Here is a 72,089-nt window from a genome sequence, read left to right on the forward strand (position 1 = left end):
GCCAGGTACACGGGATATCCCAACAGACGAAGCCGGATACAAAAGAAAAATACTCGAGCTCTTCTGGAAAACGAAGAGCGAGTGTGCTCAACTTCGCCAGCAGCCTGGTGAGGCCAACACCGCATTCAACGCTTCTTAAATTTCTGCTTGAAGGATGCACCACATGCCGCAACATTGGGCGAGAAGGGAAACTAATGGAAAAACTAAGCGTTGCTCGCACTGTAAGAGCACCTTTGCTTAGTCTGCGGTGAGAGCCTGACCGGCTCGGCGCGGCAGAGACCCACGGGGGCAGGAGCCCGAGCGGCCCGCCACGGGCTGACTGGCCTCGCAGCGCCCCGCGCCCTTACGGGTGGCTTCTGCAGCGACAGGGGAGGCGGGCGGCTTCCTCCCTCCCGCCATGCCCGCCCCAGCGGCTCGCCGGGCAGACGGCCGCCAGCCCGGCCGCCGGGGACGAGACGTAGGAGGCGGCGGGCAGGACGGAGCGCGCCGCCGCCTCAGCGGGGGAAGCCCCGGCGGCGGCCGAGGAGGGCGGGAGCCCCCCGCCGATTGTTCCCCCGCTGAGGCGCCCAGGTGCCCCCCGCGGGGATACTCACTCCTGCCCGGGCCGGGACACCCCCGCTTCGCCTCGCCTCGCCTCGCCTCCCGTCGCCGCCGCACTGGGCCGCGCCGGGGCGGCTCCGCCGAGCCGCGCACCTGCCGCAGGTGAGGCGGGCGGGGCCGAGGCGGCCGCCAACCGGCTGCCTGCCTGCGTGCCGCCCCCACGCACGTGCGTGGCGCCGTCCCGTCCCGTCCCGTCCCCCTCTCCCCCAGTGCATACACTTGTGCTTGGCAGAGTTTCACAGTTCGCCCTTTTTTCTCAAATCAGGCGAAAAATGTAGCCGGCTATAACGGCTTGTGCCGTAAAGCGAGGCGCAGGCGGCGCGACAGCCGGGAAGGTCCCCTCCGCGGGTGGCTGGCTGGCCGGCCCTGAGCGAAGATGGCGGCGGGGGAGGTGAAGTCGGTGCTCTTCGTGTGCCTGGGTGAGCGGGGCGGGGGGAGAGGCGGGTCTTCTCCCGTCCTCCTGCCGCCGTATTTCGGTCTGGGGCACCGGTCGGGGGTGTAGGGAGCGCGGTGAGGTGGGGACCGCTGCCGGGGGAGCGGTCCCGCCCGGCGGGGTTGCGGGTAGGCCTGCCCCGGTAGCAGCAGGCGTCCCGCCCGATGGTGTCTCTGGGATGTCTGTCTTCTCGGGGAGGGCCGGAGTAGTAGCCGAGAAGGGAGGCAGAAGGCAGTATCCATCTCCTTCCCGTTTGTCGTTGTGATAGGTGGGAGTAATCGGTAGGGAATAACACGTGAAGTCCAATATTGATAAACTGGAAGGTTATGTGTGGGAAAGAGCGGCTCCTAAATACGCATAAACTAACGTGAGCTCTGAATTAACTACCGGTATTGAAGAGCAGCGCTGAGTGGTGGTTGTGAATAGCTTTCTGAAACAGGCTGCTCAGTGCTTCGCTTCTAGGACAGCAAGGAGGGAATGGAGAACCCGCCAGCAAGTGCCCTGACGCTACATGTCTGCAGCGGTACCTCGTGGACGCGGTTTGCAGATCTGAGCACCTGACATTAAAATGAGAGAGAAAACGGTGACAAGAATGACTAAAGTTAATGGAACAGTCTTTGTAAGAACAGGGAAAATATGTTAGGACTTTAAGTAAGAAAAAGAACTGGTGAAGGGTGGAGATGATTTTGATCTATGAAATTATGGCCGTCATGAAAAGGAGTGAAAAGAATTAAGACTTTTTTGAAGGGCTATCTAAATGAAGAACTAGGAAGCTTTTTTTTTCTTCTAATATATTCTGTGTGTTTAAGTTGTGAATCTCATGTCATGAGAAGTCATAGAAAACAGAAGTGTAAATGGGATCAGAAAGAGTTTGGATACTTTCCTGAAGCTTAAGACAATTACTGACAAGCAAGGTGATCTGCATCTTCATAACCAACAAATTACTAACCTGACTACATGGATTACAGAGCCATGCCCCATTTTGTACATAGTTTCTCTAAACATCTGCTTCTGCTCCCTTTTGGGGATAACAAGCTAGATGGCTCTTTGCTCTGATCTAGGAGGGCTTTTAGCATTATCTGCTTCCTAGGCCTTATAATCTTACCGATGTGCTGAGAGTTGATCCTTGTGAATCCCTGGCATTTTGCCAGTTTTGTTACAAAACCATTGGTTAATATATTTTTTTTTTTTTGCTATCTGCTTTTCTGTTGTAATGTAAGAAATGCAGATTAATTGAAGAGCAAAACAAGAGTTTAGATTTGTGAAATGTGATCTGATGTTTACCTTAGAGTAAAATCAGCCCCTAATAATAATGTAGGGAAAACATTCTTTAGTGAGGGATTATCAGTTGCTGTATGTTTGGAAGCCAGTGGCCTAGACAAACATTTTTGTATAAAAACATATAATTAATATGCATCCTTCTTTCCAAACACTATGTTCTAAAGGCAGTAGTAATCTTCACTAAATGATTCATACGTATGGATCTGTAAGCCCACAATGGTGATTTGCACTGTAACAAGTTCCTAATCCAGTTGAGTCTCTGAGGAACTGTTATTAGTGGAAGATAATATGATAATTTAGGTATGGAGTGAAATTAATAATATTAAGCTTGAGGAAAGGGTGAACAAGTCAGAACTGATATTAATGGGATGGATTTTTTTAAACAAATGTGGTAAATACCTTTTAAATTTCCTTTTCTATGTTACTGGGTTAAAAAAAATTGCCATAACAGTATGTGGCGTGTGACATAAAATCTAATTGACATGATGAGCACTTCTTTTTTCCAGTCAAATGTATACTCTTTTCAGTTAAGTTTTGAAGGTAACTTGTTTCTTCTTCTTGCTTTAAGTTTGCTTAATTTTTTTTTTTGTTAGTCTTGAAGTGTGGTACTTATGCCTTAATAGATTTTCTCCTCCTAAATTTTATTAGAAATAATACCTATGGTTATTGCTGAAAACAGTACTAAACAGATTTCTTGAACTGCATTTATCTGTGGTATTCTGTGCTCATTGATGAAGCACGTTAATTCTGAAGTTTGCCACATTCAGTGAGAGCTGATCTCTGTCAGTACTTCATGAAAAATTACATTTTCTTTCAACATTATTTTGAAAGGAAGCTATTACTGAAATATCTATTGACTGTATTCTTTGTTTGTAATGGGATAAGCAGATAGTCATTACACAACAAAATACAATCTAGTTAATGTGCATAACTACATTAATGATAAGGTTTCCTCATCACTGAGAAATAAATGAAGCACCCAGCAACATATGTAATTACAGTATATGAAAAGGCACTGGGAAAGAATTTTTTTCCATTTAAAGCAAAGAAATAATTAAAACTGGAGGTGAACTAAAATGCAGTTTGCTCTTTTTACACTTATGTAGCTCATCTAATTAATGGTTGAGCTCCAGAAATGAGCTTAATATGATGCTGTGTTACATAAGTCAGCCTCTTTCTGATGACTTGTCCACTGTAACATAACAAGCTGCATGAGCATCTTAGACCAGGCGCTGGCTTACTGATCTCCTCCACGTGTGGAGGAACAGTTGTAAGTCAGGTGAACGGTGAGCAAAATGGTTTTGGCTGGGTCCTCAGAAAATTGATGCTTGTTGTAAACCACTGAGTATGAGTATTGCCATCAGAGATCTAGACTGCATAAAATCATTTCTAAAATGACAATTAGTTTATTGGGTATGATAAAATTAGGTTACAGTTAGAGAGAGATTTGAGTTTCCTAGTTCAGTTGTCACCATCTATTATATGCATTTAGATACAGCGAAATATAAGGTTTTGTGGAACAAAATGCCATTTATAGCTGCAGAATGGGAAAGCAATAGGTTGGATAAGACACTGAAAAAGTCATAGAAAACAGCTGCTGTAATGAGCATTCTTAGCAAGCTGACAAAAAGAGATAATGCCGTTTTTTGGATAAAGAAGAGAATGTTAGATAAATGTAAGGAAAATACCTTTCTTCTGTGCAGCATTGGTAAGATAGCGCTAAAAAATACAATGCCTTATTTAGTCTGTGTTTCAGAATGATGCAGAAGTACTAGAGAGTTGAAAGCATGGTTCTAAAAGTGATCTTGGAATTGGAAAATAAGATTAAGATGCATACTTAAAAAGTGTTAAGAGTCTGATTGTTGTTAGTAGGTACTTATGTGTTGAAAACTTTTATTTTTACTGGGGAACCTTTAGGTTGCTGAGAAAAGCGTAATGTTCTAGTAATTGATAACTCAGTATATTTAATTTTGCTGCAGGAAAATATTTTTAAAAAGTGAACATTCAGCTAATTAGCTGATGGTTTGACTACCATGAATCCTGGCAAGTCATATTGCTATTGACATTGATTACATCAACTAAACCTTGACAGGCTAGGGACTTTGAAACCTAGTGCTCCTGTAGACATGCCCATTTAGATATCTTGAGCCAAAACTGTGTTCTGCTTAGATATATATACACCCACACATGCTAATATTTGACTTGTGAGAGGAATCCCACTGTGTGTTGGTAGTGGAGGGATGTATGGAAGTTAGATGATGTCATTTAGGTAGCTATATACTTAGGTGTTTCAGATAAAGAGTGTAAGTATTCAATGAAATTGACTGTGAATGGAAAGGCCAGGGAATCTAGACTAAAATCAGAGCCTTGAATGGTTCCTTACAAAGCTAATTGAATGCTGAGTGTGACAAGATAGACTTCTCTGGAAAGAACTAGGAATCATGATGAAGTTCAGACAGGAATTTGAGTATGGAATGGAATAGAGTGAGTGGGTAGTAAGTTTTCAACACTTGTTTATGAAGGGGACCTGATGGATGATGTAAATAATACTGGGAAGCAGTATTGCAGTCACTCAGACGAACTGACCATGCATGGAAAGATAAGTAGAGTTAAAAGCAGGTTTTTAAATGTGAGAGGATGAAAGCTAATAAAACTTCTGTTAAAAACAACAGACAGAAAAATGAAGAAAAAAGCATCTGTTTGCATTTGGGGAAGGTCTGAAAGAGTTAGAGAGCTGAATAAGAAACAATGAAGATACAAAAACGATTGAGAGAATAGATGATTAGATCAGCACTACCTAGAGATGAGCTATGGACTTGAGCACGAAATGGATTCAAGTTGTCTCTCCTGTCAGTAGAAGCAATGCTTCCATTTCTGTATGGGAATGGGTCGAAGATTAATGCAGAGACTGGAGTAAGAACTCAAAAAATTAAGCATTGGCTTGGATAACTTGTCCCTAGAAAATGAGTGAGAAAGCATGACTCCGTAAAAGTGATCAACAAATGGTTCAAGTACTGATTCTGTGATTGAAATTTAAGTCTCTTATCTTTGAATCATCATATTTGGAGATCTTTGTAGGATTTATTTCAATGGGCAGACTCTGTCTGGGTACCTTGGGTACTAGTTTTCTATGATTGAAAATGTCACTAAAACTTAAAGAGCTTGAAATTTAAAAAATGAAGGGAGAAGATGGAGATTCAGAGAACTTTAATACTGTTACCTTCTACATAAAAAGAGCATGCTCAGATCAGTCAGAAATACAATAAAGAGGAAAGGAACACCAGAGGAGGATAAGGCAGCAAAGATAAGGTGTAGATAACATTTAAGGAAAACATCATTCAAGTCCAAGGAGGAAGGTAATCTCCCTATGAATCTTTTTGTGAGATTTCCTCCTTCATTGCCCAATTATGCCTGTCAAACCATAATTTAGGAAATACTGTGCATCTGTGAGGAACCTCAACAAAGCCTGGGAAGATAGATGGGGGATATAAAACTGGATATGAAGTTGATAGAAATTATAGTGGGAAAGTGAAGTGGGAAAACAAGGATTGAAGTTTCCATAAGTCAGTGAGATAATATAGGGCTTTACATTAATGATGAGATGAACAATAACAGTTGCAAGGAGTAGCATGGGTAAACAGAGTTGGTTACGATGAAAATAATATTGCAGAGTATGCGGAGAAAGGAGCTTCTGTGAGTTCTGGGATTCTGTCTATAGTCCCCAAGAATAGATTTGAATGGTGATTGCAGTTCAGTAATAGTGTTAACACCTCTGGTAATATCTGGAATGTGTTATCATGGAAGACATTAATTTTTAAGTCACAAACTAGGTTACCTGTGTGTTTCAAAAAGAATATAACTGCAGTTTCTAGTTATTGCTAGAAGTGGTAGTTAATATATTTAATCAATCAGTGATCATGGTGCTGTTCATGATCACAGAATCACAGAATCACAGAATCACAGAATCACTACGGTTGGAAAAGACCTGTAAGATCATCAAGTCCAACCTAAAAAAAAAAAAAAACAAAAAAAAACCACACAAACAACCCACGCAAGCCAACCACCACACAACAACAACAAGGCACAACACACCAAAAACCAACCCACCCAACACCACACAGCACCATGTCCATCAAGCTACATCCCACAATGCCACATCCACACGCTCCTTGAATACCTCCAGGGAGGGTAACTCTACCACCTCCCTGGGCAGCCTATTCCAATGTTTCACTACTCTCTCGGTAAAGAACTTTTTCCTAATATCTAGCCTGAACCTCCCCTGGCGCAACTTGAGGCCATTTCCTCTGGTCCTGTCACTAGTCACTTGGGAGAAGAGACCAACACCCACCTCTCTGCAACCTCCTTTCAGGTAGTTGTAGAGAGCGATAAGGTCTCCCCTCAGCCTCCTCTTCTCCAGGCTAAACAACCCCAGCTCCCTCAGCCGCTCCTCATAAGACTTGTGCTCCAGACCCCTCACCAGCTTCGTTGCCCTTCTCTGGACACGCTCCAGCACCTCCATGTCTTTCTTGTAGTGAGGGGCCCAAAACTGAACACAGTATTCGAGGTGCGGCCTCACCAGCGCCGAGTACAGAGGCATGATTACCTCCCTGCTCCTGCTGGCCACACCATTTCTGATAGAAGCAAGGATGCCGTTGGCCTTCTTGGCCACCTGGGCACACTGCTGGCTCATATTCAGCCGGGTGTCGATCAACACCCCCAGGTCCTTTTCTGCGGGGGAGCTTTCCAGCCACTCGTCCCCAATCCTGTAGCGTTGCCTGGGGTTGTTGTGGCCAAAGTGTAGAACCCGGCACTTGGCCTTATTGAACTTCATCCGGTTGGTCTCAGCCCATCGATCCAGCCTGTCCAGATCCCTCTGCAGAGCCTTCCTACCCTCAAGCAGATCAACACTCCCTCCCAACTTGGTGTCATCTGCAGACTTGCTGAGGGTGCACTCTATCCCCTCATCCAGATCATCAATGAAGACATTAAACAAGACTGGTCCCAAAACTGAGCCCTGGGGGACTCCGCTTGTGACCGGCCGCCAGCTGGATTTCACCCCATTCACTACAACTCTCTGGGCTCGGCCATCCAGCCAGTTTTTTACCCAGCGAAGAGTGTACCTGTCTAAACCACGGGCCGCCAGCTTCTCCAGGAGAATACTGTGGGGAACAGTGTCAAAGGCTTTGCTGAAGTCCAGGTAGACAACATCAACAGCCTTCCCGTCGTCCACTAGGCGGGTCACCTGGTCATAGAAGGAGATCAGGTTGGTCAAGCAGGACCTGCCTTTCATGAACCCGTGCTGGCTTGGCCTGATCCCTTGGGTATCCTGCACGTGTCCCGTGAGCGCCCTCAAGATGAGCCTCTCCATAACCTTCCCCGGCACCGAGGTCAGGCTGACAGGCCTGTAGTTCCCCGGATCCTCCTTCCGACCCTTCTTGTAGATGGGTGTCACACTGGCAAGCCTCCAGTCATCCGGGACCTCCCCCGTTGACCAGGACTGTTGATAAATGATGGAGAGCGGCTTGGCAAGCTCCTCCGCCAGCTCCCTCAGCACCCTTGGGTGGATGCCATCAGGCCCCATAGACTTATGAGTGTCCAGGTGGCATAGCAGGTCGTTAACTGCTTCCTCCTGGATCATGGGGAGCCTATTTTGCTCTCCATCCCTGTCATCCAGCTCAGGGAGACGGATACCCTGAGGATACCTGGTGTGGCTGTTAAAGACTGAGGCGAAGAAGGCATTAAGTACCTCAGCCTTTTCCTCATCCTTCGTGACAATGTTCCCCGCCGCATCCAGTAGAGGATGGAGATCCTCCTTGGCCCCCTTTTTGTTGTTAATGTATTTATAGAAGCTTTTTTTGTTGTCCCTCACGACCGTGGCCAGGTTGAGCTCTAGCTGGGCTTTCGCCTTCCTAATTCCCTCCCTGCATGACCTAACGAGGTCCTTGTATTCTTCTTCACTTGCCTTCCCCTTTTTCCAGAGGTGGTAAGTTCTCTTTTTTTCCCCATGATATTTGATATATCATGAAAGATTATATTTATGGCATTTATTTTAAATAGTGAGCATGTTATAGAAGAGTGAAAATTTGGAACAAGTCATTCAATCCAGGTAAAGCAGAAGGTTAAACAAATAGAAAAAGCCATGAAGGATTTATTTCAAAAGTACCATTTTGAAATTTTGAGAGCTAGTTAATGAATTAGTAGGACCAATAGTATTAATCATTACTTATTACTGAAATTTTGAGAGCTAGTTAATGAATTAGTAGGACCAATAGTATTAATCGTTGCTTATTACTGAAATTTTGAGTGTAGTAATGAAACTTACTGTTCATGCATAGTTGTGTGGGATCATTCATACAGAGGAAGAATATTGTACAGGAAGAAGTGGATGGCCTCAACAGCTGGTGTAACGGAAACAGAATTTAATAGTTTAGAAAGAAGACTTAAAGGTCACCTGTTTGAAACAACAGAGAAAGAGAGGGAATGAGCAAATTAGAAGTAGGGGATTATGATCACAAATTTGATACTCATGAAGGAGTCAAATGTGATTGTAGAAGTTATCTCAGGTTATTTTCAAAAGAGCTAAGTAAATATTTCAGACTTTTTTTTTTTATAAAACAAATTGGTAAAAAACTTTTCCTGCAGTGTGGTCTGTGGTTTTATTTGTCAGCAATCAAGAAAAATAAATTCAAATTAGAACAAGTGCAGAGTTGGCTTAACTGGAGTGATAAGATATGGGTCAGTTATTTTCATGAGGAGACTGAGAGCTTGGTTTGTTTAGTTTAGCACAGCTATGCTTGGAAAGGGTTCTGTATCTGTTGAAGGAAAGAAAGGTTTTTAAGATAGAGAGTGATGTTAACCAAGATCAGATGAGCATAGACTTCCAAGAATAAATATTAAGTGGGAATTGGAAGGTTTCTGGCTACCACAGGGAATGACTATCTGGAATAGCCTTTCAAGATAAATGATGCTGTTTAGAAGAGTGCTTGATGTGTTTGTAAGAGAAGTGATGCTGTATATGCCTGCATTATCAAAGGACTCATTGATTATGAAGGTTCTTTTCTGTTTTATGTTGTATGTTACCCTGTTCCCTCTGTTTCCTATTAAAGTTATATCATTTAATGCTTAATTCGCTTACTCAAAGAAGTGAGATTTGCTTATTTATTTATTATTTATTACCATATTCTTTAACATTTTTATCATTAATAAGTACTAACCTATATTCTCACTTACTTTATAAATAAAACCAACTTTTTCCTGCTTTATTTTTCTTCCAAGACCAATTTAATTTCTCTGCTTGGAATAAACTAGTTCAAACAAAGGAAATATTATGCTTTTTCCTGGAAGACGATGTACTGCTGTCAAAATTCATTTAATGTTTCAGCAAGATCAGTTTCTCAATGGTTAGCCAGTTCCTTTTGCCCATTTAGTGATTGATGTTCTCTAAATCTTTGACAACAAATTTGTATCACTTCAGTGGTTCACTTCCCACTTTGTTTTTGGGGTTTTTTTTATAGTTGGCATGATTACCTGCTCTGGCCGGGGGGGTTGGACTAGATGATCTCCAGAGGTCCCTTCCAACCCCTATCATTCTGTAATTCTGTGATTGACAGCAAGTTATTAAATGCCCAGATCATGGCAGCTTCTTTCTTTTTAGCAGTGAAGTATCTACCTTGATATTTTGTTTGAAAATATAGGCATGAAAATGAAGCTAAGTGCCTGATCTGAAAATTTCTTTTTTCTGTCAGAAATTTAGCTTTGTTCATGGGCATTTTATTTTTTTAACTGTTTGAGATTTGGAAAGAATTTAACCAGTAGTAGAAGAGTGATTTATTTAAAAGTATAGAAATGAGTGTTGCCATTTGTGATATTTTATACTTATCTGCTCAAGAGTCAGAATTGAGCAAAGTCATACATTCTCTTTGATGGAAAGTGAAGAATTGTTTGTATGATTTACTGTGCATCTGGGTGACATACCAAATATTATGAATATCCATCTAATTACTCAGAATTTATGAAGGATGAAAAGATAGAAAGAGCTCAATTAATAGTTGAATAGACTTTTTATTGTTGTTGAGATGTTTCCTTCTTTTTCAAAGAATATTTATTTTTACATGCATGTTCGAGAGGTCTACCTTAGATGGTTAACTTAATTACAGCTTCAGCAGTGGAACAAAAATGCTGTAGATCCGTTATTTCTGGTTTTTAACAGGGCAGTATTTCATTGTTGAAGTAGGTTCTTATTGAAAATAAGGTCAGATCAAGTGGCTAGTGCGATTGGAGGCCATTGGAAGGGAAGACAGATTATGTATTTATATAATTAAGTACCTTAACTGTTTGTTGGCTGATTGACACCACTTCAGCTTTGCCATCAATTACATTTTGTTCTTAAACCTCCATATTTTGGACCAAAAAAATTTTGGAAGATTTCTTTTCCTGAGGTGTTTTTAGAGCTTCTGTAATGGATTTCTTTTGGGGGGGGATTTGGAATTGGTATCTGGAAGCTATTCTTGACGAGGGTTCAGTTTGACCTGCAGTGACTTCCCTTCAGTGGTCAGGAGCATTTCTGCTACAGGTTGTTCGGCCATTTTGCTACGTTGGTTCCACAGTTGTGGCGGCTGTGTTTTGGAATTGTCCAAAAATTTTTGTTAATAGGTAGGTAGTAATTTAAATACTTCAGGAAATATTAATGATTCTCCAGTAAAGAATTAGTTGAAATTTGACGGTATGTAGGAATATTTGTAGGTAAAGATGATTCGCTGCCATTTAAATTCTGTAATTTTGCCTGATTTTCTGTGATCATGGATTCTTTGCGGAGGAGAAGAAACAAGCAATGTGCTTACACGGTACTCCTATTTATTTTATTTTAATAAGTTATATCTTTTCATATAATAATATGCATTTCAAGAGACTGATGCATAGTATAGAATCGTAGAATGGTTTGGGTGGGAAGGGACCTTCAAAGACCATCTAGTCCAACCCCCCTGCCATGGGCAGGGACATCTTTCGGGTTGATCAGGTTGCTCAAAGCTGCATCCAGCCTGAAGGCTGACCTTGACCATTTCCAATGATGGGGCATCCCTAACTTCTCTGGGCAACCTGTTCCAGTGTCTCACCACCCTCATCATAAAAAAAAATTCTTCCTTATGTCCAATATAAATCTACCCTCTTTCAGTTGAAAACTGTTGCCCCTTATCCTGTCACTACAGCCCCCTTTATATATTGAAAGGTCGCAACAAGATCTCCCCAGTCCTTCTCTTTTCTAGGCTGCACAACCCAGTTCTCACTCAGAGGTCTTCCACCCCTCTGACCATTTTTGTGGCCCTCCTCTGGACTTGCTTTAACAGGTCCATGTCTTTCTTGTGCTGGGGGCCTCAGAGCTGAACACAGGACTCCAGGTGGCATCTCGCCAGTGTGGAATAGAGGGGCAGAACCACCTCCTTCCACCTTCTGGCCATGCTTCTTTTGATGAAGCCCAGGATATGATTGGCTTTCTGGGCTGCAAGCGCATGTTGCTGGCTCATATCTAATTTTTAACCCACTGGTATCCCCAAGTCCTTCTCCTCAGGACTGCTCTCAATCCCTTCATCCCCCAGTCTGTATTGGTAACTGGAGATTGCCCTGGCCCAGGTGCAGGACTCTGGGTTTCCACCCTTGCAGAATCTCTTGGGTTATAGTAACATAAGCAAACCACATTCTACCTAAGTAAATAAAAGTCTTTAATCTGATCTGTGCTGACAAATCCACAGTTACTGATTTTTTGTTTTTAATTGTCTGAAATTTCGCTTTAATCTCCTGTTTCTATAGGAAACATTTGTCGGTCTCCAATAGCTGAAGCAGTTTTTAGAAAACTTGTAACTGATGAAAAACTTGAAAATAAGGTAAGCTATTTCTTTCTATTCCTGCCTAAGAAATAACTATCTGATAGACAGTTAGTAGAAATATAAGCAGGGAGAAAGGAAACATAAAAATATAAATTTGTTTTTCTGTAGTGGAGGATAGACAGTGCAGCGACATCTACCTATGAAATAGGAAGCCCTCCTGACTATCGAGGACAGACTTGCATGAAGAAGCATGGCATTACCATGAATCATATTGCCAGGCAGGTACTGTACTTTAATTTTCTTTAAATATGTGTATGTATTTGTTTTGTTGTTACAGTGGATGACAGACAGTGCTGCTGTTTCAGACTGGAACGTGGGGCGCTCCCCAGATGCAAGGGCTTTAAGCTGTCTAAGAAATCATGGCATTGAGACAGCACATAAAGCACGGCAGGTAGAAGAGAGTATATTTTTTTTCTTATTCATACCCATGCTTTGTTCAGCCCTAACCATTACAATCACAGAAGTCATTTGACCAATGCATGGTTAAGCATCGAGTAATAAATACTATGTGCAGTTTTTCAAAGGACTCCAAAGTGGCGTAACTCTTCTAGTTGAGGTCAGTGAGTTTCTTGTTATTAAGCTTCATTGGAAGTATAACTAGGAGGCATTGGAGCAGTTTCTGCATTACAGAAAAATCCTGCTTTCAAATGTTTAGTTTTGGGCATTTTTCTGAAACTTTTTTTAATCATTTTAAAAACGGACTTACTCCAGTAATCTGTGATGCTTCTTTCAGCAAGGAATTGTATTTTTATTTAGCAGGTCTAAAACCAAGTAGAATACCTGTTCACCCATCACAAAAAGCTTCTGCCCTTGCATGAAGATCTTTTAAAAAAATTCAGAATGCTAAAACCCAAGATTAGTAGCACAGTTGGTGGTAACTTCAGAGGAAAATGTACCCTTGAAGCATTCTTAAGTTAAAGATAGGTTTGTCACTTAGTGAAATCCTCTAAGTTTTACCAAAACTCATCTCAGTTTTCATTATCGAAAGAATGTGTATTTCCATGCTGCATTCCAGAGAGATCGGAAATAAATGTGTCTGCATCTATTTAAATCATTCAGACACTCAAATAAATGCACATAACTTACTTCAGTTAACTATTCTCCGGATATAAGATACTCCTTTAGGGCTTGACCTTTACTTAGATTGAGATTATGCCACTAGTTCTTGTACTGACAAAAAGATCAAGTAGTCTTGTTATTATCTTCCATTTCTGTTCCCTTCAGAATTTTACTAGACCTTACTGAGGTCATACTTACTTTCTTCACTTTCAAAGACTATTTTAACTTTTTAAAATAAATTCCCTCGTTAGTCAATTGTCCTCTACAGACCTTTCCTGATGCTAATCTCTGTTATGTAATAAGACAAACAGGACTGAGCACAACATCGTTTCAGATTTTCAATGTCTTACTATTAGAATAATTGCTGGAAAAAATCTGTTGTGATCTTTTCCTGTTACACATTCTGGATTTACTATTTATCAGTGCTTACAGACAGCATTATTTATCATTATACAAGCTAAATGGTACTCAAACTAATCAGTCAGTGTTTCAGTCACAGTAGTGTAACATGTTTGTATTCTTAAAAGTTAAGCATTTGAAACTTGAGAACTGTTCTTGGGTATTACTAGAGTGGTTTATGAGCAGTTAAACCAAAGCAAAGCATCCAAACCAGTTGATCCTCTGCCTTGAAACAAATCTATGTATGCTCCTTTGGCAGAGAGGGAGTGAAAACACTTTAACTTTCAAGGAACGTGTGGACGAGGCATTGTGGGACATGGTTTAATGGGCACGGTGGTATTAGTTGATGGTTAGACTTGATGATCTTACAGGCCTTTTCCAACCTTAGTGATCCTGTGATTCTGTAATGAAGACATTTGCTTATACATTCTGGCAAATGAAGAGATTTTTAAGGCAGAAGAGCCTAAAATGTTACATATACAGGGAGAGGAAATTAACAAGAATGAGACTAAAATGAAAACTAACAGGATGAAAATTTGTCTAAAACATCCCAGTACAAGCAGTTTATTTTATAAAGAAAATTTTCAAATCCCTGAGCTACAGGTAACTGTTCATTTTGCACTGATGTTAACTATGGAACTCCAGTATATTTTTTTTCCAAACTTCCATCACATGATCTCTGCTGATTCTCTAAACTGTTTGGACCTGATACGGTCTTGTAGCACTTCTGGAAAGAGAGGGGCTCAATAGTGCAGAATAGGACTTTTCAGAGTGGTCAAGTTAGTACAAGTGGAAGCATATTTGTTTCGCTATTAGAGACAAACTCAAGGGTAGAATTTTGTGTCTGACTTGTTTCAGAACAGATTAAGAAAGATTTAATACAGAAGCTGCAGAAATAGGAGGGATTTGTCTTCTGTTGCATTTGAAATACTGTCATAAGATGACTACCTCATGCAATTATCCTCTTCACTCCTGTGGAAGACTGTTACCCACCCAGTGAAAGGCACTTTCTTTCGTGTAATTTTGTGCATAATTATGTTAATCATGGATTGTCTCTTTTTTTATTCAAAACTGACATAAATGCTACAAGAATGATTTATGTAAGAGAGAATATTAAATTGGTTGCATCCTACCATCGTATACAGTGATTGTTTAAGTGAATATTGAGTGAAAAGTGAAGTATAAAACTAAATGTGTATATATAGAAAAAAAGTTTTTTAATGTTTTAGTTGATGGTAGGTTGCTCTATGTTTATGCACCCATTGAAATTCTCCAAGCTCTTAGTCTTCAGGCACAAACCAGATAGGTATTAATCAGTTTCACTTTTATTCATTGTGAGGCCAAAATTGATTTCTCTGACTCATACCATGCATTTGCCTTAAATATGAAATTGAGATTAGAGGAAGGTTGTATTAAACACTGTCTCACAACTGTATAAATTTGAGGACTACTGCCTCTCTTTGGTTTTTAGACAGAGAAAAGGAGATTTCCCTTCTGTAAACAAAGGGAAATGTTTAACAAATAAATTTGAATGATGACCTGTTTCTCCATTGATGGTCTTTAATAATGGTTATATGCATTTTTTTAATGTAAAGTTATTGTTGTCTGTGTAGTTCCATGCAATGTTGACTACTTGAGCTCTCCACTACTCTTTTCAAAATGTACCTAAATTTTTATGTCCTCAATTTCTTCCCCCAAAATACTAGTTTTCATAGTTTTGAAGAGTATCTTCTGTTCCCTGGAGTTTGCTCAATTAAGCTTTTTGTATCTGATACTACTGTAGGACTTAAGAGCACAAGCCAACCAGTAATCTTGTTTTTAGGGCTGCATTTGCATCTGTGTTAGTGCTGGTTCATAGGATAATAACTGTCAAGTTGTCAAGTATACAGAGAGTGTGGGAAGTGTGTCAGGTGTGTTCTTCCTTTTCACTGTTTTTTATTTTATTCTTTCATATGTCTGTACTACAAAGAAATCTATGCCCATGTATTTTCACAGGGGCCAGTGTTTAGCTGTGTAGAGCAACCAGAAGCAGCTTGTAGAGGTACTGCTTAGAGTTGCCAGGAAAACAGAGCTATTTCCACTGCAAAAATATTTTCCTAGGTCAAAGGCACTGCATGAATACAGCAAATATTTTTACAGTGAAAATAAACAAGTCTGCATTAGTTTTCACCATTAACCCTTTCTTTCCAAATGCTCCCCACCCCCATGTCACCCCTCCAATTCTCCTTGTGTGGAATGCTTCATTTATGGCTTTAGTCTGGTTGTAATTTCTACTAGGTCTTTTCTTACTCCCTGTTATGGGAGCTTAATCAGTATCTATTTGCTATTTGCACAAAAAATAAGTGAGTTTTTTGCCATGTAAAACTTTTTTTGAGTATGTAAATCATTTTTACAAGTTAAACCTCTGACATCTAGGATAATGTGTTTTGTCTTTTTGTCTGTTTACTTGCTTACTCACTTCTCTAGCCCATATTTCCCAGAGATGCCTGCCAGAAAAACCTGTACTGAACAAACTTTACAAGTTTCTTGGTTATGATACTACATATAGGACTATGCATGAAATGCAGTCTTAATGTGAACTCACTAGAGATTTTATTCCATTTATTCGTCCTCATTATGGACACTTGGTTCAGATATCTTATACTAGCAAGCATACTGTGCATTGTGGAGTCTGGGAAGATTTTACCCTAAGCTAAGGCTTAAATGTAAATTAACATATAATTATACTGATAAAGATCTACAGCCATCCTTATTCCAATACAGACAACATTAGTACTTAAGTTAGTGGTTTATCTGCAATGTTTGCCTACCTGACTCTGAACTCGGATCTCTGAATTTAGTTAATGTTCACGTTTAGGAGTCAGTAAGCTACAGGAAAGAAAAAGAACAGGTGGTATGATGGTAGGAAGATGTACAATAGATCCCAGATTCTGTCACATCATATCATAAATTTTGTGAACTGTTATGGCCTAAAATACTGTGAATGTGATTGTTTTTAAGAGATTGTAACTCATACCATCATACTTAAGCTTTGAATTTCTCTTGGTATCTTTTTCTACGTAGTGAAGAATTTCTAGATTGGAAATACTGCAACTCATTCCAGGTTACCTACGTTTTGTTTTCCTATCAGGAAAGTGATTTGTTTACATTTTTATTGCATGGAAAATTGGAAACCTGCTTTAGTTTTAGTAATTGGAAAGCATAAGAAATGTCACTTGTAATGATGTTTCTAAGTTGATGCATGAGATGTTTTTTAAAAAAAAAAGTATTGGTAAAATAGCTAACCTTCTTTTGTGGAAAACTAGCAGAAATGGATAGATAATCATGGCAGAATATATTTAAAATACCTTAAATTATTGTAAAAGGTCGTGAGGGTACACAGTTTTATTCTTCCCATCTGTGTCTCTTTTAATAAATCAGAACTACAAAATTTGAAAATGCCTTTTTTCCCCCTTTTTATAAATCAAACACAGTTTGTAGGCTAAAGCACGTATTTTTAATTCTAGGTTACTAAAGATGATTTCCAGACCTTTGATTATATACTATGTATGGATGAGAGCAATCTAAGGTAATGTATGAAGAAATGGAACAAATTCATGTGGATTACTTGTAGTGATGTCTCGTAAGTCACTTTGAAGACAGATGTCACGTTTTAATGCTTAGCTTTTCTTGGGTTTTTTGTGGTTTTTTTGATTTTTTTTTTTTTTTTTTTATATGTTTGGGTGAACGATATCCTAACAGATGATTCTTTACTTCTAATATGTTTAATGAGCTAGAATTCAGTGGTTTATTTGTGTGATACATGCCACTCAAGGATTAAGGACATGGAAATTTAGTATACTTTGTGATGTAGTTGTGCAGCTGATGCCTGTATAGTTAAGAATGAGGATGTACTGTCTTTTGATCAAAGTGATCTGTTTTTCTAATTGCATGGGATCTAAAAGACACTGTGGTAATTTGGAAGGGGTTAAATATGGTGTGGGGTTGTTCTTTTTTTCTTTTTTAATAGAAATAGAGTGAACTCTGAAACAAGTAAGGTTGTTAGCTGGGGGAAATCTTGTTTGTTACTGTTAGCCATGTTCTAATTAAGTGCGTCTTTAAGAAAATTTATGCTTAAGAAAGATTTGGTGAAGTAGCTGCCTAGTGTAAAAATTTGGATATCATTAGAAAAATTTCTACTTAATTACTTACATATTGATGATTGGGGTTAAGGGGCTGAGCTTTAATAAACTACAAGTATCAAAGTGCTTGTAAGGACTATTACTTGTAAAGTTAGTTTTTAAAAAACCAAACACCACAACCAACAACCAAACAAAAACTAAATAAAACCCTGTTAGTAGCACGTAAAGACTTTTAGAAGCAGCACCAATTAACTGAAAGAAGTATCATTTTGTTGAATTTTCTAGAATGTTGTGAATGACCTCTTCTTACAGAGCCTGTGTGAATAAAGGATATGTAACACTGGGCTTGATTGCAGCATGTCAGGCAAAGACGTGACTAGGCTTACTTCTATTTTCACTTGAATTCTTAAATAAAAACTTACTTCTGAACTAACAGTTTATATGATATGAGCTGTAGAGCAGAAGAAACGTCACAACTATAATAGGGATATTGCTACTGCTACACTTAAGTTTCACCTTAAACTTGCACCCAATTCAGCCATTTTCCCTGGGAACGCCTATTAGTAGCACTAGGAGGTCAAGCTGATTCCAGGTGTTGATGGAGTGTCTGTCATATCAGAAAAGGAAAATCTGGGACATCCCTTTTCCGTAGTACCAGAGCCACCTGGCCCTCTCCTGTTCATTAAGTGATACGCCAAAAGCCTTAAAGGAAATGGTTAGATTTTTCTTTTAATAATAAAAGGCTAGAGAATTTATTGAGAATCTGTAAATTTGAGCAATAATTTCTTAGTTGGTAGAGGATTCCTGATTTTTCTTCAAGGAAAAACAGTATTGTGGTCTCACTGCTATTTTGTCTTTCTAATCTATCTGAAATTAATTTCTTAATCAGAATTAATTAATAATTAGAATTTAATTTCTTAAAACTGATTATGCTTATGACTGTATTTACAGGGGGTTTTGCCTTTTTTTAATGCTGGGTAAGTAAAATGATGATTTGGTATGGAGATGTGTAATATTAAAAGAATTTAATAATCTGGCTGTTCAGCATTGTGAAAATTATAGTACTGAGCTGCTTTTAATCTGAAGGTGATGAGAGGTACATTTTAACTGCATTTGGGATGATGGACAGCCATTTGTAAGTAGATGGGGAAAATACCATCTCAAAACCACTATGTTTTATCAATGGGAGGCAATGTAGAAGAAAGAGGATGTGACAACTGATGAAATGTTATAGTATGTCAAAGGGAAGACAGGTCTTGCTCACCAATTTAACATTTTCTGTTAGCTGAATGTAGTAGGACTTCGCATGAGTTAGAGGCAGTATTGAGAAAACTTTCAGCATACCAATTTAAAACACTGGTTTTGAACAGATGGGAGAAGCTTACTCATACTTCTGGACAAATATTTAGGTAATGTTCATTGGTTTTGTTCAATACAAGCTAAAGGTGGATATTGAAAGTACTAATGATGGATTTGAGTAAGAAGTTGATGAACTTACTGTTACAAAGTTCTGTTAAGCCTTAGGTCGAGTGCCTGACTGCTTGTTTATGCTTTGAATTAAATTGATGTGTATGGCCTCCGTACCCAATTAAGAAAAACCCCACACAAACAAAAACAAGCAGCAGCATAGAGAGTCCACAGAACTGACTGAGTCCAGATGTGTATTATTTTCCTGTGTTCTCTAGAAACAGTCATGAGCATCTCATGCTAATGCCAAAAATGTTCTGAAGAAAAATTAATGGGAAGATTTTATTTTCTCTTTTACAGAGATCTGAAAAGGAAAAGCAACCAAGTTAAAGATTGCAAGGCCAAAATTGAACTACTTGGAACTTATGATCCACAGAAACAACTTATCATTGAAGATCCGTACTATGTATGTGTAAGAAATTTTTTGGGTGGCTTGATTAAAAATTGTGTATGTGTAATATATAATTTTTCCATGTCTCAGAATTGACATGTGGCATATAATCTGATGTTACACAAAGCCAAGTGTAAACGTGTATTTTTTTAAATGACTTAACAATATAAATTATTGGGATAGGAAAGGAAAACATGTCTTTATGCTTATAACAATTACTTAAATTTAAAAAATGCAATGGACCTATATTTTCAATATTGGGTGAAGCCCTGGTTGGTGAGCCTCCTTGAAAAGAGGGTGTAATGAGGAAAGATAGAGACAAAGACATGGACAGAGATGGCCGAAGAAATTGCATAATATCAGCCAAGAGCAACCGATTAGATTAAGATTCTTCAGTTTAGGAAAGAGAAGTGCATGAAGATGCAGTAGAGTTCTGTAAAATCTTGATACCATGGGAAGAGGTGAATAAGGGATTGCTGTTAATTACCCAAGAAGTAGAGAATATCAAATGGCATTAGTAGGAAGCGGGTTCAAAACAAAAAGACATGGGTTGTTTGTTTTTTTTTCACCCAGTGCTTCATTAAACTGTGAAACTCAACATGACAGGTTACTGTGAATGTAAAGAAAAAAAGGCTTAAAAGGGCTCAAAAAGTGAATGGAAGAATTAATCGTGAAGGAAGAATTAATCCAGGACTGTTGAGTACAAAGTCACAGTGTTTGGCTGTGGAAATTCCTGAGCTGCAGGTAGTTCAAATTAGGGAGAAATACACAAAAACTATCAGCAGGTATTTGTACTGTTCTTCTTCTTCCCTGATGTCAGTTATCTGCCATTACTGACAGCAGGAAACTAGTTTGCAAAAATTTTTTGTTTGAGCCAGTATTGCTATTCTTATGTTCTTTTTCCTCTGTTCTTTTCTAGGGGAATGAAAAGGACTTTGAAACTGTTTACGAGCAGTGTGTTAGATGCTGTAAAGCGTTTTTGGAGAAGTCTCATTAATGCTTCATCATTTTATTTCTAAAAGAAAATAATTAGCATCTCCTGAAATACGTAAAGTTTACTTGATTGATGTATTTAAATTGTAAAATTATGCCTCAGTAGGTTCAAAACTTTTTCAATTTAATTTTATATTTTAGCTTTTCTGTCATCTAATTAAAAAATATGGAGACGTTTCAATTGGATTAGATGATCAACCATTTTGCCACACATCAATGTAACAATAAAGTGTATCATTCAGAATAAATTTATCTGTAAACTCTTCCAGTGCTTTCTCACAAGCACTGCAAAAGTAATGTCTTGCTTCTTTATGTGCTGTACTAACTAAACTGAGGTCTTCTCATTGTGCCCTTAGTGAGTTAATTTATATCAACTTTCAGTGGGAGTCTGTGAGATAATAGTTCGTGTATGTAACTTAGGCGTGTCATCCTAGTACCATTAGACAGCCTTTTTTTCTTTCCCCCCCCCCCCAGGTTGGACTCGATGATCTTACAGGTCTTTTCCAACCGTACTGATTCTGTGATTCTGTGAAGCTGTTTCGTATTGAGCCTGCTAGACTGAAAGAACTGCCTGCTCCCAGATAGACATTGCTCTTAGCACTATTTCAAAGCTTAAGCAAACAAAACCTCTGTGTGTGTCAGCAGGATCCTGTGAAAATGGGGTTTTATATCAGTCTAAATGCTCAGTTATTCAAAGAAGAAATAATTTTTGTTCTAGTACATTTTTATACTAATTCAGATGAACTCAGTTCAGAAATACTGATTGATGTTAATAGGACTTCTCTGACCAGTCTTCCTTTGGTCTTGTGGTCAATTCCTAGCACACTGATACCACTACATGTAACATAGCTTTTACTTGAGGACAAAACAGGTCAGCTTAAAAGCCTAAATGTGAATTGTAAATTTTGTATCTCATAGTAGTAAAATACTCAAATCCATGCAATATAATCAGTGAGAAATTTGTTATAATCCCAGTTCCTATGTGGGTGTCAGACAGTATTTTCAGATTTACTCAGGAGAAGGGATAGCCTGTCAAAAGTGTTCTTTGGGAGTATAGTTCACCCTGAACACAGTCCATCTGTAATATAATACAAAGTTAACAGAAGGCTAGTAAGTAGAAAATTGTGCTCTTGGACAAAAATGGAATGCTTTGTAAAAATCCATGCCGTTTGTCTGAACATCACCTTTCATTTCTGCCTTAGAAACGTAAATGTATGAAGATCAGTAGTGTAACTGATACCATGATAATATTCCTATTTTGAACAATACCAACATTCGTATGAACTAGCATTACTATATTATCTGTAAAACTGGATCTGTAAAACTTTCTCTCTTATTTATTTAGCCTTGGTTTTGCCTCTGTCTGCCTTACAAACTAGTAGAGTAGCCTCTATATTTGTCACCCACTCTCCCTTCTGGGAGAGGGATGCATTTCGATAGAGGACCCTGTTATTCCTGGGAGGAAGGAATCCTGATGTCACTCCGCGTGTGCTGCAGCCTGCGCAATGGCGATTAAGTTTTCTGGAACTCAGCTGTAGGACCGCTGTGTTTGTGTTAGTGAGGTTTCTGGTTTGTGCTAAAATTGCAGACATAAAACTTAAGAACCTGCTTACAAAAAGGCAAGTGGTAGATAGAATACAGAAATCGGCATCTTTGTGCGTTATTGCATTACCAATAGTTAGGATTTTTAAAGAACAAGCTAGGAATTTGCAAGTTAATAGCTGTTTCACTTTAGGGACAAAGAGTGATATAGATAATATTTCAGGTTAGATCAAGCACTGACTCTGGAAAAAATTATTTTCCATTTCTTTTATGAATGCTTTGACAAAATAAATGAGGGAAAATGATGGGCAGTTAGGGACAAACCATCTTAAATGTGGTTTTATGCACTAACCTCAGAAGTGGAAGTATTTAGGCATAATCTGATGTTATTCTCTGCCAGAATGACCATTTATAATATTCCAGTGAAAGTAAAATAACTCAGGAGATTGAGAATGTGATGGTTTGTGCTTTCCCATTCATGGCTGAATAGGAATTGAACCTACCATTTCCTACATACTAAGATTTAAAAATCTTAAATCTTTTCTTTGAGCTGCTGGGGTAACAAAAAGGAGATAAAAGGGTATGGTTGTTTACCTTCACTAAGCTTAGGAATCCTCCTGTAAAGTGATACTAAGTCAAAACTATTTGTGTTAAATTCAGTTCAGATTTTAGAAGTTTCAGCCTTGTGGTATATTTTCAGCAAGTAATCTATTGGCTAAATAATTCACCAGCTCTACTAGGAGGAAAAAGCTGATTGATTGATTGATTTTATCCTTAGTGGATTTCTTTTGGAGAAGGGGAAGGAGAGCACCATGGTATTTTAAAAGAATTTGTAGAATACAAGAATACAGAACAAGAATTGCCTTCAGGAAGGACAGTTGCACAGTACCGTTATTTGGGTTCCAAGAGAAACAGTGAACATAAGATGAATACCCAAATCATGTTATCATACAGATGACTAGGCTCTTACAGGTTTACAGTACCACTCATGAAAAATGTAGTGTTGAATGAAAAAATACAGAATTGACTCCTCCTTCCCCTCTCCCCCACCACAGCTTATTTGACTTTAGGTAACAAGCTTATACCTAAGACTAAATAAAAAAAATCTGCTATAGTATAGTTGTATCATCTGTCAAAGGATGCTGACTTCTGCTAAATCTAGAGAAAACTTCCATGGGACTAACTTACTTATACTCATTTATTAAGTCATTATATAAATTACTATTTTCCTTTTACAAGGAAATTTTCCAGAAAGTTTTTATTTAACCAGATTTCAGGTGTCCTACTACAAAAAGATTTATATGAATTTAAACTCCCATGTTAAGTGATATGCTGTGATCTGATTTCAGTTAGAGGAACCACAGAGAAGCACAGAGTTCCACGCACGTTTACTGCAGGTGAGCAGCTACGTGAATCCTGTAGCAATAGATTCCTTTAACTACCAATTTTTCGGTATACATGTATTACTTCCATTGAGAAATGAAACTTTAGCATTTAGTGATCGCTGAAAGCAAATACAAAATACGTACTTCTCACTTCCTAATTACAGCCATATTCTAGGATGGGATTTTGTACTTCTGCCATTTTTTTCTTCTAAAGAGCTAGATGCTGTAGGCTCTTAAGTGTGAATTTCAAGAATCCCAGCTCCTAGCTGTTTCTCAGGGTGGGGAGGGGTTGGTTTGGTTTTGGTTTTACATTTTGTGGTTTGAATTGAGGATAAAATGGAAGCTAAATGCCAGTATTAAGATAAAAGTATCTGAGGTTCATCTACAGATCACACATAAAAATTTTCATCCTGTTTGAGCCATTTTATTATGATAAGTGGATTTGATGTCTGATTTAAGGAAGAAAGTGAAATGTGTATCAAGGCTTCTTGAGTAAGTGTTCAGTGACTCAAAAATTTTATGATACTAAAATGTTTTATTGGACATTTAACGATTATATTGCCTTGCAGTATCATGAACAGACTGCAGATTTTTTTGGAAAAAAACCCCAAACAACCATTTGTCGTAAAACAGGATTCAAATTTATAATGCTATAGAGACTTGGAGCAGCCTTGTGGTCTGGGCATTTTGCGGGACTGGAACACACAGATCTGTCTGTCCTCACAAATCCATAGAGTGTCCAGAGTACTGGACTTCTCTCAGGTGGGTGTCCCTTTCTTTCTTACTCTACCAAACTCTTACTGGAAAGAGGTTTAAGTGTGGATAAATGATAGTAGCTACTGGAAAATAGTTTATTTATCAAATTCTGGATTCAGTGAACAGAAAGCAAACTGAGGACAACTTAATACCAAACACTTTATTACTTACGCTTGTTATTTACAGTATTTACATATTGCACGTTTGCTGGAATGTTTTATACATTTATTATATAAAGTAAATTAATGGCAGCTTGTGTTTGTGTACAAAATCCATGCTCCACTGTCCCAAAAAATATGTCTACTTGGAATTACGTTCCTGTTTGTCATGCAATTTGTACTCCTAGGGTACAATGTGACCCCAATGCAAGTCTGTTTTAACCAAACTTTTAAAAAATTGCATAAGCATGAAGGGTATCAAGTGACCACAACTACTGTGGAGCAGATCTGTAGTAGTTCTAGGTATACAAACAAACATTCCTTAAAATTGTAGAATTAAGCAATAGAACATCAATTTTCTTGGTGAAATATTTGTGTTTACATAATTTTTGGCAGCATTACACATCAGTTGTAAAGTGTGTTTTTAAGTATGGAGCATCAAGTACCACTGGCAGTTATGCTACTGTAAAGAATATCAATCTGCAAACTGTTGACGACATACAAAATGCATGTTAAAAGAATTATGGGAAGTAGTCTGTCAATCTGCAAAAATAAATCTCTTGTTCACAATGGAATATGTTATAAAGGTAGTAAGTTCTATTTCCCTGTTGGTTTCCAAGGCACTTCTCTTGGTTCTTGGTGTTTCTTTTCATGGTAATAACATCTGGTGGATTAAAAGAAAGAAGAAAATTGCCTTTCATCATTTTTATGTTCACATACATGTGGTTAAGAATGTATTTATCATATTGAAAATAGTAAATAAAACTGGAGAATTCAATAATAACTTTGGAAAGATCCAACAGTGCATTTCTGATTTAGCTCAGTTTAGTTCATATCAGCCTGACTGCTAAATTAATGTTTTGTTTGTTAATCAAGGCTGAAATTTTGGAAATAATCCCTTTTTTTGGTGGCTCACTTTAAGTAGACAGATTGGAAAATGCAGTTCTACCTATTCAAAATATGCTCATAGGTGTGTTTAGCCTGTTCCTATGAGTGCAGCTGTGAGGTCAAACACTGAATAAACCTCAAGGATAGTATTAACAGATTGCAAATTTCTGTCTCAGCATCTTGGTGTCAGGAAGCTGTTGATATGGTGTTCAGGAATATAAATCTGTCAAGGTAAGGTTTGAAGGATCTAGAAAGGATTTGATGTTTCATTGGGCCCATTAGTGAAGAAACTTGGACTCGTATAAACAAGAAACAAATAGAAGTAACTTTCTGAGATTTGGTCATATAAATAGAGCCCCTGGGATGTGCAAACACTGAGGCAACACAAACTGAGTAGGAGCTGCAGTGGTTCAATTTGCTGCCCATTCTATTAACTTCCCATAATAGTTTATTGGAATGAAATCAAAACCATTTCTATGACACTGGTATCAAAATCACTGGTACGAAATCATAGGTTTCCACATTGCTTATGCATGTATATTGTCTATACTCTAGAAATGTTAATTCAAAGTTTGAGCAGTGAAGGTTTTCACGACCCTTTTCCCCCACACCTTTAAGCCTTCTGAGAAAATGTAATGTAATTATCTCTGTCTTTACACACCTAGAAATCTATCCTCTCTCCAGTAACTTCTGAGCCTGTTACCTGCAACCACATTTTCTAGACAGGTGACCATTGAATGTTGCAAGTGTGTCTACCCAGTTTCATGTGTTTCTCAGACAACCTGTTAATGCCCTATTTTGAAGTAAAAAATGCACTATGTCTTATTAGTCAACAGGAACTGCATGGGTGAAAGATGCTGCTCTTACATGTGAACAGATTCAGCTGAAGCTTGTGTGTCTCATGGACACCAAAAGACCATGTGGGAGATAAAAAACAGTGGGTTCTCTGATACTAGAGTTCTGCTGATATAATTTTTCAGTTAAAACTTTCATGTTGTCTGTCTGAACATATGTCTGTCTTCCCCATGATCAGAGTGAATTCTCTGATATTTTAAGTTTCTCTACATTCTCTACTGCTTAAGTATAATTTGTAATAGAATCATTTGAATGCAAAGTCAGACAGACTTGACATAATCCATTGGAAATCAAGCTATTGGTGCATGCAGAAATACTTGTTAGTAATATTTAAACATATTAGTTTTGCCATTTTTTAAAGCTATTGGGAAATGTAATAATGTTACAGAAAAGCTTAATGTAATTCAGGTTTTTTCTGGCTTTGCAGATAGGACAAATACTACTATTTTTTTTTTTTTAAATGTCCTTCCTTAGAGGGGAAACTGATGTAAACTTTCCTTTTCTTGCATTTTTCATGTTTGTTTTCTATATGTATGCCCCTACTGTACCCTATTTAAGCTGTGATGTTTAAAAGTGATGTTTAAAAACAAATTAACATGCTTTTGGTCTGATCAGTGTATGGTACAACCGACAAGTTAAACACTGAGAATTTATAGTTTTTTTCATTACTAATACTAATGGGAATATGCAGCTCACTGAGGGTGAAAAACTGGAAGTGGACAGGATGCTCATTTGTCATCTCGTCTATACCTGCTTTTGTATGGATATCTGATCAAAAGCTGTTGGTCTTAGATTTGCAGTGCTCAGCTAAATTGCAGTTTTCTAAATCCCTGGCATGTTCAGAAACCCTTGGAAAGGCCTCTTATTTTTAGCATTGATCAATCTAGTCTACGCTATATGCATCAGTCTAGGAAAATTAGACTGGAATTTAGCTGAAGGATGGTGGGTAGTTTTCTTAGTGGGGATCCTGCATGCTATTTGACTGCAGTTTCTGTTGAGAACATAGATAGCCATACAACTCCCTTCTCTTTCACTCGATTCTTAGTTTTCCTTTGCTAATGCAAAGAAAAAAAACAACAAACTAAAAACCAAAACACAAACCCAACCAGCAATATTAGCTGAAAGCAACTGAACCATACAACTGTTCCAATTTTAAAAAGCACACATGAAAGACATTGTAAAGGCATATTACAGCTTTCCAAATTTGATTCTAGTCATTACCTGTGCATAATGGTAGAGATAAACTCTGTAAGAAAAAGCTAATCTATCGAAGCATTTAGTGATTTAAATATTAATATAAACTTTAAAATACTGTGCCAGTAGGGTTTTGTAGCAGAACATCCGTGTGCTACCATGAAAAATTCCTTCCCCAAGTGTGAACGCCCAGATGTAAGTCTGCTCTAATGTGAGCATCAGATCAGAGATCTGTGCATTGAAGATGATAAAGCTCTTAATGTTACATCTGGTGCTAGCCACAGAGATCCCCTAGTAAGGAAAACTCAGAATTGCCTCTTGATAAAGTTGGACTATGCGACGTTAGTAACCATGTACGCTGGCTGGCTGTTTAATTCACAGCAATAGTTCTGCTAAAAGTCTTGAGTTACCTTGGGAACTACTTCCTGTCACCAAGCAGAGGTGATTGAACATGTCATGGAAAGTTGTATATGATGGATCAAGCTGTACTTTCTAGACAAAAAGGGTCTTCCTTCACTGAATAATATGCAAAACCCACATCTTAATTCCACCTTCACTTCTTTTATGAAATGAAAGTGTCTGACATTTCTGGAGTGCACTCGATGTTAGTCTCAATAAGAAACTGTGTGAGAAAGAAAGCAATTAAGGGCTGTTGTTTCCATTGCTTGAAAACACTTGAGACACAACTTAAGTTAAAGCCAGAATATTATTTTGGTTTAAGAATAGTTAGAAAAAATGGGCATATAATATAGTGTACACGAGTGGGATATTTACTGTAGTATTTCAGGTTTCTCTTTATGCATTTAAAATTTCTAAGTTAATTTTGTGTTTTCAGCTTTTTTAACACACTATTAGTATAGTCAATACATTTTGAGGAGTTCATACAGATTATTCCGAGTTCCAGAGGAAATTGCAGTTACCAGTGTGCGTTAGCTTATTAAGAATTCTAGAAAGAATCTTTGACCTTCGTATGTATATGTATTTATTTTTGCCCTATCATGTACTTTAAGCAAGAAATACTGTTTCTATTGCTTTTCCTTTAAATATTGTTAATGATATCTGTTCTAGGAAACAAGGAACTGGTAGATTTTTTTCGTACATTTTTTACAGTATATAAAGCTCATTTTCTCTGCTCAGCCCAAGATTCCTACTACTTGCACTAGTCTTGTATTTATTAGTGTAAAATTGCTTGTGTCACTAGTTTTATTTTGTTCATTTGAAGTAACTGTAGAAACTTTAAAAAGTTGAAAATACACAGATACTTGTCAGTACAGTAGTTAGAAGAAATCTTCAAAATGGAAGTATGTAATCATAGGTGATATTGCAGCCCTTAGTCCTTGAACTACTCCTTATGGTACAAGGAGGTTTTAAGCATACATTATGAGATCACTGTTGGTCTCTAGCAAACACTTAAAGAACAGGTAATGGAAAAGGGAGGGCACCAACAGTAGCACCTGCAGTTTTCAAACAAAAGCAGTAAAATCTGTATGACTGTAGCCAAAGTGATTGTGACAAATGCTGTCAAAGAGGCCAGATTTTCCGATTTATCACCATCTGCCACAGGAAATCTACGAGATCTGAATTGGGAACTTTAGGTGAAGACTTCAGGAATCTTGTTCCTGACATTTCTTACCTGCTGCAGATATGGACAACATAATGGTTGTTGGATGCTGGATGTATCTGCATGGGGTGGAGCAAAGCAAGCAGGGAGTATGGGTACTATGAGGAAACTGGGAGAAAAATGAGGCTGAAGGACAGAACAAAAAAGAGTATCAAGGACAGGACTCTAGCATAGCTGCGTTGAACATGAGAAGGAGAAGGTGTTACAGAATGAAACTAGTCAGAGACAGTGCTGGTGGCAACCAGGGAACATGGCCTGGGTTGCTGATTGAAAAAAAAAAAAAAAAACTACTGAGTGATATGGTAACACAAATATGCTGCTCTGGCTTCACTCATGCCATCTCAACAAGTAAAAGGGTTGTTACTGGGCCCCTGCACTGCTTTTATCTGTGGGACAGGCAAATGTGAACATACGCTCTAAAAAAAGAGAAGATGGAGCCCAGTACATATGTGTAGGATAAATGAGAAAAAGTGAAGGCTCCATAAGACACATTGTATCACACATACACCCCACCCCCAGGTACATACTGTGGTAGTAATAGATGCTTAATTGCAGCTTTTGCATCTTAGTTTCTTGTTTGATCTTAGCACTGAGTTTCAACGTCTTGTGTGTTTTAAAGCTATGATAGTCCAAAATGCATTTTAAGTACAAATAAAAAACAAATCTGTCCTTTTCTTTCTTCCCTCCAAATTGATGTGTAAACATGGACAGATGTCCATGGATCTGGAAAATGCACCAAAACTACTAGTTTCCCAAACAAAAAAAGCAATAATTCATCTATAGCCCAGCCCACTCATAAGCCTCCAATGAAACAAAAATCAGCTACTGAGCAAAACAAGAAATCTGATTTGTTGGGGGGAAAAAAAAGTAGGTGTGGATAATTAAGAATGTGTTATTTTACTAGTGTATAATACAGGAGTTTAAAAATATTCTTTTAAATGTATTTGTCATTACCTTTAATATAAAAGGTCAAATTCTACTTGTGAATTTAGACCTTTGTGGAGTAGTATCATGTAAGAAAATTTTGTTATCTAATATTCAGGAGTTAGTCTGAGCTTTAGAACTGATACTAACTAGTAGTCTTACGGCAGAAACTGGAAGTGTTTACCTATTGACAGACTATAAATAAACTCTTTGTACACTAGGGAGCCATCTTAAGTAAGAAATGGCTTTGAATTCTTGTCTTGTTAAGTGTAAGTGGTACTATGTTCAAACCTTGCAACTCTTGAAAACACCTTGGATTAATGATAACTATACACTTTGTGGAGAAAAAGGATGGTTTGATAAGTGGAAAAATACAAAAAGAACCCACTTTTCTACAGCTCAGTCCATGAAATGATGAAAACAACTAAAGTCTGCATTATACTTTTCTGTGAGAGGAGATATCTTACCCCCACAAATTGAACTGATGCAGTGGAAAAGCTTTGAGGAGAAAGGATGCTTAATTTTATTGAGACACCTGTGGATCTGAAGGCATATGTGGTAGAGAATAGCCTTTCTTTCTACTAACAGAGGTTGCTTGAGAGTGCTGATAATTATTTGTGTCTGTGTGGAGAATAACAGAAGTGGGGGCTTGTTACTCACATTGAAACGTGCCTGCTACTTGACCAAAGGAGTTGTTTGGCAAAATGAGATGGTCTTTTTTTTAAATAGACTCCCAGCTTGAGATGTGAATTACTTTAGTTACTGTTCACTCATATTAGGAGCTTGTGTTTACATGATAGAATGTAAAGATACAGATAAAACTTTCTAAGGAAAGGGAGAAAAGAATTCCTTACTCTGATGTATCTGCTTATTAGTATTGGCAATAACATTATTCACCTATCTTTTGCAGGTGAATATCATTATATAATAGCTAAGTTGTTCCTCGCTTTCTGGATTTTACAATTGAAAGGTTGAATCCCTGGCATTTCTTCTAGTTAGATCAAAGGATTTGCCTATTTGCTAACTTTTATTTGTCCTAATACTATATGCAATTGTTTTCACGACTCCATCCCTGAACACACAATGTGTGAATAAGAGATTCCTCTCCATGGCTGCATGTTTCAAATTAAGGCAAGTAATGTAACAGTTATTGGACAGCAGAAACATTCTGCATTGAAGCTGGGCTAGTTTAGGTTTATTTTAGGAAGTCAGGCAGAAAATACTGAAAGAAACATTGAGGAGTTTAGTGTAAAGTCAGGATGCTGAGTTACGTCTAATGATTTAATATACTACCTCTGCCCTCGCCACTAGAAAATTCTTTTCTAATGTCTAGCTGGAATCCCCTCTTATTGCAAAATTAAACAAATTATGTCTTATTTGTCCACACCGGATAGAGAGAATGGCTTGTAGCTGCTTTTTATGAAATGGAATGGCTCCATCATGTTTTCCTGCAGTCGTCTTTTCTTTAGATGAAACAATCCCAATTTCTGTTAGCTGGTCTTATAAATTGAGTTTTCTAGGTCTTTGGTCATCCATGTTGCTCTTTTTTGGACTCTTACAAGAAGCATTCATATGTCTTTATGGTGTTCTTAATTAAATACAGTATTCCAGCAACAGTGATTATTTCAGGTGGTTTATAAACAATTATTCTATTTATAAATTCCAGTATGTTTTCATCTTTTTTCAAGTATGACATTGTTGACATGCTTTGTTTGTGATCCACTACAACCCCTACATTTTCTACAGAACTATCTGTCTAGCTATTCACAACTTGCCATGTATTTCTGCATTTGATTACTCCTGAATGACTTCGTAATTCTGCTCTTTCCTTTAAATTTTATCCTGTTTTTAGACTATTCAACTTATTTTCCAAGATTATTTTTAAATTCAAGATTGTACTCTATCATGGTTGCTTCTCCTACACTGTCAGCCGTAAATATACTGTTTTCTATCACCCAAGTTGTTAATGAAAATATTGAACATTACCATACCCATAATGAAACTGTGTGACTCTGCTCAATACATTTTTCCAGTTTGACAGTGAAGCACTAACAGCGTACTTGTATATTTTTTCCAGACATTTTTACATTTACCTTGATCACATATCCCTAGCTTGCCTGTGAGAATGCTGTGCAAAACAGTGGCAATCCTTTAAAAAAATAAACCAAGATGCTTAACATTTACTGCGTTTTCTCACCGACTCTCTCCACAAGAAGATGTGTATTTTGTCACAGAGTTAAAATATCTTGGTTTGACATTCCTTACTGACAAATCCATATGTGTTATTATTTACCCCTTTGTCAGAGATCACGTCTTTGTCTCAGGTAAAGGTTAGGAACAGAATGTAAATCAGTCCTTTTGTGTTCTTACATGTCAGTTTTCTAGCAATACAGATCATTTGGAAGTACTTTTTTGGTTGGTTGGGTTTTGGTTTTATTTTGGTGCATGGTGAAATTCCCAAAGTATTTGTAGGAATTAGAGGTACATCTAGGCAAAAACAGAGGGAATAAAGCTACTCAGATTTCTTGGGATTTTCATTGTGTTCCCCTCTCATGTCTAAGGGTTTAAGTTAGTTTATCAATGCTACTAATAATGCATTTTAATTGAATTACTACGAAAGCACCTGCAACCTATCTGCACTTACAAAACTTTCATGTACATAGCTATGTATACATTAACTCATACTAAAATGTGCACCATAGATCTACAGCTGCACACATAAAAGGGCTGCCGCTGCCAATACAGGCAATTGTGTAGTGAGTCAACTCTTGAAAAATAAGCTACAGCTGTTATATTTTGTTCTGTAACAACAAATTCACTATCTGCTAACTGTATGCTGCTATGAATAATTCACAGCTGATGCATATGGACTTTTATATAATGACTTCCAGTAGGGGGTACCCTTTATTTATTGCCAATATTTGCCAGATTAAGCCACTTACTTCAGGTACTCTGAAAGGGAAATATCTTAGCCAAAGGACAATTGTTATTACACTCCCATGAATTTTCATGTATGAAACACAAAATCTACTGCTCTGCTATGCAGCAGAATGTCATTACTGCTATGAAAAAGCTTACCTTTATCCTTCCATGCACATTGGGCTTACTGCCAACCGAGTAAGAAGCCTGGCACATCTTTTATAGTCTGTCATGAAAAAAGAGCATAAATAGATCACTAAAGTAACCAATTTTGCCTTTAAAAATCAAAATAGATAATGGTGTGCAAATTATTGTCGTAATAAAGTTCAATGAACACCTTAGTTTGCAACAGTATGGAAATCAGCTCCTTAGAAATGGAGCATGCAAGAATTGCGTAACTGAAAGCCATGTCTAATGGCACATGTAACTACGCAACTGACTTCTGCGTACGTACTATCTATAAACAAGTAGCATGAATGTGCTTGGAGTGTCTCCAAGTGTATTAATGTATGAAAATTTATACATCTGTGTCTGTGCTTAAATGTGGGATCTAAACCTGTGACTGTAGTCTTTCCATACTAGAGGAAGAATAAGCAGTGCTCATCCATCTTTGAAATCCAGCCCTCAGTGACCAAATCTATCAACTTAATATTAAGTAATGCAACTCTCCAATAAATTTTCTTCCTGGAAAAACTGTTAAATTAGAAAAATAACATCTCCTAGTCATAGGAATATTAAGTCCACCCCAAATAGGTGACATTGTACAAATTCATTTATAATTGTATCAAGTTTCATATTAAAACTAGTAAAATTGTTTTTTCCACAGTAGGCCTATTGTTAGTAGTTCTTATTTTAGGTACCTTCTGCTTTTTGATGCATTCATAATAAGGGGCAGAACCAATGCAAAACTAAAAAAATTAAGATTTTTTTTTTTTTTCTTTAACATGGCAGTTTTGTGAAAGTTGGTTATGGACAGACAGCGGAGTAAATAACTTTTTAGGTGCCAATGCTACTATGCGGTACAAAGTGCTAGAAGGTGTGCCAACAAAATGCTTTTGTACTGGCTACCATCGTGTTGCAGCATCACAGATGCTTTTAATTTCTTTGTTGTTTGGCCTTGTGAGTTTCTACACAGAATGAACAGTATTACCTGAAATCAAGATATTATCAAAAAGTAACATCATACCGTACATGAAGAATTAAACCAGGTTGTTTACCTCATTTTCCTAAAAGTAAGTTACTTTAAGGAGACGGTAGTCAGTCCAGTCCGGTGACTGATGTTGATTTTGATTAGGCATTATTTCATTAATGAGTTACTACATCTAACGTTTCCTAGAGATGCAATGTTAACAATCCCTAACTGCTACAATTGCCATTCATACAAATTATCCAGACATTATATTGGTGGGTATGTCACCTGTCAGGAGGAAAAGGCTAATTTAGACTTTAAGACCAACTGGTCTTTAGCTTCACAGCTTGGAGTACTCATTTGTGCTGAGTCAAATGATGTTTGTGTTGTGATCCTTATGAAAAAGATATGACCACTTGCTTGTTCAAAACAGACTAGTTATGAACAACTTCCATCTCCATCCATGAAAGCAGAACGTGATGTGGATAGCCATTATCTATAATTCATTATCTTTCCAAGGTATTCCTAATCTGAAGCCTTACAAATAGGGAAAAAGTCTGCAATTCTTACCAAATATGCCTTTAAAATATATTGGGCTGAAATATTTATTAATATGCGAAACTTGGAATCTGTAACTCTTGTTTCTATTCCCAGCTCTGCTACTGACCCAGCTGGTTGACCTCAGATAAGTAAAATAAAGTGTGCTTCCATTCTGAAAAGGCTGTACTAAAATAGCATGTGCTTACTCAACAGGTCCACCTCCATACGAATCTGGAGTCACATCTACTGACTGATAAATGTCAATGTTTGATTTTTTTTTTTAATTCTCTGTGCTGCCAACACTGATGAGATTTCATAAGCTGAATTTGCTTATTTGTGTGAATCAGCACTTTTTTTTTTTTTAACTAAGCCAAAAGTTACACTTTTGTAATTCACTGAAGACAAGGGTTGCAAAGATTCATTGTCAACATCTCTGGTAGGTGGGTAGCTGAACGGTCAAAATATAAATTGTCTGTAAAATATGTTCTACATAAATAATCAATGAAAAGGAAATAACCCCACCTGGATTTCTGATCCTGTCTTGAATTTGCAGCACTAGAAATTAAATATGAGAGGTTTGCGAGAGGAGTCATGGATGCCTATGAAAAGCAAACACCTTTGATTTGGAACCAAAGAGGCATATATATCAGTACATAAGGAAGGAGAGTTTACAGCCATTCCACGCAGTGTATTTGCAGTGAAAAGGTTGTTTTCATTTTCCTCACTGTAATGCTGATGCTGTTCTAGCAACGCTGTAAAGTGTACTTAGTATGTTTTAGAGCACTCCAAATTCTTCATTGCATGGAATGTATTCTAGCATTGTATCACCACTGGTACCTCATAGCACTATTCAATTTTATGAGTTTTCTGTTGTTCTACAAAAGTCTCTGGTTTTGGCACTTACATGCTGGGATGGTGCAGTCCCTTGTATTGTGATAAAGCCGGTGAAAGTGTTTACTACATTTTGGGCTAAAGTAGAGTGGACCTGAAATAGAAAGAAAAAGCAAGTTATGAGTCAGCACAGCTCACAGGAAGAAGAGTGCAGCTTATAGTATCACAGAATCACAAAATCATTAAGGTTGGAAAAGACCTGTAAGATCATCAAGTCCAACCATCAACCAACACCACCATGTCCTGCAATGCCTCGTCCACACTTTCCTTGAACACCTCCAGGGATGGTGACTCCACCACTTCCCTGGACAGTTTATTCCAGTGTGTCACCACTCTCTCAGTAAAGAAATTTTTCCTAATATCCAGCCTGAACCTCCCCTGGCGCAACTTGAGGCCATTTCCTCTTGTCCTGTCACTTGTCACTTGGGAGAAGAGACCAACACCCACCTCTCTGCAACCCCCTTTCAGGTAATTGCAGAGAGCGATGAGGTCTCCCCTCAGCCTCCTCTTCTCCAGACTGAAAAACCCCAGCTCCCTCAGCCGCTCCTCATAAGGCTTGTGCTCCAGTATGTATGTGAAATGATGGATACCAATGCAAAATTAAAACATACCTGTTAAATGCTTTAAGAACTTGTCTTTCATCCTCAGATCTCTTGGAACTATTTCTGTTGGACAGAAAAAAGAAAAGTCATTCTGCTGCACTGGAATTATGCTTGCCAAGCATAGTATGGGGAAAGGGAAAAAACTCTGTCCAGCAAAAATCACCACTATGTCTTGACAGATGCACAGAGGTCAAAAGTCCTTTGCATACAGTAGGCTAAATTGGAAGCATTTGTTTTACTTAAGAAGCCACTGTAAAATGCACTGTGAAACACACTCTGGTCATGAAACAAGTAATGTCTGTTAGGTGTGCAGTCATTAACGATGATGACAGTTAACGAAGAGTCAGATTTTAGCTCTCTATGAATTGCATTACCAGGTTTATCTAGATATAAATTCTTCCAGAAATTTTAGTTCATGGTTGCTCAGAAATTGCATATTCTGCTAGTGGTAAAGACCCAAAGATATATTCAAGTTTGGTTTAGTGTCTTCTAATTCTCATATGCAAATGTAGCCACTTTTTGTCCCAGGTATGTTTGTACAAGCACTGTCCTGTTGTAATCATGAAACTGGATTGATCTACTTACAGGAATCTTTTTTTTCCCCCCTCTAGCAGTAAATAAAATTCACAGGAAATGATCCTAAGCAAATTGCTCTCTTCTGGCTCCCTACGTTTGTGGTTTACCGCCTTGCGTTTTGTGTTCAGCAGATGGCAAAATGAAACTGGTTTACTGAAATCCATTTTAGCCCTAACCCTCGCTTGTGTCTTCCTGATTTACAGCTATCTTTGATTGCTTTCCGTTACAAACTCTATGCTGATAGCTTAGTGCTGATTGTGTATGATACACTACATGGTGCTTTATTTATTTGACCATAAATGCCTGAGCAGCTTTTTTCATTCCCCTGGCACCTCTTATTGGATATAAAGCAGAGAGCATTTCCATCCAGATCTGATTCACTTGTGAGGTTAGACACTTCTCGAAAGTCATTCTTCATTTACTTCTAACTTTAGTCAGTGTAAGTAAAATTGACCTTATCATTTTTGACCTAATTATGTCATGAAGAGCATTAAAAACACACATGCTTCACTCAGAAATTTCCCGTGGGACAGGCTCACTGGGAAAGTGATGCCAATACTGAAATGAAAGACTCTAAGCAGTAGTTCCTTTTCAGAGTTGCTGGGAATAAGTCCATTACAATAACAGAATGAAAAATCCTGCTTAGGCATCAGCGACATCACTACCAACTAATCTGCTCTGAAGTAGGTTTATTATTTACATAGATAACTGTTCAGCACAAACCAGATGTTTCGCACCAATATGCTGATGCAGGGTGGCCAAGAACTATGCCCGTGTTCCACATTGAGATTTAGAGTTGCGCAGATCAGGGTTCCCCACTTAGTCTAGCCTCTTTAACTTTTCAACATTTATAAAACAAAATGTTCTCCCTATGCTGATCTTAAAGTGGAACAAAATTGTCTTCCATTGTATATTCATTAATCATCCAGATGGAGAAGTAGCATTTTCATGACAACCACCAACAAATGCAAATCATGAGGATATTTGAATATGAATGAGAATGAAGAAAAGGTACAATGAAGCTTTATGAGATCAATAAAGGGAAAATAAATAGCATACTAGCAAAATGAAAGCCAGTTTGGAAAAAGGTGAGTAGACATCTGGTGGAAAATATTCAGAAAGTCACTTTCAGTAGGAGGGGTAAGATGAGCAGCAGTAAAGCTGTAGGGGTTTGGGAGTGACAGTGAACAGTAAATGAGACATGGCAGCAGGAGAAGCCAAATTTCAACTGGATGCACAGAAGTACATCACAAAACTGAGCGGTAACTATCCATCACTGTGTGGCTTAGTACAACTGCTTCTGAACTGCTCTATACAATCCTGAACATCTTACGAACAAACCTGGGCTTTCACCGGGGGTTAGAGAAGAGCCATTCAAATGAGTAGAAGGATGACTGCAGGGGTGTCCTGAAGTAGTCATAGCTTGTACAGTGACAGAGGAGTACTTTATTTCAGTCCCTAGTATTTCAAAGGTGCTACCTCCGGAGTACAAAAGGGACTAACAAGCAAGGCAAAAAGTTTAATGAAGCTGAGCTGCAGGAAAGACTTAAAGATGTGAGATCTCTAAGGACATACTATAGTCCTGCAGGGGAATTCTTGCTAGGGTCATTTCCAAGAAAAACTTAAACTAAGCACATTTTAGAAAGCGGTAAACTTCCAGGAAAAAAAGCATTTTCATCCTTTATTTCTTTGATCTCAGCCCATTTCAGTCTTTTGTCTTATTAATAGGTTTTGTTCAAAGCCAACACACAGGAAGTCGGACTTTCAGTCAAGTACATTATCCAGAGAGTAAGAGACTCTGAGATGTGAATGGAGTTTTTCTATTCCAAATTCGCCATCTGTGTCAGTTTCTGATACCAAAGGGAATCTGCAGGTATTTTGAGCGGTGAATTCTTGATATAAAATTAGTAACCTGATGTGATATCTGATTCACCAAGGCACCCTATAATAAAAAAAAAAAAAGATCTCCTAAGTCATGGACTGTGACTTACCAACTCTCTGCTCGTCCTGGTATCCTCCGTAGTCGGCCACTTCCCTTCGATCTAAGCTATAGTCGTGCTTGGAGAAGTACTGCACCCCACCGTCCTTCTCCAGGTGGTACCTTTTCAGTTCCTGAATGATCTCCATGATCAGATTTAAGAGACTTTGCCTGTCCTTCAAATCTGCGGAGTCAGTTTTCTCTTTGCAATATCCTGCTGAGAGCATTAAGAGCACCAGCCCCAGCAGCCCAGGAGACCTCAGTCCACTCATTGCAGTCTGACCCGATGGGTGCACGAGCAGATGAAAAGGAAGGATCCGCTGCAGTGGGAGACCTCCTATTTCACTGGAAGAGAAAAACGGGGGTGGGTCGGAGGTGGGGAGACTCGGGGGGGTGAAATCGGAAACATTACAGGAGGAAAGCGCGGAGACCGCTTCGCGGGTTACGCAACGCGGGAGCCCAGCCCGCTCCGGCAGCCCCGCGCCGGGCTGCGGGGGGCCGGCAGCGCGGGGATGCGCCGCCGGGGGAGCGCCGCTGCACCCCGCGCCTGGCAGCGCCCCGCTCAGCCGCGGCGCCCGCCCGCCTCACCGCCCCCGGGGAGAGCCGCCCCAGCGCCCCGGGCAGCGCCCGCCCGCCCGGCAGCCTGCGCCCACGGGGGCCCCGCGGGCGGACGGGCTGCGCAGCCGCGGAGTGGGGCGAGGCGAGGGGTGCCGCGGCGGGACCCCCCTCGCCCTGCGCCCTGGCGGACCAGGTCCCCGCTCGGGACGGGCTGGCGGCGCGCGCCCGCGGCCGCGGAGCGGTGCGGAGGAGCGCGGGTGAGGGGCGCCAACTTTCCCCGAAGTTTTTTGCCGGGGAGTCGCGGCGGCTGCGCACCGAGCGAGCCCGCAGACCCTCGCTGCGGGGCTCCGCGCCGGGGCTGCGGGCAGGGGCGGCGGGACCGGCGGTGCGCGGCCGGGGGGGCAGCCGGCCGGGGGCAGGGAACGGCAGCGCCAGCCTTCTCTTTCTCTGTGCTCTTCCCCTCCCAGCTCGAGGAAGGGGCGCGGGCGGCCACGGCCCCCTCCACAGAGAGTACCGGGCAGCGGCAGCCAGCCGTGGCGGGGACGCTGCCTCATCCCCGGAGCCGCTCGCCTTCGGACGGCTAACCGCCCCCTCCGCTGGCTGCCGGGGGCGGCCGGCCCACGCACACGGCTGCCCCGCGCTTCGTGGGGCGGCTCTCCCCTGCCAACTTTGGCGGGCGTCCGGCGGCGCCCGCCTCCCGCCCGCAGGCTGTCACCGGCGTGGCCCCGCAGTGCCGCCGGCCCCGCCGCACGCCGCGCTCCGGCTCAGCGGGGCGGGAGGGGTGGGGGCGTGGGGAGGGAGACGGGGAAGAAGGAGGGTTGCCGGCCCTTCCCGGCCGCTTTACCTGTCTCTCGGTCCCAGAAGCCGAGGTGTCTTCCCCCCGGGAGCCGCTCCCCCGGCTCTCCCCCGACGGCAGCAGCCCGCGAGCGGCGCGGAGTCCAAGTTTTCCGCGGCTGGCCCGCCCGCCCCCCTCCCGTCCCTGCGCTCCCGCCGTATCCACAAACTACTCCATCGCCGCCAGCCCCAGCGCAGCCGCTTATATAGGCTATAGGACGGACATGAGACGGCAGATAGTATCGACTTGGAAGTGGGTGGAAAACAATAAAAGTCCACTTGGCAACCTCGGGAGCGTCGCTGCTTGCACAAGCCCCCCCTTCCCGCCCTCCCTTCCCTCCCGCCCCGGTCCCCCCCGGCCCTCCCCCTCGCTCGGCTCTCCCGGGCAGGGCTCAGTCACTCCTTCGCCTCTCTCCGACGTAAGGAGACGGTCCCAAGTGTGTGTGTGTGGAGTGGGAGGGGGCGGCGGCGGGAAGATGGGATGGGGGGGGGGGGGGGGGGCGCGCCTCGCCCGAGCCTTTAATTAGAAACGCGCTGAGGAGCCTCTGAAATATTCATGGCCTTGGCGCGGCTCCCCGTCAGGCGGGTCCCCGGCCCCGCGGCCGCAGCCGCCGCGCTCCCCGCCGTCCCCTGCGGGGGGCCGCGTGGCGGGGGCGGGCGGGGAAGCCGCCTGTTTACCGGGAACTCCGGGCCTGGCTGCGGCGGGGAAGGGGAGGTGTTGGGGTGGGGGCGAGCTGCCGGGGAAGAGGAAGGCTATTTTCTGTTCCCGCCGACCGGGAAGCTCGCGGAGAGGTGGCTGGAGCGGGGTCTGGGTGGAAGAGGCGGGCGTGTCGCCTTTCTCGCCGATTCTTGGCAAGGGCAGTCCCGGGTGGCGCGGCGCTGCCTGGAAGCGCTCCCAGCGGGGCCGGGTGGGGTGAGGAGGAGGAGGGCGAAGGCAGTGCCACCGGCAGGAGAGCGCTGCCGGCTCCCTCAGCCGCCGGCTCCCTCAGAAGAGGGTGACAGCCCGAGCGAAGGGGCGGTGGAGGCGTGAGGGAGCCGGCCAGCGGGCCGACAGCCTCCTGGAAGCGTTGTGCTTCCCTGTAAAAGCGAGACCCGTCCTGCGAGAGCCGCCTCCCCAGAATACATAAGCTCGGCCCAGATCCTCCGCTGCTCTCCCCGCGGAGCCCCTCGGAGCGTGTGGAGCGGCGGGGGGTGAAACACGATCCGGCTGAACTTTTCTGTTTACTTTGATTGTGTGGATAAACCTCTCCCTTGGCAGCTGAAACGGGCAAATACGGAGCTGGATTGCGTGGCGGGCGTACTTCCCAAAGCCCGAAAGACGACGGGGTGGGAGCGGGAGGCGCTCGGGGCCCGCCTCCCCAAGAGGCAGCGGCGGCGGACCCGCGGAGCGCGGCCGGTAACGGCGGGCAGGGCCGCCCGCCCCGCGCTGCCCCGATGGCCGGAGCGGACAGGTAGCGCGCGCCGCCGGCCTCTCCTCAGGCAGCGGCAAGAGCGACCCCCAGCGGCCGCTGCCGAGCCTGGCCCCGGCGCTGCCGCCGCCCGCGGCCAGGCGGCGCTGAGGGGCGCGGCCGCCCTGCGGGGCCCACTACCCGCGCGCGAGGGAGCGGCGGGCGGCCGTTAACGGTCGTCCCCGCTGCCCCTCGGAGGGGCCGCCGCTTCCCGCCGGGCGGAGAGCGGGCAGGAGGAGCTGTACGGGTAGACTTCTCCGAGCTGTCAGGCAGACTAAAGGAAAAATGATGATTTCCGTTTCACGGCGCTCCCCGTATGTCTCTTATGTGATTGTATTCCCTAACTACCGTTTTATTATTTATCTTTCCTTTAAAAACAACATATAAATGGCACGTATGTCTGTTGCTACAAAAATCTTAGCCCATGCTGTCGCAATGAAGTTACTAAGGAAAAAAAAAAAGGGGAAAACACACAACATGATGAAGGAAGACACCCAGAGGCAAGACTGAGCAAGAACGCTTTGTCAGGGGTCCAGAATCCTACCTCCTCTTTGGCTTCACGGTTTGTTTGCAGTCACCTTCAGACTCAGGGAAAAAATAAATTGAATGAGCAGTTCAACAGTGAGAAAGAACGGCCCTTTACATGGCATAACTCGGTATGGCTATATTTACAAGTTAGTCATACCAAATATTGACACATTAGGGTCACCTAATGGAGATAGGGAAGATGGAAAACGAGCCAGGTAGTATACAGCCTGGTGTTCTGTTTCTACAATTACATTTCAAGTAGTCCTTCACCCAAAGTAATCTCTTTGGAAAAAGGCAAGTACAGTTGCAGAACTGGAAGAGGTGTTCAGGAAGTCAACACCTGGATGGATTCTCCCTTAGCTTACAACTCCAATTTCCATGTCATTTTTGGTCGCCATCCCTTAAGGAAGGAGCAGCCTGTGTTTCGAGTACATAGCAGTTCAACTCAGGAACGTCAGGCTGCGTCTTTCCTAGTAAGCTGGATGTACCCAGACATGTCTGTCACGTCTGGCATGAAGACCAGCGGGCATGGAATGACTTGCAAATTGTTGAATAATATGGTTTGTGTAGCTTTGTTCCATTTGAAGAGACAGTGGACATTATCAGAAACTGCATTAATCCCTGTTAGGAGGTAACTCCATCATAAGTCTGAGAATGGGATAGCTGTCATGGTCCAAAGATACACCAAGGACAAATTAACATCATAGACAATTTAATTCCAATGCTCAGGAATATTCCCTTTAAATTTACAGTTATAGACATGGACTCAAAGTACAATGGAGATATTAACTGAGAGATGAGGTAGATAAATAAACAGTCTGTTGCCTTTTTATACATGCAGAAACTGAGGCAAAGGTCTATTCTGATTTGTTTACATTGAATTATACAAAGATATGTAATAGCTCCCGTGACCTCAATGGAGTTAGTTGAAATTCACACTGGTAGATTTAGGATGATAATTTAATGTTCCAACAGGTTACATTTTCTCAAGTACGTTTTCTTAGGGCTCCTTCTAAGCTAATCATCTAGTTGCTGACCACCTAAATGCTACCAAGCTCCTATTCTGCATATATATTGCCAAAACTGCGATCCCCGAGACTTCCACCCACCCTCAGTCTGACTCCTGAGGCTTCTAAGGTGAGTGGGTGCACTGTTTGCCATGACTGCTCACAGGTTCTTGGACGTCTTCCCTGGATACCGGGAAGCTCTTGACTCTTGTCAACACTAGGCAGCCAGGATGGTGAAGAAGGCGTTCTTCTAGGATTTACAAGATATAAGTTTTAATCCCTTCAGGCAGAGATGAAAGATGAACACACCTTCCCAGCTAGGAAGAAAACCTGCTTGCTTTCCTTGAAAGAAGGCAGAGAGGGAGATGTGAAACCCAGTCTCACAAAGCAACATGAACCTGGGAGAGCAGATCATTAGAGGTAATGCTATACGATGAGTATTTTGGCTTGTTCTGGAGGGGTAGATTTCATTTAAAAACACCTGGTGTGATTTTTTGTCTTATTTTTACAGGACGACAAGTTAGTGAACTCCTCTGCAATCAAAATCTATGAACAGATCAATCTACAATGTTATTAAAAATGCCCTATCTTTAAAGTAAACATCATGATCCTCAGAATAAGGACCTTGTGAAGTAAGCATGCATGAATGAGAAGATCAAATGGTCAAACTTGGTGGACAGTTTTAACCAGTGTACTGTTCCATGTTCCCTTGGTGGTTATGAAACAGAGGCACTACATTTGGGATTCAGAACAAATGCCAGGCGGAATTTCTAGCTTTGTTAAGTAACACACATTAGTCACTGTTTTCACCAATTCTATTCTATTATGTCATGCTAAGACAGTAAAGGAAACATATCTTGACTTCTTTTACTTACATGGTGTACGTGAAAATAAGAAAATGTGTTCTCTTCAGTTCTGTCTTCTAAGACTGGTGAAATTTTCATGCTAAGAGCCCTACAGTTTCAAGCGTGCTCTTGTTTCAGCTGATTATAACAGACATAAGGGTTCCTATCTATATTTAATAAAAGCAAGTGCAACATTTTCTGAAGTGATTGCAGAGCATAGCTGATTGTTTAAATCAGGCTCATAACCAATACATGAACTGTGTGTATGCTTAGGAGAAAACTCCAATGGACATTCATATGACTAGACCATAAAAGTGCTTCTTGCATTGCTCTTTATTGACCTCAGAACCTCAAAATAATATTTTGAAATACATTCTTATATCAACTTACAAAAATCTTCAAAAGTCAAGTTGCACTGTTGGTTTAAAAACCAGACTTTTCATTCCTCCCAAAAGAAAAGCAGTATTTAATCTTCAGTTTACATGTCAATCCCGCTAGAGATAAATATGATGGTAATTCTGTTGGGTTAATTGAGTGGGTATCAGTTGGTTGACACGGCAGCTGGACTTCCAGAATATTGACCACACACATGGAATCTACATGTGTGATAGTTCCTTTTTAAATCTGTATAGAAAAATATATAAATTGCATCCAACAGATGATACTTTCCAAAATCTGTGATCCAAGTTATGAAAATGTAGAATATGTTTTCAATATAATGTATTGTAAATAAGTATAAAATAATATTTATGCACCTGGCTCGGTCATCTCTATGAGCCTCCAACTCTCAGAGGCAATGCCCAATGACAGCTGCTGGGGAGAGTAAAGATGAGGCATTAAGAATTCCTGTAGCACTGAAATCAGCCAGAGAACATATATAACTAGAACAAAAACTTCAACAGATGTTAGGAGTATTAAAGCCAATTGAGCATTTTAAGGGCTTTCCCCACTTCCTACCTGATACAAATGCCAACAGGATTAAAATCCCATCAATCATCACTGCAACCAAAACTGAAGAAGTTTGATACAGTTCCCAAATGTTTTATCAGTATTACAGCCCGGGCCAGACTAGTGTTTGGTAGAAAGTTTAAAAAAAAAACACAACAAAAAACCCAAACCAGATTTCTGGCTTGAACTATTGTCTGCATGTAAATTCAAGGCTAAAGACAGCTCTGGGTTGGCTAACGCATCAGTTATTGAGCCAGTTTCAAAAATATTTTCAATCGGCTTTGCAGTGCTCCACCAATGCAGCAGTGCTGCACCAATGCAAAGCTACTGTGTAAATCCTACTGAACCAGCAGGAGGAAATTTAAGTCTTAGGAGAACAGTCTCACTTCTTTTAGTGGCCTTTCATGGTCTTCAAAGTACCCCCTGAAATTTCCATAGACAACCCTTCTGGATTATTCCATATTTAGATTTTCAGAGATGATTTATTTTGCACAGTAAAGATAAATGCCCCAGTGAAGCAAGTCCAACCTCTCTTGACTGTAGGCTATTGCCTATAGGAGGACACTAACATAGACCAGACCCCTAACTTTTAAGCAGTTAAGGGAGGGTGGGGGGTTAATCCCATTCTAAGAAACTATCTTTCAGGCCACAAGCAGTTCTATACGTACTGTGCAGCAGTGAGCCTACTATATGTGTGCTCACTGTTGACTCCTATCTATTCACTTATATAGCTGCGCCTGCAGAAGCTGCCTTTCCACGTCAAATTAAGATTATGAGTAAAAGCCCTAGCTGATGTCTCATTAGCTGACAGAGTGCATTACATTTTCTGGCTTGCTCTGATCTCTCTGTGCCAAAGGAAAGAGGATAGCTTCAGTGTACATCAGAACTCGGTAGTTCTAGAGACAGAGGAGCTTCCTCTTACATTCCCAACCATGGTTCTTAGCTTGAGGAGACAAGTGGGTCACGTGTTTTTTAGAGCTCTTGCTGATAAATGATAACATGTTTTGATAGTATAGCCTAAATTTGAGAATGTTATCTCACTGTGTGTTTACACCATTTCTTAAAAAAATTATGCTGAAAACCAAATGCCATCTCAGGCAACATAAGGATATCCCATATGACTCACTATCAGCATTTGAATGCTAAGCACAAGCATCAAGAACTTTAAAAAGCAGAGGTATCTTTTTCCTTCTGCGAGTCATCAGCAGGCAGGGATGCTGCTCATTCAGTGAGCAGGCCCTGTGACTATCTGGTGGACAGCTGGATGACTTTTTACAGATCAGATGTAGAGCAGGCCCGGCGGCAAGATCATGGTCTAGAAACTGCTTGTAGGCAAGCATACTCTTTGGAAGATTGCGTGCCTACAAAAGCAGCTAAGGGACGGTGGGGGGTTAGTCCAATTCTAAGAAACTGTCTTTCAGGCCATAAGCAGTTCTATAGCTGCTGTGCAGCAGTGAGCCTGCTATAAGTGTGTTTACTGTTGACCAGGGGTTCTCTCCTTCCAGAAACCAGCATTGCAGTCCCAACTGTACCCGGGCAGCCTCCTCATGACTAACTTCATAATGAAATAAGCTGCCTTCCAGGGTAAAGGCAGAAAGTTTATTCAACAGCAGCAGAAGAATATAAAGAGAAGCCTATAAAGAGAAGCCTGCAGATTTAGGATTTTGGCTCCTAGCCTTTTTTGATTGTGCACTTGAAGTGATATAAAGAAATCATCCACTAGCCCAGGGCTGTGAATGTTGTCTCTTCTTGCATGGAAGTCTGCTGTCCTTTAGAGGAGAGAAAACATCCTGAGTCAGCCAAACTGCGGGAAGTCCAGGACCTGGCATACACAGCCTACATCTGCAGGAGTAAATATAATGTGCTCAAGAGCATTCATAAAGTCTGTGGCACTTAAGCCAGCTGACACAGCATAGGCCACATCCATTATGTTCATCCTTCTTATTGCCTGTAAGAGGACAGCCTTACACAAACTACTCATCAGGAACACTTCTGGGGCTGCCTGGCTTCCCAACAGCACCCAGGAATCAATCCGAAGAGTTGTCACAGCCTAACCATGTGCCAGGGACTGCTCTAACAATTTAACAGTATCAATGGCTGGGTTGCAGTGCCAGGAACCCTCCCTGGCAGCATTCAGTTTTGTCTTCTAGCACAGGCACAACTAGTGGGTCCCACCCATGTTGCAAGGGATAGAGGCAGCTGCAAACCGGACATCCCTTTGGGGTCTCTTACCAGTTGATAGAACTGACAGGAGCTTTTTTGCATCATGCCCGAAATTGGCATAAAATAAGCATCGGAATCTGGGAACTGCAGCAGCTTCAAAAAACATCTTCAAAACTTGAAATCAGCTTAGAAAATAGTTCCGTGTCTTTATGGTCAGACAACTGTGCACAGCTTCCACTGGAGGCAGCAAAGAATCAATGTAAATTGGGCAGAATCACAGTGAAATCAGCTTAGTTACAGAACAGAATAAAAAGATTTTTTTTTTTTTTCTTTTTTCCCCTCATGTGCATTGTCTGTATAAATGCAAGATCTTTTGGATCTTGTATGACAATGGACCAAAATTGTCAATATCTTTAGTTTTAGCCCAAAGGAAAAGAAAAGGTTAAAAAATAATTTTGTATGACCTTTACAAGCTGGTCTTTCTCTTAAGACAGAAAATGACTTTGCCTCACATTACATTTTTTTGACAAGCTATAACATACTTACTGAATATTTCACTACTGCGATTGCTTTCTTTAGCCTCTTTCTTGACTTGATTTTCCCCCCAAAATTACTAGTCTATTTTTTAATGGAGAAATTTTCACACATAACAGAATAATACCATTTTGAGACCAGTGAAACTGTTCTACTCATTTGAGGGGCTGGTTGTTGTTGTTGTTGTTGTTATTATTAACAACTTTTTTGTCTTATTCCAAGCTAAAATGTCAGGTTTTTCCAAGTTTGTCTCACAGAACATTAATGCCAAATGGTTCTGAAACTGAAAACTGACTTGGATTTGACATTCATCACAAAATGGGTCCATTCTTCAATTGTTATGGGTTATTTTATTATTGGTGTTTTAGTGTCATATTCAAAAAATCACATTGTAAAAGTCTGTTCTACAATTGTCACTCTAACTTGTTTCTGTTTAGGCAACATAAATGAAAGAAAAACAACAGGTATAGCTATGAGAATACCTTATGTTGCTGAATTAGTACCTATTTTTTATCCTAAAAGATAAAAATCTAATTGATGATTCACTATTTATGTTATTCATTTAGATTTTACTCTGAGCTCAGCCTGGATAACAGAAGCAGTGCAATTGTTTTCACCTTTTCCAGTTGGCATAGTCATATGGGGAAGTCTTCATGCATTTTTATAAAGATTTAGTGACAAATACCACAAGGGAAAGGTTTCTGTCTTAAAATGTTGATTTCCAATTAAAATATTCAACCAAGAGGTTATTTCTCTTGTATGCAAATTTTATAAAATGTTCTGATATACCAAATAATTTGTCTCTGTAATTAAAGGAATGCAGAGAGACTTCTGTCACTGCCGTCAGGTACTGCACATAGATATGGCTATTTACGCCAATTTTCTTACTTATTTTGCAGTGCTAGTTTGGTGGAAACATCACTTCGCTAGTTTCAGTTAAGTCAGAAATTGCAGTCAGATGTTTCTGTTAGAGGCTGTCATAGAGTGGGAATGTTCCCTGGTCAGTGTTGCCCAATGCAGCTGTGACCTCTGCAATTATTCTCTTCGTAAACACAGGATTCAGAGTAAAAAAAACTCCCTCGTTTCAGGCAGAGCTGTTTCTGTCCTTTTCTTTGTCCATTCCTCACTTGTTAGAGGAGCAAGAGGACAATACTCAAAGGAAAAGGGTTCTGACCATAGTAATAGGGATTAGGAGCTAGGTGAAATCTGGAACGTCCATTCTCTGAAAAAGTCCAACATTTCAAAACATCTTTTGATTTGAGGCAACCTCACAAACAAATAAAAAACCTTCAAAAATATGGATGGTGAAAAGTAAATATTAAAAGACTTTCAGGAAGTCACAGAATATCCTGTGATTTTTCAAAAATTAAATGGTGCACCCAGCTAATTCGAAAGTGGGAGCACTCTTGGGAGTTCCCCTGAATTAAGACTAGCACAGGGAATGTGTGGAACAGGATGTCTAACAAATCAAGTCTTGAAGGGCCTTCCAGGGTCTTTAAAGCTTGGATCTAACTAGATTTCCCAAGGCTACTATGTTCTTGGCTCCATGATGTCCTGCAACTCCTGACTGTGCCAAGAAATTTGATCTTGAGATTGGCTGTTCAGTCTGTTAAGTCCCCAATTGCCTGACTCTGAAGCAATCTGTTTGGTGCAACCTACTAGGGAGCTGTGTTTGTGATTTTTCAGAGGTTGACAGAAAGTAAAATATTTCCACAGAACTTTGTTTTCAACAAAGGAGTGCTCCTCTAATGAAATACTGCCATGTTTGAAAACATCTTACTAGCTCTCTTCATGTAGTAGGAACTTCTCAGTCTGAGAAACTGCGTGAAGGAATAGAAATTAAAGGCGCATGATCTGTTTAGAGTATTTCTTAGTAGCGAAATGCTAAATATTGCTGCTTTTTTTTTCTACGAGAAGATAAAACTTGCTGTGTTCAATAAGAAAATGCTCGTGTAGGCAAGCAGTTACCTACTGAACAGTGAGGCATGAACAAACATCAAGAAAAAGTTCTGATTTTTATGCTCATGGCAAAAATAACTATTTTCATCTTATTAATCTTAATCTATATTCAAGGTGAGATGGCTCTGACAGCAGAACAGTTATGTGTCAGCAGTGTATCCCAGGAGAATGGCAAATGGATCTAGCAGTTTTCTGTAGCATACTTTGGAAAAGAAATGTTATTCCAATATTGATCATACATGTGTCCAGGGTAAATGGATGCTCTGATTAGTTGCTCCAGATAATGTGGAAAACAGGTATATTTTTTTTGCCATGAAAGGGAAATTGCATTGTTCTTTCTTACCTTACCCAAAGGAATACATACAGATCAAACTCAGGTGATATTTAACTCTGTAGAACCATATTAATCTTCGTCCTTGTTCTCTTAGTTGATGGTATATCCATATACCTTATGTCTCTAGAAAAGGTCTTAATGAAGCCAGCCCCAATTAACTATTCAGACATCAGTGGCTTAATCATAGTTTAATGAAAGATAATAGAAATAACTTATTGTGTTTACATGCCCACTTTAACAGATTTTCATGTTACTCAAGGCAAGAACACCTAACTGCCAGTCTTTTTCCAGATTATATTGGAATGTTTCTTTTGACACTTTCTACAGCCCTTAAATTATTTTTATGCTATTTTTTGTGGTCCTTCCACTTTTTTCCCCATCTTCCTTTTGTAAAAGGAAACATCAGAAGAATTAATAGCATGCCAGTAACAGTCTCACCGGTGCTGTATCTGGATTTATATTTGTATATCTCTTGTTAGTGAACTTAAGTGCCAATTCATTCTATCATTTTGCTACAGGATGGCATTGGGTTATTATATTAGTAGCATATATTTAACTCCTTAACAATATGATATCTGTGCAGTTACTTTTGTCAACAAAAATCTGTTGTCTAAAAAAAGTATCCATCCCATCTTGTTTGACAAAACCTATTTTTTTTGTAAAATCTATGTTGACTGAGATTAACTAGAATCCTATCTTTTAATTCTTTATTTATTGATTTTTAAATAATTTTCTATTAATTTACCTCTGACTGGAATCAGACTAATCAATTATCATCCATATCACTCCATTTCCTCATCCTGAATGGTGACAAAAAAAATAATCAGTGTTTTCAGTCTTCTACAGTTTCATTATCACTGTAATAAATAAATAAAATTAAAATCAGGAGGCCAGATATTTCCTCAGCAAACAATTAAGTGTTACTGGAAACGTCTTATGTGCCTGTAAGATGCTTATCTGTTTTTGATGTTGCCTAATATCTTTCTCAGTTACTAGTGAATTGAGAATCTTTCCTTTATTCCTATGTGATCCATGTATCTTATCTGGCTTCCTTCTAAAGACAGAACAGGAGTATTAATTGAATAAATGTTCCTTTTCTGCACTATTAATAATTTAACAATTCATGTCTAGTTAAAAGGTCCGTTTCATTGCTATGATTCATTTCTTTTGCAGTGCATTAGAACCCCTCACTCTTAGCTGTGCCGCAAATGGATTTTTTTTTCCATTGTTGTTAGCTTTCCTATAGTTCAGGTGGTTTCAGCTACCTATCATTGTGTTTCACTATTATTAACGTGAGTTTTGTAAAGGGAAGTCATGCCTTACAAATCTATTGTGCTTTTTTGGAGGAATCAGCATGCATTAGGGAAGTCTGGCTGGTACTGTCAACAAACTCTCTCAAAATGTTCCTACTGAATAAGAGGATTCAGCATCCTCTGAATAAGAACCAAAGTCCTTACATAGGTAAATAATTGCCTAGAATACAGAAAATGGAGATTGGAGTAAGGAGTAAATTTTCACAGTGCAAGAAAGTTATCAGGAGAGCCCTTCAGGGATCTGTGCTAAGACTGATAATTTCCAGCATATTCATAAATGATGCATTCCTTGGAAAATGTGATAGTGTTTACTGATATCAAGTTATTCAGGAAAGCTTGGCCATAAAAAATCAAGGAAGACCCTCATAAGACTGGTCACTGTAATGGCAGATGAAACTCAGTATAGATATACTCAATGTTAAGCAAAACATGTGGGGAAAATAATCTAAATTTTACAAAGAAAGTAGATTGGTCTCTGAGCTGATTACTATTCTTCTGGAATGATGTCTTGGAATTATAATAGATTGTTCTGTTAAAAATGTCACCCTGGTGCTCAAAATCAAGTCAATATTAAGAACTATTTTAAAAAGAACAGAGAACATGGTGGAAACCACTCCTTCCCTCTCCGCGGAGGGTGGTGATCTGTCTGCAGCTGTGTTCCCTCCTCCCTCCCCACTGCAGAAATATGTACTAGTACTGGAGGAGGTTCTGAAAAGTTTAACAAAGGTGATCAGCTACTTGAAATAGCTTCTGTACAGGGAACAGCTAAGTGGATTAGGACTTTCAAGATGGAAATTATATGAGTGAAGGGGGTACATGGTAGAGGTCTATGAAATCAAGAGTGCTGTGGGTAGGGTAGGAAATAGAGAATGATTGTGCTTTCCAATACAAGGTTTGGGGGCCTTAGATTCAAAACAGATGATAGGAAGTGGTCTTAACACAATGTGTGGCTTATCTGCAAAACACCCTGACTCAGGATGCTCCAGATGGTGACAGTCTAAACGTGTTCAGAGGTGATTGGAAAAATTTATGGAAGAAAAAAATAAAAAAAAAGGCTACTAAAATAGAAAAACTGACACCTCTGTCCTCTGAAGTTTGTGAATGAACTCCTGGGGATTCCAAAAGTAATCTTTTCTGATAAATGCATCACTAAATGCATGCACTAATGTGTAATTTCCTATGCATCCTCTTGTCAGAGTCTGGATGCTGATCTACGTGGAATCTTGGTTTCCACAGGTATGGCCGCTCTTACGTAATGTTATGGCTGAGAGCAAATAATTCAGCGTAGGGCATTAAGAAGTTTAAAACACATTGCAATCCAGATCTGTCAGAATCAAAATTTGCAGTTGTGATAGTAGTTTGGTGCTACATTTTAAGCCTGTCCAGAGCCTGTTTGCCTTCAATTACCTCAAAATCTACTACAAACTGCGTCACTGGATCTAGCTTTTCTCCTAGCTCTGAGGACACCATAAAACATAGCAATTAATGAGCATGTTCAGTCCCTGTTTTTGTAACTGTAATCTTATTTCAAACCTAACTAAAATTTTTAACCAGTTTGGTTTATATCAGCTGCAGAATTTAGTCAATTCACCCTTGCTGGTGTCCAGCATCCTTGCTCTGCAAATCTCATAGAATCTAATAATAAATCTGCTTTCTGTCATCATTTATAAGATGACCTTAATCATAATATCATGCCCACTGTTAGATTTAATAAAAGTCAGTGAACCAGCTTTTCCCTTAGTTTTCAAAAAAGCAGTTGCCCGTATTGGATACAGTCCTCATTTTAACCCTGCAGGTTTTGAGAGGTCCTGACATAACCTGAAACCCCTGTGCAACCAAGCCATAACACAACCCTTATTTTAGCTACAGCATGGGAACCTGCAGTTACAAACATTTTGGTCCTACTAGCACCAGCCCACTTCCTGGCTCTTGGACTTTAGCTTCCCATTAGCGCTGCTCTAACCTGTCATCCTAATCCCACCTCTCAACTAAATCTTGGTTACAAGCCTACAAAGCAATAGATCTGCCAAAGTGATAGACCTGAATAGAGGATAGCTAAGCAACCAGCAATGGAAGTTAGATAAGTTTGTCTTCCAACACATGAGTCTTAATGGAGATATTTGCTGCAAAAGTCCAGGCAGTACTATGTAGCCTCCATTAACACAATCTGTTGGTGATCTACGGGACAGATGTTTTGGGAAACCCTCTGGTACCTGAAGAAGAGATACTTCAGAGGTCTGTGCATATTCAGTTCCTTTAAGTTTGCAGTGTTCACCAGTTCAAAGTATTCACATATTTTTTGTTCTTGTCACCTTTTTAAAATTTTTTCCATTTCTTTGACTGAGGCTGGTACTGTCTTCACTCTCAATGGTTGCTGTCTCTGCACTGACTGGAATATTCTTTTATTTACCTTTCCAAAGACACTTCCTCAGACTTCCCATGTCTTATTCTGTTGTTGTCGTGCATCAGGAGTATTAAACTACATAATGGCAGCTACTCTACTCATTTATGGGGGGAGGCGAGAAATGCAGTCACAGGTTATTTATGCTAACTGTTGCTCATGACAGCAACAAGTTACTTTATATTTAGAAGTCAATTCATAAAATGTTAACCATAAACCATGCCTGTTAACTCCAGCCTTCATCCTACTCAACCAAAGATTTGATTTATAGAGCACTTATCCCAGTTCTTCGCAGTCTTGAACCCTAGCCCATCTCCAGACCAAACTATTTGCTTAATAGTAGCCCGGGATCCCATCACATGCACTATAAGCTATTTTGAGTTGCTGAAAACCAACTATATTTCTTACATGATATGATGCTCAGATGATACTTGATGATACTTGCTTCAGAAATAAACGTCAGTTTGATGGCTCCAGACCTCCAGCTATTCCTGAAGATCTTGTAAAATCTAGATTAAAAAAAAAAAAAAAAGATTTTCAGCAGTTTCTGTTGAGAAACCCTAATTGGAAGCAGAATTAACTCTACTGTAGGCTAAAAACCCATGATAGTTATGATCTCTGACCTTCATTATAAACCTGTAGATGGCTATGCTTTGCTCTTCAGCTCTGTTACCCTTATAAACCACCTATCAATACTTGCTAGAAAATAAAATAAAAGCCATTATATGCCTGTTGGTTCCTGGTTTTATCTTAGCCATGCAAGCTTTGCAGGGTTGAAGTTTAAAGCTAATTAATCTATTCTTCCTGTTCTGAATACTTTCACTTTACCAGCAATGCAGTGATGACTCACAAGAACTAATTTTGTTACCTCCCTCAAATAGAGTTCATGTGTCTTTTTTTGAATCTATCAAATCAACTGTTTGTGTTCCGTAATAAAATGATACACACATGCTTGCATAAGCCCAGGAGGTTAATTCCTACCTCAGAGAATTAAGGTGCAGGCTAGAAGGAGTAGGAGAGCTTGCATACCAATTTTTCAAGTATTTGTGTATTTTAAGAGTGGGGTTGCCATTATGTGTGTTCTGATTCTTCTATAATAACTGAAAAAACTTCCTGTTTACTCAAGGAAGAGGGGCTTTGTCATTGTTCCTCGGGTAGAATTGCTACATTAGCTTTGTGTTGAAAAAGTGATCAAGAGTTTTCCAGTGGAGTGATACCAGCAGACCTCCTGCAATGACCATAGGCAGGGCCAGTCCACCTGAGATGGAGAATGTGTGCAGCAAGGCTGTTGCCAGTAGGAAACACAGATTCAGAGTTCCTTAGAAAGAAACGAGGAGCTAGCAGCACATCACCAGCAAGTTGCAGCAAATGTACCTATAGCCACAGTTAGAAAGGTGGCAGCAGCAGTCCCAGAAGAAGCTTCAAGAAGAACCTGTGACCAATTGCAAGAACTTCTGGCACAATAGGAGCTGCAGCTACAGGAGCAACATTGAAAATAAGAGGCTCCAGAACTAAGGAAAAGGATTAAAAGCTGTTGCTCTGATCAGCAGACTGTGATAAAAAGAACCAACACGTAAGGCAAGTACAATGATGTTGAAACTCACAGGGAATGATTGACTCCCAATATAATCAGCCTGAGGGTAACCTAGAAGCATTGCTACAGCTTTCAGGTGTCTTAATGAGATTCAGACACCCTTGGGTTGTCAAACCATCTTATTTGTGGAAGGCAGCTTAGGAAATCCCAAACCTGCTGTAGGAATTCTTGCAGGAATGGAAGATCACAAGTCAAAATGTGGTCTAGCATTCACTAAAACTCAAGGCTAGATCTTACTAGTTACTTGATATGAACATGATACAAAAAGCATTCTCAGGAGCTATTAGAGTATCCATGAATCAATACTGTATGTTACATCATTAAGAAAGAGCAAGTTGTTGATCTTCGTGGGATTCTGTGGCATGTTGCGAAGGATGTCTGTAATCTACAGGGCCTGGATCTATTAGGTTTAGTGAGTCTTTGATGCTTTCAACCAGCTCCTGATTTTCAGGGCTGAGGCACAGTAACAGATGTGGAGATTCTGTCCTCAGGATAATAGGGGAAGATAAGCAGCTGCCTGGAAAATTTTCAGAGATGTTTGTTTTGATATTAAGGACATGCATTTATTTGTACACTTCTATACAGGTGGTTGCACAACTTCTGAATATAGAAAGCGTGCAGCATACAGTAAAAGAATAGCAGAAGATGGGTGTTAACAACATTGGAGAGTTAGATAGTGAATAGGATAGCTCAACCATATTAGTTACGAAGTGTGACAGAGATCTGACTCTGTATTGGCTATGATACTTCTGATGCTGCAATTCTCTTTTGTGGATGTTGGAATATTTTGATGTCTTTATCCCAACTGAAGTATCAGCGGGCTAACCTAGGGTTCGTCTCTTGCATGGGCTGCAACAATGTTAACAAGGAATAATGCTGCAAGCCTAACTGAGGAATCAGCTGAGAAGCTGATCTGTTTTCTTAGGTGCCTCTTTCCTGTTAGCATACATTCGTTCAGCTTTCACGGTAGGAGTTTATTACTAAAACGTTGGAAAATTGTTCCCCACCCACCCTTGCTGTCAGGGCCCTGAGGGCACCAACAGCCCCTGCAGTCTTTTCCCCTCTCCGAGGTGTTTGACCACCTGTGGTCAAGGCCAGCTCTGATACAGTGCAGCCGTGTAACCTGGGATCTGACTGCTGTGAAAGGAGTTGTGAAAGAGCTGTGAGAAGCTGTGTTGCAGGGCTCAGCTGGCTCAAGAGCTGAATTTCAGTTCAGGCCCTTGTCCCTTGTCATTCTTGAACCCTTACATTCACCCCAAACCCATCTTTACCATACCAAAGGTTACCTGTAGTAGCTAGAGAAACAGCTGTAAAACATTTGCCTGTATCACATCCAGCACCCATCTCATTTTGAATTTATGTCTGTTATGCTCCTAAGTGGAACCTTTACTAAAACCGTCAACTTATAATTTTCGCTAAATCAATGAACCTGAGAATACAATAGATGGGAATTATAGACTGGAAATAACTACATTGAACCCATACACCTCTGTGAGTTCAAGTTTTGCTTTTGTTGGCCTTTGAGAACTCAGGAAAAGTTCAGTTTTTACTGTGTCTTATATAAGAACCTCACACCTTTTTCAAAAGCCTAGACACGTTAAGTGTAATCCAGGAGATTTCATCCCTCCCTAAATCCCTAGGTAAGATATTAGTGCCCACCAGTTTCATAACATTATAAAGTGTTATAAAGTGAGACCAAATAGCTGATAATACAGTAGTGGAATAAAGGCTCATGGTATTGGAATAAAAGCTGGTGCCAACAGGAGTGGAGGAGTCATGGTTCATTCTGTGGCAGTTATGATTAATAGATGCAAATTGAGAGCAAAGATTAGGAACAATGATGCAGTTAATGCTGGCAGAATAAACACTGAAGAACCTGGTCTTGCAGGCATCTTGCAAGCCATGCAGAGCTAAGATGAGTGTTGAAACCACCAGGGCAAATGCTTTATTTTTGTTTCTGCGTAAAGGCAGGTGTATGCTTTGATATCACGTTCAGGTTAAGGAGATAAAGGGTACAGACCTTCCAGACCCAGCCTTCATCCAGTTTCTGCATGTTTAGCAAGATCCAGCAATAACCTTAAGAAATCAATCACTCCTATTCTTAAATTTAATCTCAAAAGGGGGAGTGGGGGGTGGGGGGGGTGGTCATGAGGGCTGAGAGGAGGGGAGGTAAAAGCACCATGCATAATATGGATATATCCGCAAATTTCTATAATCTTCTCTCTCCAATAGTACTACCAACACCAAACTCAAATCTTATTTTCAGGCTTATTATCAGCCTACAATAACCTAAGCATTAATTTTAAGATACTAGACCCTGCCAGGTCCAGCCCAAATCCCAGTTTGCCAAGTAGCATGCCTTGACAATATAATGAAGTAAACTTTTCATTTTGTGGTAACCCCAACCTTTTCCTTTGTCTTAACTGCACACTAGTCAGCTGGAATAGCCACAGAGCCATCTCCTACATGATACTTACTAGAGATTCCTTCCTACGGATCAGACTACTGTTAACAAGTTTAAAAATGAGAAGCAGGATTATGATAACAGGGACTGCAGAGTTGAGATAATGCCTTTATCTTTCCTGCGAGGTCTGTAGGACCAGAATTATAGCTGATTTTGACCTGAATGAGAAGTTAAGGTTAGTTCTGCAAGGGAATGGATCATAGTTCTATGAAAAAGGTAAAGTCTGGGGCTGATTTTATGGTATGGAGTAGTACTAAGAACAGCAGGGACTGAAGTCTTTTATTTTGTGGAGGCAGAATGAGGATGAATGTTGCTAGAAAAAATTACTTCTTTTCAGTCTTTAGGTATGATCGTTGTGTTGGAGGATTTACTGTTTTAATGAGGTTTAGGAATAGAAATAAGTGTAAGGTGAGAGAATCAGATGAAGAAATTGAGTTTATTGCTAGACTCAGCAGAACATACAGGGCCAAGAAGTTCTGTTAAGGAGTTTATGGGCCCTTACAGCATAGCTGAGGGAAAGGCTAGAATTGAGGCTAGGGAAGGGTTAAATGTGGGTTCTGTACAAGAGGTACAGAAAAGTTTTGAGAATTTTCTGTTTTCTAATGCAGAGTTAGGATGATCCCACAGCTGGCCTGGGTAAATGTTTTTTTTTCTCGTTCAAATATGCTTCACATAAATCTAGGACGGGTGTGTAATGATTGTAACGGAGTATAACAGTTAGCAGTGACTGAAAAAGTTAATTGTTGCAGCCTGTGTAGACTAAAACAAAGACTGGTGTTTAAAGTAAAACTGTGGTTAAGACTAGAGGAAGGGCTGATGTTGGTTAGTGACCGGTACAGAAGATACCCAAAAGCTATGTTTATATTGGAACCAGAACTACAAGTCTCACAGAGCTGGGATAAGAGTTTAGCAATAGAGGCAAGTGGGTTTTCCATAGATGTGAGGCAGATTTAGATTGTGTATCTTATTTAAAGCTATATTTATGCTTGTTTTAAAGATTAGGTCCTATAAAGCGAGGCCTCTAGAGTTACGCTGGTTACAATACAGTTCAGGATCTTCTGAGCCAAGCTGAGGGATTGTCTTGGAAAGCCTAATGTCTAATATTGATGTGGGCATCGATTGTTGGTGAAAGGAGGTTGTTTATTACAGTTAGGTTTTTTAAAGACAGGAGATCAGCTATGAGAGATTTGTTTCTACAATTTCCAGACCTTGTTTTCTGTCTGTTTTGCAGCTTCCAAAATTAGTCTTAGCCATTTAACACTTTCTGTCCCTGACTCTGTGAGTCTTAAGGTTACATGTAGCCCATGTCTTCAGTACTTCTTAATCTTAATCTTCAAATTGAAATGAAATATAAACCAAACTTTAACAATAGACTTGCTGGCCAGGTTGGTCCATCTCATTCTGACCTATTTGACCCTGCTAATCACACCATCTTAGGCCTGCGAATCACACATAATGAACTGAAAAATTCAGTTCCTGCTTTGCAAAGTTAAACTGCCACCCAAAATAGAAATTTTATTTGTACTCTACAGTTGTTGACTATATGATGCCGTGTATGTGACCCACTTCAAGTCTCTGGTACTGTGCATTCTAGGGTGCAGGGCTACAGGAACCTGAAAAGAAATCTTGTTCATCACTTCTTCATATTCTCAAAGTTAAATCAAAACTTTCTTCACGTATACTCTAATCCATACTTGTTGTAGGTAGCATTGCTGGTAAACCCTTCAGATGCTGGAGAATTCTGTTTATATTCTCAGGACCAAACTTTATCCCTATTGGTAGCTGTACCCAGAACCCCGTAACATCTAGAAAACTAACCAGAACCGATTTGCTCCTCCAGTGCCAGGTGTTTCATAGCCCTTTGTGCTTTTCAAGTGGTATTAATAACACCATGCTCCTTCATCCCTCCAGGTCCTGATCTTACACTTTTTCTTAAATGGCAGAAGGCATTGTCCCTGCCACTTCTATGCCCCTGTATTAGCTCTCTAGGCACTGAAGGATCCAGAAATTAACCTAGATCTTCAGTCTTCTTGTCTTAGACACTAAATCTGTTTCTAATCCAACCTTAGTCTTACCAGTAGGCTGAATTCCCTTCCCTAACTCATTTAATGCCATTTTCTCATGTTCTCATGTATCTGTGTGTTTAGAATCCAAAAAATAAAGCTAGATCTTCAATCCAACTATAATTGTAACCCTAAATTTAGGCAAATATCTCAAAAAGATAAGGAACCTGCTAGAATTATTGTTGTACCAACTCTACAGGCCTTGAAAATGCAAATAAATTAACTTTTCAGATTCTTCTCTCTAGGACTTTAAAATGTGTGATAGTAAAGCTTTTTCATGTCTAATGAGAAATTTGTTTTAAATGTGGTTTATGTTATCATTATTGGTGCTAGCATAAATCTCTGCTGGTGTCAAAGCTGGCACAGTGTCAGGAATTTACCAGTACTACAACAGGGAGTGCAGCGCTGGGCTAAGCCTCATTTCTGTTCTCAGCCACAGGACTTGCTTGATATGTGACCTGCGGTAAGTTTTCTTCTGAAGTGCATCATGAGGTTCCCTCCCACTTGGTGTCTATTTAAGAAAAAGCTGTATGAAGCAGGGGTTATCTTATATATACATCTTTATTATATGTGCATATATATCTTCATTACAAAATACATTAATCTCTTTTTCCTAATAATATGATTAAGTTTTAAAATATTCCTTGTTCTGAACGAAACTTTGTCAAAACTTCTCACATGCATTAAACAATAGACTTTGCATGGCCAATTCGCCATATAAACAAGGCTGCTGCCCACCTTCAGAATAAAAATTCAGTACTCAGTTGCCAAACTTAATTAAAATCGTGTTATGTTTTCTGTATCAGAGTTAAGTTTTTATCTTTTCACAGATGCTTCCTTGTGTTTTCTATTCATGAATGAGTTCTTAAATGACAACATGCCCAGGAGACATTGTAATCCAGAACTTATGCTTACTAAAATACATACACTCTTTTGCTTGCTCACAAAAAAAAAGTTACACAAATCTCAGAATTCATAGACAAAATCAAGGTGTGGTTTGTTTGTTTTTTTTCTATAGGAACTCCATTGAAATTGTTACTGGATAAAATGTCAACATAAAGTGCTACTTTTCACTTCGCTGTGGTGAAGTATATACAAATATGTATTATGGAGCACAAGTCTTATGAGGAGCGGCTGAGGGAACTGGGGTTGTTTAGCGTGGAGAAGAGGAGGCTGAGGGGAGACCTCATCACTCTCTACAATTACCTGAAAGGAGGTTGCAGAGAGGTGGGTGTTGGTCTCTTCTCCCAAGTGATAAGTAACAGGACAGGAGGAATGGCCTCAAGTTGTGTCAGAGGAGGTTCAGGCTGGATATTAGGAAAAATTTCTTTACTGAGAGAGAGGTGACACACTGGAATAAACTGCCCAGGGAAGTGGTGGAGTTACCCTCCCTGGAGGTGTTCAAGGAACGTGTGGATGAGGCATTGTGGGACATGGTTTAATGGGCATGGTGGTGTTTTTTGGTTGATGGTTGGAGTTGATGATCTTACAGGTCTTTTCCAACCTTAGTGATTCTGTGATTCTGTGATTCTGTGATGTGCTATGATAAAATACCAAATTTTAAAATACATCCTTCATTTCTCTACACTGTGTAATTACACCAATTTGGATTTATTATCTGACTGTTCAAAAAAACCCATTGATTTTTGAATAATTGGGAGCTAGAGCTTTAGATTCTGAGATGTTCATTTATGTTACTGATATATGTTACATTTAAAATGATGACTTACTGGTAGGTTGAATGAACTACAAGGTTACTTGTAGAGCTTATGAAAAATTACAATGTTTTATTAGCATTTATTTTTTTTTTCTCCTTTTTTGGTTTACAGTTACTTCAGTTATGATGTTTCTCTACCTCCCTTCCCTAAAAATAATCCCAAACAACAGAACATAGTTGTAAGAATTATGTATTTTATATATAAACTAGGTGCTAGAAATGGATGAAGCATACTAACAGGTGCTTGAAATAAAGTAATCCCAAGACCGATATTCCACCCACAATTTCAGTGTCAACAAACATGTAAAACAAAGTTGCTACAAATATCCATTGATTCTGTACTTAATAATAATTGGATGTATCATTGCATGCTTTGCTGACAACTGAATAAATTTAGGAAAAATACAAATGATAATTTAATAAGCATAAAGAAGTTAAATTGAGATAACACAGGCAACCTTAATGTAGATATTTCAGAATTTTTTATGACTTTGAAACCAAAGTAAGGTTATTTTTCTGTGGTTGTTTTTTGGTACCTGAAAGTAAATTATTTGTTTGTATTAGATCTCCCTGAATCTTTAAGTAGAACCAGGTATTTTTACAACAGGAGGATTCATCTTGGGGACATCTGAGTGCAGTTTTTACATTTACCTTTGACCCCCTGAGACACAGTGGGTACTTCTTCATGTCTTTTTGCCTCTGAACATGATGAAGTCCAATTATATTTGGGGGTCTCTTTAATTATCACTTACCTACAAACAGTCTCTGGTCTTGAGAGCATTTAGTAAAACATATAGCCCTCAAGTTTAATAAAAATACCCTTTTCCTATCAAAGCCTATTAAAGATTTTCTTCCAACCTCCAACCCTTAGACTTGAGAGTTCTTCTTTAAAAAGAAAAGCATAGAAATGCATGTTTTAATATTTACCCCACACTTATTTCAATAAATACTTGTGTTTTTTGAGTGGTATTCAAATGAGTTGAAGTTATTAACATTATTACAGTCTAAATATGCAAAGCCCTCTACTAACAACAGTAACTACTATCACAGTTAGTCCTCACTTGTAAAATAACTGGATTAGCTCTACCAACTGCCCTACCTCTACAAAGCAAATTTCACTCCCCACATTGACCCAATCAACTCTTTTGTATTTAAATTCACAGTTGCCCCCAGTTTTGCAGTCAGTAGCACAGTGCCAAAACTGCTTTTTCATATAAGCTTTTTCCACGTTATTTATCTCTTCATTTAGGAAAGACAGAATTTAATGGCCTAAATGCTAAATTAACATGCAGCCTCCCTTTTCCTACACTTTGCCTATTTTGTACATGCTTAAAACATTTAGATGAAGCATGAACTCACTCTGAGCACAAGTCTTTTAATTCTGTTCCACCATATGCCTGGGGTCGGTGCTGAGCTAGCACAAGGTGCCCTGCATAAACAGAAGCCTTTGTAAACTTGAGCACAATTTTGTGCCAAGCTCAACCAAGCTCAGTCCAATCCTTCTTCCCCTTTGTGTAGTAGCACATAGTTACAGCCTCCATCAAGAAAGCAGAGAACCTGAATTGTATGCCGTATGCAGCCCAAGAGAGATCATGCACTCCAGGAAAATACACCTCCATGAGAATATTATTTTGAAGCTTCTTTGGGTGGTGCTGACCAGGCATTTCACATCTCTTTAGGAGTTGTGTTGCCATTCTAGAAAGAGTTCAAGATTAAGAAAGTAAGAGAGAGGCAGAAAGAGAGAGAGAGCCCAGAGGGTGGACTGTGACTTCATAGCCTAGTGAGCAGGCACATCTACTGAGAAGGCAGCTCCATTTTAATCCTGCTCCTTGTTCACTTTCTACATTTTATGCTAAACAGTTACTAGTTTGCTAAACAACCCTTCTCTTTTCCAGAAGATTGTCCTAGCCACCTGGTAACAATGTTATGTCTTTACTTCTTTGATGAAATCTTTATTTTTTCATAATTTTGAAATCATGGATGATTCTTAAATCCTTCAACATAGAAAAAGTCTACAGGAGATATGAAGAGTGTCCTTTCTTCTTGCAAAGCAATAACTCTTAGAGAACTACCTGAGTCACTCTAAGGTGTGTGTGTCTGTGTGTGCATGTGAAGTCCCTTCAGACTGAAGAACAAAATAAAGTCTTCCCACACTTCACAAGGGGTGTTTGAGTGTGCACGCACATGTGTGCATGCACATGTGTGCACTAATCAGGAAAAGACAGAAGGATCGCATTCTTAGTATTTCTCTGGAATAAGACATGAAATCCCTCTTAGCTCTTTGACAGCATAGAAATAAGCATGTCAGGGACAATTTAAGCAATAGAGATGTTCAAAGACACATTTTCCTCCTCATAGTTTTTCTAATAGCTGCTTTGAGCTGGCTTCTTCTGTGTTACTTGTTTTGGGTCCTATTCTGAGGTGCCCAGCATCCACAAATACTATTGAGAGACTAGACCTGAGTTTAAGTTTCAGGGGTCTAAAAGTTAGTTGCAACATGCAACTTTATTGGACCTAACCTAAGCTTGACTGTAAAAAATGTGCTTTTGTTTATATAAATGTAAATAATCAACCAAAAGTTATGTTTTCAGTTTCATGTACTGTTTCAAGTTACTTTGTCAATACCACAGAGGGAACCTTACTGACTGATATATTTACTTCCCTCAATATTTTATGTCTTCTGAAAGAATTTTTTTTACAGGTTTGTTTCCCTCATTCCTGTGTAAATTCTAACTGAAGTTCCATCATAAAAAAAGAGAGAGATAATCCTGGCAAAGTATCTGCATCCCTTATATGTCCATGTTTAAAGAAGTCTGACTGGACAGGACTTACACCCTACAGGCATTCTCTTCCTAATAGAAGACATCTGTTGAATGTGTTACGGGAGCAGGATTTCATAAGGCTAACAGGAGTTTTTCTTTATTTAGTATGAAAATGAATGGCAGAAGCCCCTTGGCAATTCAAAATGCAAGAATATATTTGGTCTGTTTTCTACAAATCCCTCACAGTATGTGATCTAATTTTCTTTGGGAAGTAATGGGTTTTAGCTGCCTTTTATTTAAATAAACTGTTTTATTTGGCTTTACACTTTTTAACGGGAAAAAAGAGAAAAAATGCAGATCTGAGAACCATACTTTAACATTCCAAGATTTCTCTATCTGCAGTTTGGTTATCTATGATCCCAAAATATTCCAATCACCTCTGCTACTCTGGGTTACATGTTAGAAATAGCAGGGTAACCCTGTATTGCCAGATGACTAGTCTCTTGCAAAACTGTTTTCTTTTCCCCCTCTCACATAATTGGCTTTATTTTGGGTGAAAGGCAGGATGAAAAATCATCTCTGCAGTTTTATTTAACTACATTCAGAATGAAACAGGGATTCATTAAACCAGAGCCATCAAAGAAGGTAACAGGGAAATCCTACACTGTAACTCATAACTCAGGGACCAAGGGGAAGTGACAAGAACTCTCTAATACCGCTTTTTCTTCTCTGTCTGTTGCACTCTAGTTGCACACCACAAGGGACAGGTGTCTACGGCATTCTTTGTGAGCTGGTGAAGCTACAAAGTTCTGGAAAATCACTGTTTTGAAAGCAATTTTCATCATAAAGAGGTAATCAGTCTGTTATTAAGGGCTCAGAGATATAGCTAAACTATACTGACTTTGTAAATAACCCATTCTGTTATATCTAACGAGAACTAATTTGACCAAGCTTAGCCCTCATGGAAGGTGTTTCTCAAATTATCTTACTAACAATATGTCTTACCTGACTTAGAAAAAAATGTTTATCAAGGCATCTTAAACATGTTCTGAAGTACTCAGACTCAAGTCAATCTCTCATAAAAAGGGATTTTGACATTGGGTTTAGAGACACTACTGCTTTCCGAAAACTCAGCATGGGTGGAGAAGGGAGAGCGCTGTATTACAGTCACGTACATGGTGTAGTTTCATTAGGACTGTTACTACTAATGTAACTGTCTTGCAATTAATGGAAAGTGACTGGTATAAACTATGAGGTGACTAGGTAGACCTCCTCTGCTTTGGAATATGGCAAGCTGGAAATATAGATGAAAACAGTGTTTGACCTCTTACCTTGTTGGAAGAGGTTTTGCTATACTGGTTTGAAACTGCTTACTCATAAAAAATACTAGAATTTATTTTCACAATTTTACATCATTATATAATTATTTGAGCCTTTATTGAATATTAAGTTAGTTTTAGCTTATTTTATATGGCACATGAAGATAGGTGACTATTACTGCCATATCTCCTTCTAGAATATACTAGTATTTGCTCGAAGTTTTCATTGTTAAATGAGATATTCAGAGAAATCAGTGAAAAACCTCAGTTGTCAAAGGTAACAATAATTTTGTTTATGAAATGCATATAAGTATTTATAGAGAACTTGAAAGGCAGCATTTAAAAAGGCAAAGGACAGCTTTTAAAATGTCTGCCTTGTTTTAACTTTCCAGAGTTTTCCTTCAGGCTATATGTACTGGTTTTGGCTGGGATAGAGTTAATTTTCTTCGTAGTAGCTAGTATGGGGCTATGTTTTGGATTTGTGCTGAAAACAGTGTTGATAATACAGAGATGTTTTTGTTATTGCTGAGCAGTGCTTACACAGAGTCAAGGCCTTTTCTGCTCCTCACACCACCCCACCAGCGAGTAGGCTGGGGGTGCACAAGGAGTTGGGAGGGGACACAGCCGGGACAGCTGACCACAACTGACCAAAGGGATATTCCATACCATATGATGTCATGCTCAGTATATAAACTAGGGGGAAAACTGGCCGGGGGACCACTGCTTGGGGACAGGCTGGGCATCGGTCAGTGGGTAGAGAGCAATTGTTTTCATTTGCATCACTTGTCTTTCTTGGGTTTTTTTTGTTGTTTTTGGGTTTTTTTTTGTTGTTGTTGTTCTTTTCCTTTTCATTACAATGTTCTTTATTATTATCATTATTATTATTTTATTTTATTTCATTTCTTTTATTAAACTGTTCTTATCTCAACCCACAAGCTTTCTCACTTTTACTTTTCCAATTCTCTCCCCCATCCTGCCAGGGCAAGGGGGGAGTGAGTGAGCGGCTGTGTGGTGCTTAGTTAGTTAGTGCTGGCTGGGGTTAAACCACGACACTATGTTTTGGAAACTGAATGCAAGAATGAGGTACTGGGATTCATACTTTCGTGTGCAATATTGGATTAAAGTGTGGAAGCCAAGGCTGTAAGTATGCAAAAACATAGAATGGAAGTCTAAGAGCTATTTGATTGTGGTGGGTTGACCTTGGCTGGATGCCAGGTGCCCACCAAACCACTCTATCACTCCCCTCCTCAGCGGGGGAGGGGGGAGAATATAAGATGGAAAATCTCGTGGGTCAAGATAAAGGCAGTTTAATAAAACCAAAAGCAAAAGCCATGTGTGCAAGCAAAGGAAAACAAAAGATTTGTTCTTTACTTCCCATCAGCAGGCAATGTCTAGCCACTTCCCAGGAAGTAGGGCTTCAGTACGTGTAGTGGTTGCTCTGGAACACAAACATCATAATAACGAATGCCCCCCGCCCTCCTCCTTTCTCTTAGCTTTTATTGCTGAGCAGACGTCATATGGTATGGAATATCCCTTTGGTCAGTTTGGGTCAGCTGTCCTGGCTATGTCCCCTCCCAAGATCTTGCCTATGCCCAGCCTACTGGTGAGAGGGGATGTTGGAGAGACAACCTTGATGCTGTGCAAGCACTGTTCAGCAGTAGCCAAAACACTGCTGTCTTATCAACACCTTTCTAGCTACCAATACAAAGCACAGCACTATGAGGGCTGCTGGGGGGAAAATTAACTCCATTTCAGCCAGACCCAATATACTGATAAAGAATGAACCTCATTATAAAAGTGCTGCCTCAAAATCGAGACCTAATTTACGAAAACCACGTTTTTTTATAGATGTGATCTCTGTCTTTAAAACTGAACTTTGTATATCTTTAGACATATTTGACAGTGTAAATGGGATGAGGTTGTTTTGCTTAAGGATTCTAGTTTAATTTTGAAGAAAGGTTCTTGTGACAAACTTTTTTTCAATTATATCAGTTATAGTCCTCTTAATTTTGAAAGGATGCCGTCCCTAAGGACATCTGTTCTTTTCTACTATCTTTTTTTTCTACCTGACTTAGCAACACTCATACAGCTCATCCTTAGCAGTAGCCACAGAGAAGTAATTCAGAAAATCAGAGAACAAAAGAAGCTAGATCACAGTGTAAGAAGTCGCAACTGTTCAGTTTAGCACCACTTCATCGTTGATGTATCTTCAAAGCAACAGCATCATGGATGACACAAAGTTATAAAGTACCACTGAATCATCAGCATGAGTGTTTTATTTTAATGGGTGGTGTAGAGGCCAAGATATAATGGTCTTGAAAAGAAGACGTGCTGAACTTTGGTAAGTAGAGGCAAATAATGAGATTTAATCAGAATTAAGGTTCTTCAGTTTGCCTTTCTCAAGACTGCTGCTTGAGTGCTGTCTTATGAGTTAAAGATTTCAATACTTTCTCTGGGTTAACACTTTGTTAAGATCACACACATTTGCCATTTATAAATTTGTTACAGTTTCCTTGATATCCTAGGCAAGATTCATCAAGCCTTAATTGACATGATTTGCCCATAGCAAATTTGAATCATACCAGTCTTTATTTTTTATTAGTGTGATACAGAAAACCTTGTAACAACTGGAGGTAGAAGCATAAATCCTTGCAGCAGATCAGAGGAAAATACCTTGTTCTGCATGTGTCCTTTACTAATAATGTGTTGAAAGCTCTCATGTATAGCTTCTATGATAAGTTAAGAATGTGCTAGGGTTATAGAATTGATAAAATTTATGAAACCTGAGGTTTTCTTATGATGCATGATTTGTGGATGACTGTAATTCAGTGTTAGGAATTTTCAGTGCTCAGATAAACGTGCCAACAGTCAGGATGTCTGATATACAAAGGTCTTATGATGCAGTTAAAATTAGAAGGTACATGCTAATGGAAAAGCACAACAGAGCTGTAAATTTAATGGTAAAATTTGTTAACCATAGTCACAAAAGTAGGTATAAGAAAGAAAAGGACTAGCGAAGCCTGAGAAAGGTCATCAAGCTGAATTTGCATTGGAATATCACCAGTTAGGGAAGTATACGGTAACAGAGAGAAAGAGTTTTTTAATTGTATTTAGAGAAGGCAACTTGTAGCAGTGATGTGCCATGGAAATGAAGGCCCAGTATGTACATGTGTGTCTTGCACTGGGGAGCCCAGAACTGGACACAGCACTCCAGATGTTGTCTCACCAATGCTGAGTAGATGGGAAGGATCATCTCCCTCGACCTGTTGGCAACACTTTCTAATGCAGCCCAGAATGTCGTTGGCCTTCTTTGCTGCAAGTGCACTTGGCTGGCTTGTGGACAACTTAGTGCAGCCAGAACCCCCAGGATGTTCTCTGCAAAGTTACTTTCCATCTGGCTGTCCCCTAGTCTGTACTGATGCCAGGGTTATCCCTCCATAGGTGCAGGATTCTTCATTTTCTTCATTTTTAGAACTTCATGGCATTCTGATAGGCCTATTTCTCCAGCCTGTCAAGGACCCTCTGAAGGGCAGCACAGCCACCTGGGGAACCAACCACTTTTCCCAGTTTGAATTGTCTGCAGACATGCAGAGGGTGCAGTCTGCTACATCATTTAGGTCATTAATGAAAATGTTAAACAGCAGTGGCCCCAGTATCAACACATGTGGTAAATCACTCATGACTTGCCTCCAACTGGACTTTGTTCTTCTCATCATAAGCTCGTGAGCCCAGCAGTTCAGCCAGTTTTCAGTCCACCTCACTGCCTGTTTATCTAGCCTATGTCTCATCAGTTTGTCTATGAGGATGTGATGGAGACAGTGGCAACAGCCCCACTAAAGTCAAAATAAGCAACAGTCACTGCCCTCCCTCTATCTACTGAGTCAGTCATCTCATTGTGGAAGACTCTGAGGTTGGTTATGCCTGATTTCCCTTTGTAAATCCATGGTGACTACTCCCAATCATCTTTCTCTAATTCATATGTTTGGAAATGGTTTCCAGGAAGGTTTCCTCCATCACCTTCTGAGGTATTGAAGTGAGACTGACCGTCCTGTAATTCTGAGGGTCCTCCCTTCTGCCCTTCTTGAAGATAGGAGTGACATTTGCTCTCCTTCAGTCCTCAGGAACCTGCCCCAGTCATCATGACCTTTTAAAGATAATTGAAAGGTGCCTCACAATAACATTGGCTGGATTTAACTCCAAATGGGCTTCAGCTTTCTTACCCCCATCACTGCATGGTCCAGCAGTGTCTCTGTATTCCTACTGGGTGATTTGCCCCTACTTCCAACTCCTGTATACCTCCTTTTTATGTTGGAGTTAAGTGAGGAGCTCCTTGTGCATCCATGGAGGCCTCCTGCTTCATTTGCTTCTTTTCCCACTTGCTGGGATTGACCATTCTTGGGCTTGGAGGAGATGACCCTTAAAAGTCAACCAGATCTCCTGGACCCTTCGTCTCTTAGGGACCATATCTCAGGGGATTCTCCCAGACAGGTCTCTGAGCAGGCCAAAGTCTTCCCTCTTGAAGTTCTGGGCTGTGATTCTGCTTTTTGCCTTGTTCTCTCACCTCAGGATCCTAATCTCCATCATCTCATGGTCATCTCAGCTGAGGCTGCCCCCAACCTTCACACTCCCCACTAATTCTTCTTTCTTTGTATGAATTAGGTCCAGCAGAACACCTCTCCTCATGGACTTCTTGATCATCTCTGGTAAGAAGTTGTTATCAGTGTGCTCCAGAAATCTCCTGGATTGCTTCTGCCCTGCTGTGTTGCCATTCCTGCAGACATTGGGGTCATTAGAGTCCTCCATGAGGACCAAGGCCTGTGAATGTGAAACTTCTTCCAATTGTCTGAAGATGACTACATCATATACTTCTTCCTGATAAAGTGATCTGTAGCAGACACCCACCACAATGTTGCCCAGATTGGTCTGTCCTCTTAATCCCAATCAGTTAGGTCTTGGCTGGGTTATCACCTGTTCGCACACAGAGCTCCATGCATTCCTGCTGCTTTCTAACATAAAGGGTGACTCTCCACTTCCTGCCTTCTTAGCCTATCCTTCCTAAAGCATCTGTATCCATTCATGGCAATGTGAGCTATTCCACCATGTCTCCTTGATCCCAGTGAGACTGCACACAGACCTCTAATACCTCCTGTTTGTTCCCCATGCTACATGCATTAGTGTACAGCCCATAGTTGTGATGATTACCCAGAAGTATGAGAGCTTCTCCCATAGTGCTGCCCTCATCACTGCCTTATTATGTCATATACTTCCGTCCCTCTTTAGCTCTGTTCTGATGATTACCACATCTCTCCTGTCCACATCACCTTGCATTCTCTGCTTGCCACTCCAGTCTACCACTACCTCATCTGACTGTTGATTATTATCTCCCTCCTCCACCTTTCCTAGTTGAAAGCTCTCCTCAGCAGGTTGGCCAGCCAGTTGGCAAAGATGATTTTGCCATACTTGCTCAGGTGGTCCTGTATCTTCCTAGCAGTCCTCAAATCCTCAAAAATAGTCAGGAAAGCTTAATCCCTGTTGTTGATACCAGCTGTGCAACCAGTTGTTTACCCACAGGATCCATCCACTCTTCCATGAGCTCTTCCCTCTCACCAGCAGGATTACTGAGAAAGAACCCTGGCCCACCATGCCCTTGATCATTGCCCCAGGAGCCGTGCAGTCGTACTTGACACACTACAGGTCTTCCCTGGCAATGTCATTACTGACCATCATGGCCATATCATTGGAGCAATCAGGGGTAATAGTCTGAGGGCTAGACAAGCCGTGACAGTCTTCTGACAGCGTCCTGGACCCCAGGCCCCGTCAAACAGCAAGCAGTGGAGTTAAAGAAAGATCATCCTCGTTTTTATTGCAGAGCCCCACTTCTCTGGGCACCAGTGAGTTGTAGGCACACTGTATCCATAGTGACAGAAATCATTACGATGTCTAAAAGAAATGTAACCCTCGAAGGTATACTTAAAAGAAGCTCTACTAGCCAAGGACGTGACTTTTGACAATTGAAGAGGGTGTCTGTGTTACCAGGTGGTGGTTGTATACAGAGTTCTCCAGAGATACTGTACCGGGTGCAGGTGCCAGGCGCTGGCAGCGGGGGCTGCAGGGCGGCCCCTGTGAGGAGAGGCCGGGGCTGCCCCGTGCCGGACACAGCCGGTTCCAGCCGGCTCCAACCCACCCACCGCAGGGCAGGGCTGAGCCCCGCAGCCACGGTGGTGGTGCCTCTGGGGTGACATATTTATGAAAGAGCAAAACACTGCATAGGCAGAGGAGGAGGGTAAAAAAGAGAGCGAGAAACAGTCCTGCAGACACCAAAGTCAGTGAAGAAGAAGGGGCAGGAGATGCTCCAGGCACTGGAGCAGAGATTCCCCTGCAGCACCTGGAGGAGACCATGGTGAGGCAAGTTGTTGCCCTGCAGCTCATGGAGAGGACCATGCTGCCCATGGAGGACAGCACACCAGAGCAGGTAGATGTGCCCTGAAGGAAGCTGCAGCCCATGGAGATACCATGGTGGAGCAGGCTCCTGGCAGGGACTGCAGCCTGTGGAGGACCCATGCTGGAGCAGGTTTACCCTGGAAGTTTGGGACAGGGGAAAGGTGTGAGAGGGAAGGAGTAACAGAGACCAGCGGTTACGGACTGACCACAACCTCCATTCTCCATCCCGCTGTGCCACTTGGGGTTGGGGGAAGGACATAGAGGAGCTGGGAAT

General features: G+C 40.3%; 2 protein-coding genes across 3 annotated transcripts; one reads left to right on the top strand and one right to left on the bottom strand.

The window, feature by feature from the left end:
- The first annotated feature begins 970 nt into the window (after positions 1 to 970).
- On the top strand, positions 971 to 20,890 carry ACP1 (acid phosphatase 1). 2 transcript variants are annotated; one of them, XM_059835453.1, is made up of 6 exons: positions 971 to 1,019; positions 12,119 to 12,192; positions 12,304 to 12,417; positions 17,160 to 17,221; positions 19,542 to 19,647; positions 20,552 to 20,890. In XM_059835453.1, exons 1-6 carry the CDS (start codon positions 977 to 979, stop codon positions 20,627 to 20,629), a joined length of 477 nt encoding a protein of 158 aa, XP_059691436.1. In that variant the 5' UTR covers positions 971 to 976; the 3' UTR covers positions 20,630 to 20,890. The 2 variants fall into 2 exon arrangements, with proteins under 2 accessions (XP_059691436.1, XP_059691437.1); XM_059835454.1 differs by lacking the exon at positions 12,304 to 12,417 and adding an exon at positions 12,473 to 12,586.
- A 12,138-nt stretch (positions 20,891 to 33,028) lies between these two features.
- ALKAL2 (ALK and LTK ligand 2) lies at positions 33,029 to 38,873 on the bottom strand. The gene is made up of 4 exons (XM_009818674.2): positions 38,597 to 38,873; positions 36,039 to 36,092; positions 35,441 to 35,521; positions 33,029 to 33,093 (listed from the first exon to the last, which is right to left on the bottom strand). Exons 1-4 carry the CDS (start codon positions 38,853 to 38,855, stop codon positions 33,029 to 33,031), a joined length of 459 nt encoding a protein of 152 aa, XP_009816976.1. The 5' UTR covers positions 38,856 to 38,873.
- Between the last annotated feature and the right edge of the window lie 33,216 nt (positions 38,874 to 72,089).

Source organism: Gavia stellata, chromosome 2, assembly GCF_030936135.1.
Source record: "Gavia stellata isolate bGavSte3 chromosome 2, bGavSte3.hap2, whole genome shotgun sequence".
In the NCBI taxonomy this organism is placed as follows: domain Eukaryota; kingdom Metazoa; phylum Chordata; class Aves; order Gaviiformes; family Gaviidae; genus Gavia; species Gavia stellata.

What these genes read in the sequence shown, in the direction of transcription:
- ACP1 (XM_059835453.1), top strand. Translation starts at nt 977, where the DNA reads ATGGCGGCGGGGGAGGTGAAGTCGGTGCTCTTCGTGTGCCTGG. An exon ending in ATGAAAAACTTGAAAATAAG is followed by an intron (nt 12,193 to 12,303) that starts GTAAGCTATTTC and finishes GTTTTTCTGTAG; the next exon opens with TGGAGGATAGACAGTGCAGC. An exon ending in ATGGATGAGAGCAATCTAAG is followed by an intron (nt 17,222 to 19,541) that starts GTAATGTATGAA and finishes TCTCTTTTACAG; the next exon opens with AGATCTGAAAAGGAAAAGCA.
- ALKAL2 (XM_009818674.2), bottom strand. Translation starts at nt 38,855, where the DNA reads ATGAGTGGACTGAGGTCTCCTGGGCTGCTGGGGCTGGTGCTCTTAATG. An exon ending in CCAGGACGAGCAGAGAGTTG is followed by an intron (nt 36,093 to 38,596) that starts GTAAGTCACAGT and finishes TCTGTCCAACAG; the next exon opens with AAATAGTTCCAAGAGATCTG. An exon ending in GTTCTTAAAGCATTTAACAG is followed by an intron (nt 35,522 to 36,038) that starts GTATGTTTTAAT and finishes TTTCTATTTCAG; the next exon opens with GTCCACTCTACTTTAGCCCA.